General features: G+C 41.2%; 3 protein-coding genes across 5 annotated transcripts in view; 1 reads left to right on the top strand and 2 right to left on the bottom strand.

Annotated features, from left to right (window-relative positions):
• Positions 1–3,204, bottom strand: part of SLC25A17 (solute carrier family 25 member 17) — a 17,295-nt gene extending 14,091 nt beyond the window's left edge. Inside the window, exon 1 of one of the 2 annotated variants that reach the window (XM_051784247.1) lies at positions 3,041–3,204. In XM_051784247.1, the coding sequence (XP_051640207.1) occupies positions 3,041–3,190 (150 nt within the window). In that variant the 5' untranslated portion in view covers positions 3,191–3,204. Of the gene's footprint in view, positions 2,658–3,040 lie in introns of those variants that run through there. The other variant, XM_051784248.1, reaches the window with a different exon arrangement.
• An 8,340-nt stretch (positions 3,205–11,544) lies between these two features.
• ST13 (ST13 Hsp70 interacting protein) lies at positions 11,545–33,566 on the bottom strand. Of its 2 annotated transcripts, none has more exons than XM_051784240.1 (12): positions 33,385–33,566; positions 28,828–28,885; positions 27,529–27,598; positions 27,353–27,423; positions 26,765–26,831; positions 26,104–26,188; positions 23,572–23,682; positions 22,134–22,236; positions 18,766–18,882; positions 18,026–18,089; positions 16,791–16,891; positions 11,545–13,340 (listed from the first exon to the last, which is right to left on the bottom strand). In XM_051784240.1, exons 1-12 carry the CDS (start codon positions 33,492–33,494, stop codon positions 13,212–13,214), a joined length of 1,086 nt encoding a protein of 361 aa, XP_051640200.1. In that variant the 5' UTR covers positions 33,495–33,566; the 3' UTR covers positions 11,545–13,211. The 2 variants fall into 2 exon arrangements, with proteins under 2 accessions (XP_051640200.1, XP_051640201.1); XM_051784241.1 differs by lacking the exon at positions 33,385–33,566 and adding an exon at positions 32,971–33,237.
• Positions 33,567–33,827: 261 nt separating this feature from the next.
• On the top strand, positions 33,828–51,542 carry XPNPEP3 (X-prolyl aminopeptidase 3). Its single transcript, XM_051784229.1, has 10 exons — positions 33,828–34,132; positions 35,596–35,712; positions 38,221–38,628; positions 40,504–40,706; positions 41,548–41,610; positions 42,938–43,051; positions 45,409–45,494; positions 46,137–46,320; positions 47,774–47,894; positions 48,683–51,542. The coding sequence occupies exons 1-10, from the start codon at positions 34,072–34,074 to the stop codon at positions 48,847–48,849; spliced, it is 1,524 nt and encodes a 507-aa protein (XP_051640189.1). The 5' UTR covers positions 33,828–34,071; the 3' UTR covers positions 48,850–51,542.
• Positions 51,543–62,349: the final 10,807 nt, after the last annotated feature.

Below are 62,349 nucleotides of genomic sequence, written 5' to 3'. Positions count from 1 at the left end.
GGCTCTTGCCAAAACGGTTGGTTCTGCTCTCCCACGCACTTGTCCTGTGTCTGCTCATTCTCAGTACCTACCATCTACCCCACTGGACAGCAAGCAGGATTAATGAACCCACCTGACCGAAAATTTATAAAAAATATATTTCAGTTAGGTTAGTGCCAGCAGGAAACAGTGCCAGAAAGAGCCAAAATACACCTCCTAATGATGGCTGCACTACCGCAATTTTGAAGCCAACCTCAAAATGCAGTTACACACACCTACACACAGAATAAGGCTGCACAGTCACTACAACTTCCAGCCTTCCCCTGCTCAATTTATCCTGCTTCCATCCTCCCAAAGTGAGATCCATCCTGAATCCTACTCTCAATGCAATCCACCGTACAGCAGCAACATACACACACACACTTGCACTCAAAATTAGAAAATGGAAATGGGGAAATAGCTGGGCTAGTGTCACACAGGACAAACAGGTGGACACAAGGCACAAAACAGACTACAGGAAGAGACCTACAATGATCATCTAGTCCAGCTGCCTGACCGCCTCAGGGCTGATCAAAAGCTAAAGCACATTGTTTAAGTACATTTTCCAAATGCCTTAAACACTGACAGGCTTGGGCCATCAACCTTCTCTAGGAAGCCTGTTCCAGTGTTTGACTGTCAAACTGGCTTAAAACTTATAGGAAGCTGTAGTTGAAGAGAATGTCATGAGATAACTAAGCTGACCTAATAGACCACTGCAAATAAAAGACAATTCATACCCTCTTCCCTCCTCCTGCTAAATTGAGGGAAATAAACTCAGAAAAGCCAAGTTACTTTTCTCCTGGGTTTACAAATAGAACAAGGCAACTAAATGATGAGAAGGCTGCCAGAAGCATCATATGAAGAAGACAGGATTTCACAGCTAGAAGGAAGGAAAACGAGACGGATGAGACGGACCAGTCCTTTCCCCAGCAACAAAAGCCCTCAAGATAGAGTCAGATTCCTTGCTGAATCACACTTGAGACCAGCAGGGAAAGTAAGTCATAGTACTGATTGGAGGAACAGATGCTGACATGTATGACCCTGCACTGTTGGAAGGATGAGGCTTTGCTGTCAGCCTTCCCACCACCTTCCTGTCAGCCCTGAATCTTGGTAGTTTGCCAAGTCAAGTCATTTTACTGCTGAATAATCACTAGGACAGGTACAGACTGGTTTATGTAATCTCAGGCTCTTGGTCAACTGTATTTGCACCCCTGCCTCCTCCAGTCTGGCAGCATAACTTTTCAGACACCTACACGATGGTGCAGACAAAGAAACTAATCTGGCTGAAAAACAATGTTTTCTGCTGGGCTACATCTTCAGTCAGATCAGTTCAATGATCAATCACAGTACCAGACAAACAACTGTGCAGTAGCCAAGAGGTGGCCAGAACAAATGGCCCGAGGTGACTGCTGCCAAGAAGAGCTGTACAGGACCAAAGCCTGACATTCGGCTTTCTAAAAAACAGTAATAACAAAAAATTAAAACATATACAAAGACTAAATACTATGTTTCAGACAACACTGAGAGTCAAACAAAGCAGCCTGACTACGGCTAAAACGCTCCTATAAAATTCACATCCCTATAGCTTTTGCAACAAGGTTACATTTTATCTACATGCAGAGTAAAGAATACTTATGTAATTCGATTAAAGTTTACAGGAAATCAAGCACTGATTTTTTTTTACTGCTCACAAAACTATTCCTTTGTCTCAAGTTCGACTAAGTAGCCTAGAAGGTATGCAAACTTTCAGTATATTAGAAGATAAACAAAATTTATCATGTTGTGATCTGACATGTGCTTCTGACTCAATACCTCAAGACAGCTCTGTGTTTATGGCTGGATTTATGACTTCGGTTCACACCACAAACTTTGTTCAGGGGCACAGCCTGATTACACCAATGTGTTTTCAAGGGTGAGAAGCTAACAGAGAGGGCTAAAGAGCACCACTGACTTCTGTAGAAGCCAGCAAAAGGAGTGAGTAGTATTTCGATAATGAGATAATCTGAGAGTGTTCCATTTTTTGAAAGCAGAAACAAAATCCCCATTGCCTTTGATGTTTAAACAAGCTGACTTAAAACAATTGAAGGAGCAGACAAAAATCTTGTGTTTATTTATAATAAAAGCAAAACATCCTTTAGCCTTTTTTTCCTTTTAGAATCAGCCTTTATCACAGAATCACAGGACAGTTAGGACTGGAAGGGGCCTCTGGAGATCATCTAGTCCAACCCTCCTGCCAAGGCAGAGTCACCTAGAGCAGGTTATGCATCCAGGTGGGGTTTGAATGTCTCCAGAGAGGGAGACTCCATGACCCCCCGGGCAGCCTGTTTCAGTGTTTATCGTTCAATAACATTTAGTGACTTTCACCCTACAGAAGACATGGAGAGTTCTTTCTATCCACCAGTATGCCCAACACAACATGCTACATGCACCAAAATCCCTAATCTGTTGCAAGTAGAAGGCAGATTTGCTGTTAAGATATTAAGACATTCTGAAAAGAAAAATCCAAGGGCTGGGCATACTAGGAAATCTACCAAAATTAAACACTACTTTCTAATTTACAAGTGTCATGGGAAAAAAATTTAATTCAGTAACCGATACAAATCTCCTCGGGCTGCACTGCACCCGCCTTACGTTTTGATTAACATCTATGGGCTGCCTCACCCTTCGCAACTCTTAAGCATTCGTGAGGCCGTGGCAGGACGACGATGCCCGGCGCAGCTCTCGGACCGCACAGCTGAGGTGCTGCCCCTCTGCCTGAGCTTCTGGGAGGCTTCGATTCTCACCGCTGCAGTGATGCTCGGCTCCCGACGCGCCTCGCCGGCTTTCTGAGGGGCACCCCTGCAGCTCCCGCCGGGCTCAGCAGAGGCTCCGGCCGCTTGGGCCCAGCGCCGGCCCCGAGCTGCCCCGAACCCCGCGCCCGGCTCCCCGTCCCGCCGCAGCCCAACAAAGGCTGAGGGCGGCCCGCGCCCCCCGCCAGGCCGGCACGGCCCCCTCCCCGCCCGGCGCCGGCTCGCTCGCTCACCACGGCCCCGGACACGGCGTGCACCAGGCTCTCGTAGGAGGCGACGGAAGACATCGCGGCGGCTCTCGGGGTCTGCTCCGCCGCCCGGCCCTGCGGCCCCGCGGCCCCGGCCAGGTCCCGTCCGCCGCCCACCGCCCCCGCGCCCGCCATGGCGCCCGCCCCCGTCACGTGCCGCCGCTGGCCCCGCCCCCCGGCGCCCGGGATGGGCGGGCGCGAGGGAGGCGGAGGGGCCGCTTGGGGTGATTTCCGTGGCTTTTGAGAAAAATATAGCATTAGGGGGTCCGGGAAATGCATTGTTCTTCCTTCCTCTGAAACTACAATAACGCCTTTTCCCTCCACCACCAGCTTCGCTTCGAGAAGAGGCGGCTGGGCGGGGACCGCACCAGTGTCTATCAGTATCTGGAGGGAGGGTGCCAGGAGGATGGAGCCAGGCTCTTCTCGGTGGTGCCCAGCAATAGGACAAGAGGCAAGGAGCAGAGATTCATGCACAGAAAGTTCCACCTGAACATGAGGAAGAACTTCTTTACTGTGTAGGTGACCATGCACCGGAACAGGTTGTCCAGAGAGGTTGTAGAGCCTCCTCACTGGAGATATTCAAGAACTGTCTGGACTCAGTCCTATGCAACGTGCTCTAGGATGGCCCTGCTTGAGTAGGGAGGTTGCACAGATGACCCACTGTGGTCCTTTTCAACCCGGCCCATTCGGTGATTCCCCTTCCCAAACATTTAATATAAGCATTTAATTACAAAGATTCTGATTCTGCATTTTTCTAACTGCAGCCCCTTCTACTTACATAAAGTCTGGTATCTCTAAAGTAACACTTTTTCAAGATGATAATTTCTTATTTCTTATTCCATGTGGACCAGTTGAGCCTGATGCATTTTCAAACAGGGGTGGTTTAGCCTGGAGAAAAGGAGACTGCGGGGGGGACTCCATCATTCTCTGCAACTACCTGAAAGAAGATTGTAGCAAGGTGGGGGTTGGTCATCTTGGTCATCTCCCAAGTAACAAGCTACAGGAAAAGAGAAAACAGTCTCAAGTTGCACCAGGGGAGGTTTATATTGGATATTAGGAAAATTTTTTTCACTGGAAGGGTTGCTCAGCACTGGAACAGGCTGCCCAGGGAAGTGGTTGAGTCACTATCCCTGGAGGTATTTAAAAGACATGCAGATCTGGCACTTGGGGACATGGTTTAGTGGTGGATGTGGCAGTGCTGGGTTTGCTGTTGGACTCAATTTTAGAATCTCTTCCAAACTCAACAATTCTATGATTCTATTTTGTTTACTCCTTTTCCCTGTCTGCAAGTCCTCACTCCTCTTCCACTATCATGCCGAGAGACTGCTCAGGGCCTGCAGCCAAAGCACACCACTACAAACAGCCATCTCGGGTTTGTCACACCCTTTGGTGGCTGAGGATGGAATGAGAAGTCCTACCAAAACAGCACTAGACACAGGTAGCAAAGCCAAAGGACAGGGGAGCCACGGCTCACAGCAGTTAGTCAGGGCACACAGCAACAAGGCTATTAAGTACAGTTTGGGAAAATGTCAGTAACCCTATAGCCTTCACTTAACCTCTTATGTAGAAGAGGTTTCACAAGGTAGGAAGTATCTCAGAAAATTAAATGAGGTTGGACATGTCATAATTCATAAGGTCACTTGGGATGATACCTGTGTCTGTTCCTCTTCTTTTGGTTTTTTTCCCCATTCTCATGGGTTTCCAGATAGCTTCAAGGTTTTGCCTGTTAACAATCCCTCCCCTTTTCTTAGCTTCACCTGTACTTCAGAAAAAAAACATAACTAAAGATAGGAAGGAATATTTTCTTTAGCTTTGTATCATGCTACTCCTGGGCTCTTTGGTTTTGATTGTTACTCCATATCTTTTGTTCTCTCCTTTCTGAAGAGAAAAAACTAACTTCATAACTTGTTCTTCATATTTGCAGTTCCTAGTTCTTTGACCTCAACTCTCCAGCTGCCTCTTGCTTGAGCTGCAAGAGCTCTTAGTGCTTACACCTGTGCCAGGAATCAGCATACCATCCATTACCTAAATAAGGACAGGGCAGTTGAAACATTACACGCTTCCCAAGAGTTTCTACCACACAGCTGGATGAGCCATTTCCTTTTGGGAAGATGTCCCTTCAGGTAGCTAACAGACCCCTTACCTTTACCCCTCTGTGGGGAAAACACCATTATCTTCTCTGAGAGACTGGGGATGTAAAGAACATGGGCTACTCTGCCTAAGGCAAGTTTGAGAAAAACATTTTTCCAGTGCAGTGTTCCAGCATCCCTGTGCTCAGACATTAGATGCCGATACCAGCAACCTAAGAGGCCACAATTCTTTTATACAAGGCTGATCCCACTGGTAGTCCCTTTTTTTTTAATATAAGATGCCTATGATGGATGCACTCACTGAGTGAACAGTACTTTGCTACTTTGGTACCAAAAAGCAGGCCTGACTGAAATCATCCCTGCAGTGCAAACCCAGAGAATCATCCTAAGCTGTATCTTACCCAGGAACAAAGGAGTTTAGGCCATGTCTTTTTAGAAGCCCACAGTACCAGTCTGAGCTGGAACTAGTCAGATCTGAAACTGCTATAGCTGCACACCTGCACATACAGCAAAAGGGGGTTTGACTACAAGTCAATCACTTTAAATATCTGCAGCCCCACGAGCCCACTGAGCTCTCCCGTATGGCAGTGGGCTGCTTGGCAATGACTTCACCCTTGAGCAGGGATGCCTCTTAAGGTTCATTCTCAAGGCTGAAAGATCCCTTTACCCAACATCTGATATCTATAATGTGGTAGTGACATTTTACATTAAACCTAAAAGTATATTGTATACTAGTGCCAGTTTTTTATATAGCCAGCTATAGCTTAATTATCAGAAGTGTAGCAAGTAGTAGAGCATTTGACTAGAGTCTGAATTTAAAACACTGTCAAATCAGTTTAACTACCATTCAATTACTGCTTAATAACAATTCTATCATCATCAGATTTTTATTCAGTTGTCAATTAATTATCCTTTGATCATCATTTCATCATTAATAAAACCTTTTTAGTTAACCCCACACTGATGACTTAACTCACCTGTGACACCCCCCTACATGCAAAAGACTCAAACCTTAGTTTAGAATTAAGATGTACACAGGTCACCAGCTATCTCCTGACACTAAAGCAGCCAGGAGCAGCTTAGGTTTTACAAAACCAGGGGACAATTACACAAAGTGACTTTGCACAGTCAGGTCCATGAGCTTTTGGGAGAAGTGCCTCAAACAGGACACAAACTCCCATTACTGCTGTTCTTTGTGATTCTGTCCCTCTTGTGTGGAGGGAAACTTTCACCAAAGAGTCAGTTTGTACTGCAGAGTGGATTTCCATCCTCATTGTGCACCCAAATAACTCTATACTATTATTATTCTGTTTAGCAATATTTTAAATACAACACTATGCCCTGTATGTATTGCAAAACAATATCAACAGATAATGTAACCTGAGTATTAAACAGGTAATGCAACAACTGCAATATTCCAAAAGCAACTTACCTTATTGTTGGAACACATAGACCTAGTAAAGCTGTCCAAGAAATACAAGGGAAACAATATAGATTAAGTTAAACAAGATATGTCAGTGTGTTCTACAGTGAAAAAAAAAAAGGAACCTATCTAAAAAACCTAACTGCATAAAAAGTTTCATGAAGACATGCCCTTAGGTCTTCACAGAAATACCACAAATTCAACAGGTTCCCAGGCAAACACACAACACGTACAAGTGTGGTTTAAGGAAGGACAGAAGGTCCAAGTTGTCTGCTTTTTCTCAAATCTGTCAATTCTACTAGAGAGCTTGGAAGAAGTGAACTAATTAAGCAACAACAAGTACAAACATATTCTCTGTACATGAACTGCATCTTAGTAATTTCTTGTTTGCGCAATTCTATAGATTCCCATACAAGGAGATAATTGGTCTTGAGAAACTTTATCCTTGGTGGATTTTGACTGGACCACAACTTTGTTTCTGATTCATGACAAAGAATGAGGACACTGTTGGTGACTCCAGAGGTCATTTTACTGCCTCTGCACTGTGTCTTACCTTAGAAAGTACAGCACAAACTCTGAACTTAAACTAATTCTACCCTGCTACTCTCCTTTATTCTAACATTAATTTAAAAAAAAAAGATTCAGAAATGCGTATGTCCTTTATTTTTGCTTAGGAATTTGATTCATTAGAGTGCAAACGTGTTAAGGCAGAATTTAATGACTACTTTCAAAAGGACTTTCTGAATCTGTTGCAAAACTTTATCTCTCAGACAAGGTGGATAAACTGGATTATACCCCCAGTACCTCATAGATAAAAGCTACTAGAGATTAACTAATGAGACTGCATGTGCTGACAACCTGAATTCATTAAATAGAGCAACTTGATCACACCAACTTGTCAAGATCAGGCCTAAGTAGTAAGACCATGGCATTACTAGCCTATTCCAGAAGGAAGCATTGTAATGACAAACATATTAAAAAGCCCATTTTTCAAATACATGTGTGCACACTTTGCCTGAACAGATTTTGACTGAGCCTCTGCAATGATGCAGAATTTTCCCTATGCACTTCATCTAGGTCAAGGAACATCGGAGAAGCTGAAATTCTTTTCAATTTAAATTACTTGACTTTGTCATTATTAGTCTCCTGTTACGGTCCTTTCTAAACTGCCTTGCTAAACCAAATGTCCCTTAGTCACTTTTAGTTTTACACAAACCAAGTAACTGTCAAACACAAATTTTGTTACCTTATGTTGTTGTTTTTTTCCCCCAAGCACTTGATAAATGTCTAACATCTGTTCTAATTGCAAATTTTTCTGGTCTTCCAGGCTAGTAATTCATTCCAGTCCACAATTTTTTTTCTTCTGGTTTGATAACTTTTCACACAAGAGACAAAAGAAAAAATGTAACAGATTACAAAATGGCTTCTGAAAATCTATTTTTTTTTTCCAGGAACTTCTCATTATAGGATAACACGCAAGAAAGTGAGGGAGAATCATCCTGTAGAACAGTTGTGTTAGTTTTTCCTTTTAAAGTCTTAGCAAAAAGCCATATTTTAAACCCATTTTTTAAAAATCTGAAATAAGAAAGCACAGGTGGCACTTAGTGCTTTTTTTTCCAAGTAAGAACTAGACACTAGTGGCTGAGCGTCAGCATGAATTTTCTCTAATGAAAGGCAGTGCAGTTGGCAGCAGCTCAGACACTTCACTCTCAGTATAGTACCTTGATATTTTTCCATCTAATTCTGATGATTTCCTAACAACTTGTACCTTCAGCCTATTTTAAAAGGTAATTTTATTGAACATGGTGCTGGTTTTTATGTGATTTCAGGTATGATTTTTTCTTCCTGGAATGTAAAATGCAATTTCAATTCATTTCCAGTAACTTTTACTCACCATGACAATGTTAGAAAACGAAATGTTTCAATCATGGAATTCAATCTACTACTACCTGCTTTAGACCTCAGCTCCTTGTTATTTACTTTACACTTGAGTAATAAGTACCTTGTCTTTCTGAATACCTTTGTTCTATACAAATCATGCTTACCATCTGACTGCTTCAGCTGCTGTACTTCAGGAAGAAATTCCAAGATAAACTGCTAACTCAAATCCTGTAATCCTTCACCTTTCATTTCTTTACATACAGTAGCAACTCGTATTCCTTGTAGCCACTGAAATAAATGGTTGTACATTAAAAAAAAAATCCTGTGCAACAACAAAGATACCAAAATTTGTAACCCACTTACTTAAAAAAAAGAGCCATTAACACATTCTGTAAATACTTTTATTTATTGACAAGATCTCAAGCTTGTCATCCGTCTAGAATATACCTTTCAAAGTGTATGTACATCAGACAGGTACAGCAGTAACACTTTGTTAGAAGGATTACAAGTTAACATCTGGATCTGGTCATCAAGATTCAGATTTACAGGAAAGTCCTCAGTATTTACATCCAGTGGGACTTCAGGATCTCCAGTCAGTAGGGATGAAGGAAGGTTTATCTTACATGAAGTTCCTGTTTGTGAGGACCACATCAAGTGAATATGACTTACCTATGCTCTGATTCACAAGGTGATCACTGACTCATAGCCCAAAGTCACCTGAATTTTATCATTGCTCCATAGCACAGGTCCACCAGCCACCCCCGACCTGCTTCATTTCTTTGTCACATTAAAACTGTACTTCCTGCTTCCTCTGTATTTGCATTTTCTTATATCACACTACTGACCTCCTATAACTTGTCTTGTACTACTGAACATGGAGGTGCCTGCATTCAATTGGATGCTGCCATTTTTTACTCCACTTCAGCTCTGTGGTAATACAGAACTACTTTGCTACATTTCTGTCCTTACTCCATCATGTATGAAGCAAGATCGAGGCCCACGCTGCAGAGCTCTGAATAAGGTTCACAAGACACCTTTCTTTAGTCATCAGAAGAAAATACTGCTACTGTTTTCCAGTCAAACTACCCTCCAGCTCCAGGACACCAATCCACTTCAGTACCAGTAACTGACAGTACCAGACTGCCCTGCAGCAAACTAAAGGAAGCAACCCTCTGGCCTCTGCTGCCAGTTCAACAACTTGCTTGCTTTACAACCCTGAAAGCACTGAGGCATTCCTCAGCTTAGGTGCCCTGTGGGATTGCAAAGGGACTGCAAACACTTCCAGTAAGGAGCATGCCATGATCCATGGGAAGGTACATGCCAAAGCTACCCTGGCTCCAGCTCACTCAGGCTAGGTTCACAACCTCCCATCCCACTGGGTGAAGGACTCTGCTCGGACAGCAGTTGCCATGAGCTCCCATAATAATATTATTTGCTCTTCCATCTCACAGAAGAGGGATGTACAGGTATACATAAGTGTTATTTGTACAAGCTTTATGGAAAAGCCATGAAAGTAACAAGCAAGAGAGATGAAGTGACATTTAAAGACATTTTAAACTACAAATAGTACTTGCAACAAGCTGTTTCTATAACATGGTTTTACCTTTACATGGCTTTTTAATACTCATTTATTGACCCATTCTGCCTCTGGCCTATCATTGCTCTGCCCAGGCTCATCCCACCTGCTTTCATTCAACTTTGAGACAGTCTGGCTCCTGCCCATCTGATCACTGCCTTCCAACAAAGACAATCCAAGCCATTTTGACAAAGAGCATTTATTCACAGGGCAACACCGAAGCAAGAGAAATTTTCAGAAAAATTCTGGTAAAGGCACCAAGCTTTGCATTCTCCACATTAATATGCAGAGGTCCCTGTGAACAACAGCAGCTTGAACGAGACAACTGAGCTGACACCTATTTTCCCTTGGGGCAGCAGGTCAATGACAGAGGACAGTCAAGTCACTCGGATTCACACACACAGTAACAAGGCTATGACCCTCTGCTCCCAGTCAGCTGCAGGTGTATCACTGTACTCCTTGGCAGGCCAGGTCACCTAATCCATGGCATAGGATCAGCCAAACAGTGCAGTACAGGACTTGCTTCACAAGGCAGAAAGGTACACCTGAACTGGGGTCAGCACCTGGCAGCACCCCACCTTAGCTGACATCAATACCCACTTACAGCTTTGGGAGTCAAACTGCCAGCAGAGCTGATTATTATTACATTATTATTATTATTACAAGAACCACCCCTACTCTGTGCTGCAACAGAACAAACAACCTGAAGGAGCAGCCAGTAAATACTGGAGCAAGCAATGAGAAAGACAACATCCTCATTTAGCTACTTACATCCCACATTTGGAACTTACTGTCTTTGCTCATCTCCTATGCAGTGAGCTTTCTGTACCTGCACCTCTGTTCAAACGAGTTTAGCTGCTTACATGCCCCATGCCAACTCAGGGAACTCAGATGAGGTCCAGACAGCTCCTCAATTAATTTGGAGGTAACACTAAAACCAACAAAAGCTCACACACCAAAGAAGTCATAGGATGCATATTCCCAAAGAACAGGAATTCAGCTAAACTGCTAACGTCAACATCAAAATGAGGGAAAGTGTTTTCTTTAACCAATCAACTCTGCAAAAGGGCAACTGATGCATAAGCAAGCAGGCAGGACACATATATGATCATTTCTACTATCTAGGGATAACTTCCTATTTTTGACTACTAATAGGTAGACAGATACAAACAGCCAAGACAGAATAACAGGAAAATGTAGGGAACAAATCTGTATTCAAGGTACTCTAATTCGTGCCCAACACATAAGCACCAGCCTGAATGAAGAAGTCAAGTTTCAGCCTACAGTGAGGGGTGACCTACTTTGCATATCGCCTCTTGGGAACAGGAGATCAAGACTACGAACAAAAGCCAGGCACACAGCAACATGCCATTGTAATTTGAGTTCATTTGGTCATGAAGACAAGCCCTTAGGCATTTAGTTCCAATTTAAACCATAGCTTTACCAGTTTAATTAAAGCACTTCCACATTTAATTTAAGCAAAATAGGTTTTATCAGAAAGTTAAACAAACCCAAAAAGTTGTATTTTTCAAAACCATACTTTATTTTTTAAATGCTAAGAGAAGTATTCAGAACTATATTTCTTAAGCAAAAAGATTCACATTTCATTCTGCAAGGTCATTAGTATGAGAAAAAGCATTTGGGGATTTACTTTTTTGCAACCATTGTCGAGTTCCTACACCAAACCAGATTTGTTTCAAAATGGTAACATCAGTTATGGCTTAAGATACAGAATTACAAAGAAGTAATACAAACCTTGAGACTCAAGTGTTGAACAGGTAACTAGGATTATTTTTTCCACAGAAAGATGTTTTAGCTAAGACAAACAAGCAACAACTTTGTCTTTATTGGTAGACAAATCCACTGGACATCGTCAGCACAGACACTGCTTCAAGGATACCCATGCTGTTAAACTGCAAGTGTTAAAGAATGTTCTGTCTGCTCCAATTACTTCACCTTTTCCTCCATATCCCATACCTACAAACCATGGAGGTATGAAACCACAACAGCTTTTTGTTTTGATTTTTTTCTTTTGGGGCTTTGCTTTGTTTCAAAGAAGAGGATACAAGAAAAGACGGAAGACTACAGAATGCAGTGAAGAAAGAGTCATCACCTCTAAAGAGACAGCAGGACTTTGACCAAGACATTTTAATCAGTAAGCATGTAAGGACTCAAACAGACTCAGAACCCAGAGCTGCAATTTCATTGGGAATTCTCCCCTTCACCGATTTATAACTCTGCATGTACATGTTCTGGATGGCTTGCATTCAGTGGGACAGAGGTAGTGATGGGAACAACATTCCTTCCCTAAAGTTTCCAAATAGATGTAACCTGGTAAGCATGGCCCCAAGGAAGGGCGAGTGCAACCAGTGGAGGACCTGCCAACTGGGAAAGGACAGGAGCACAAGCACAGGCAGTGAGCTGCTATCCCAGACCCAGACTATAAATAAAATGTTACATAAAGGTGCTGGACAAGAATTGAACAAGTAACAAAACCTCTGTGGCCTCTGCAATACGTACATCATGCCAGGCTGCACAAAGGATAGGGTTGTACCTTTCCTGCACAGTTGTGGTGATCAAAAATGATACAATATTTGCAGTACTGCCAGAAGTTCCAGTGTGTAACTAGCTAGCATGATTACACTGATAATAGCTACATAAAGTCAGTCACCTATTTAAAAAAAGGAAAAAAACCACTGTATTTGCAGACAATTCTTTTATCCAGTTAATTCTTCAGACTTGTCCCACCTTTGCTACTTGTGACTAGGCCAACTTTTCTGTCCAAAGGGGATTAAGACAGACTTCAACTGTTAAAGTTCTTTCCTCTTAAAAAAAAAAAAATCCCTTAAAAAAAAATTAAAAAAAAAATTCGCATGTTTTTATCTTACACTCCTGAAATATTACAATTTCTCACAGAAGCATTCATTCAGAGGAAACTGTCTGTAACACTTATAATAAAAGCTTGCAACTCTTGGACAAGAAGGGATGGTTGAAACTAGGTTATCTGAATACAATTTGGGTTTCTATAAACCAATAATTGAATAAAGTAAATGCTTGGGGCTAGAGAGCAGTTCTCCTTAGAACTTCCTCTTCTTAAAAAGATCAGAGGTAAAGTGGTTTGTTTTATTGCAACACTGGTTAGCCAAATCCAATCCTTCAGATATGATTTTTAAAGAACCAGGGATTTTATGGTTTACTGCCAAATTTGGCAGACAATTTACTGATGAGATTCATGACCTTGGGATTGTTCTGGTACTTGGACATATTTGCTGGGTTCTGCGCAACATCTTGGAATGCAACCATAACTTCTGGATCCTGCAGGACAAAAAGAGAAAAAAAAATTAGAGCATTTGTAAAACAAGTCTACAAAAGTTAGTGGTTACGTGGTTCCACATGAACCTAGTCTTGCTCAGCTTTTAACATGACAAGACTACATTAGACTTTTGGCAGGAAGTCTGTAAAGAGAATCCGATGATACAGTGCATGTTGTTAAAGCTGTGTCAGTAAACACCAGAGTCATTACTAGACTGGTTACCCTAATAGCTCACTGTGTGAGAAGGGGAATAGGATAAGAGTTCTGTTTCTCCAGAACAGGAGCTATTAAACACAGCTACACCTACTGCATTATTTCTGTTCATTCTGCAAATGCATTTTGAAGAAGGAAGCAGCTCCATGTGTGTACCATTCAAAACTGTTTAACAAGTCTGATCCTAAACAGCATTTGGTAGGTGTGGACTTGCCCTGAAATTACCCACGCACTTCAGGTATATCTTATACACGTTAGGAACCAAGAGTCTAGTCTTGGTTCCTAAACCAACTGGAGGATTTACAAGTGTGTTGTCTTCCTCACAAAAGATAATCTGCAAAGTCTATGAAAAATGGAATGCTGAAGTCCAGAACACAGAGACTAGACATATTTTCTCCACTTTACTGTATTCCCATGCAAGAGAAAAAATGAAGGCTTTCCAACCTAAAACTTCTTGAATTCATTTCAAAATAGGGTATGTGATTATAAAGATCATGTCACATCATTAAATCTGATTTCACCTATGTATGAATCTGGAACAAAAAGCTGAGTAAGCTTAGTCACTGGTTTGCGTCAAAGCACACCTAAATGAATGTTAAATATCCCATTTTATGCTACATGTTTCATGGTCCTATAAATTCACAGCAAGCAAACGATTCTGTACTTGTGCGACTTCGAAGCTCTCAGCCTTAGATGGTGTTTACAAAAATGTTATACACATCCAAGGTTTCACACTGATAAGCAGCATTAGCAAAATAAAGTTTAAGACTGAGGATATCAACACTTTCATAGGGAAGTGTTTAGTACATAAGGTGGAATGGCAACCGTTCTCTAAATGACACTAGGGAGACATTCAGTTTTCTAATGTTTTCCTAATGACCTAGTGTCTAGTTACAGAAGGATGAAAAATATTTCTAAGAAAAAAATTATCAGTGGTCTTTTGTTTCCAGCTTACATATTTTGGTGGAAGTCTGGGTCTAACATATAGCTAACATGTCAAATAAGGAATCCATAGGTTCATCTTGCACATCACTCCTTATAAAAAGAACAACTACGTGACTCAAAACACAAATGTCGTGTTGTGTCTATAGAAAGCAGTTGCACATGCAAGATAAGAAATTCTAAAGAATCCTCTAGACAGGCAAAACAGTAAAATAAGAAAAACACTAAAATTTCAGTCAATTCTTCTGGAGACTAAAAGGCTTAGGGGAAAATGAGCTAAAATTACACGCATTAAAAGCCACTGCAAACTGTCACAACTTACTGTCATTAAGAAGATGTGAAAAGAAATGCTAAAGAAGTTTTGCTGCTCTGAGTCTTTAGTGCTTAGAAGACTAATATCAGTGACAATAAAAAAAAAAAGGAAACATCCTAAAGAAATAAGTCTTCTGCAGATCATCCAGTCCAGCCCCACTACCAAGGCAGGGTCATCTAGTGCAGGTAAGATTCTTATCTTTACGTCAATGGTGAGCAATAACTTCCCTAAACACGTCCATAAGCAGCCATACCTGGCTCTTTGGTTGCTTCTACAGATAAGATGAAGTTGACAGGATAACCAGTTTAATTTAGCTCGTGTTCAGGCACACACAGTTGTCAGGTTTACTGAGATGTTAAAAGACTCAGGCATATTTCAGTGTTAACTCATGGAGAATAGTCTCAAAGATGATGAAATGATAGCAAATCTAAAAAGACTGAGGTGGTGGTCTTTACTCTCAGAATACTCCAGTTTTCAGCACTAACTCCTCACTATGAAAAGCCTCTACACACTATCAGTTAAAACAGCAATTTGGGAGTGACTTGTGTGATTCAGTATCTTCAGACTTTTTTGTAACACCTCAGATAACAGACATAATAGCTGCCAGATAACATTATCCATCAACATATTTCACAGTTGCACTGAGCAGAAGCCAAGCAGTAGAAACTACTGTCTTTTAAGACTAGAGCCTACACTGTCAATTCAGAGAAGACCAGAACACAGAGTTGGATATTTTAGGAAAAGGTGGGAATGCTAAATAAATCATACCCAGATGTTAAGTTTGTACAAAGAGGTCAGCAAGAGACTCAAGGCTTTGCTGACAGGTTGTACATGTTAAAGCCTGCCTGCATTATCAGAAAACATTGTCAACACACATTCTTGCAACAGAGTCCTACCCTATGTTGGAGTATATAGATCAACATGCAATGGAGTCTTTTTAAAGGCATGTGGCAAGCACATAACATTTAGCTGCACCTTAAAACTCTGTTTTCAGCAACTCTAATTGCAAACTCCTGTATTACAGCATAAATTAGCCAGGTAAGGAACACAACTACAAGTCAAGAGCCTTCTCTGGATGATTTGCATTCAAGTCAACGCTGTTGACTGTGGCCATGTAAGTAAAGGTGTGTCTCCCAACATCAGCAACCATTAAGGGAACCCATGAAATCACATGGAAAGTGATGATTTTTTTTTTGTGATTCCAGGGCATTCTGAGTAAGGTACCCTTGTGGTGCCTTTGTTTCAATGAACTGAGAACAACATGTAACTCTAACCACAGCAATCCAGAAAAAGAAACAAGACTCCTTTATACTTGATCATATTAGCATGCAAATACAACTACATGGCTCCAATTTTTCCTAGCCCACCTGCTCTTAAAACTGATGTTGTCAGATATGTTCCATTTAATCTGCTGGAATACTTTTCTTGAGTAGAATTAGTCATGACACTGAGCAATTAGTTAATTGAGCAATTAATCAAGTCTACTAGAGAAGTAAGCTTTATGAACATGAATTCAGAAAATGCCAAGATGCAAAACTATTCTGATACTACTTTGTCTCTTGAAAAAACCATACCCTTAACCCCCTAAGAGAAAGGCAATCCTCATCTCAACATTACTGCAATATCTTATGTTATAGCAATAGCAATAATTTTTTGTTTGGGCAGTGAATGGAAATGACCATTTGAGAGACTTTTTCTAAAGACATGACAAACTGTAAACAGCACATAGTGTTGCCTATCACAGAACAGGGGGTGTGTGTGTGTGTGTGTGTGTCATCTTTGATTAAGCTCCCACTAGTTTGAAAAATAGCTAACAGTGAATCCAGACAGGCTGGCGTCACATACACAAGGAAAGAATTTTACAACAGAAATAAGCAAGCCTTCCATTGCTTTCCAGGTCACATCTTCCTCCCTCCCCTTAAGCTCATAAGTGCTGTTCTTCTCTCATTCAAAACATGTAGCTTTGATTTTAAGAAATACTCACCTGCATGGCTGCAAGAACTTCTGGATCACTGAGAATCTCATTGAGACCTGGCATACCTGCCATTCCTGGCATACCTCCAGGCATAGCCCCAGGAAATCCACCTGAAAACCCAACACAAGAAAAATGCATGATGAAAAACATTTAACTCATCTGTACAGGAAGCTCACTGAGACTAAGACATACTGTCCTTGTCACATCTCTAAGGCCATGTCTTCCATAATGCTACAGCTGGTCCACTGAATTGAAAGCAGGGTCTTCAACTTCTCTTTCTGTGAAGACCTACATCTTATTTCATCTGTGTTTTTAACCCAATTGAATAGGAGGCTTGTAATGAGTACAGTTATTTTTCTGGTTAACTTAAATCAGGTGGGTCCAAAGCCCAGGAAAATGAGGAGTTTGAATGCCTGGGGTGAACAATTCAGGGCAAAGGCAGATCAGTAGTAGTATATCCCGGTACATTCCATATTTGGTGGGAACTTCAGGTTTGAAAAAATTATACCACCAAAGGAAAAAAAAAAATGCTTGAGGTTCTCTTACTGAATCCTTAATCAGCAGCTTCCCTAGCTGTGCTGAGCATGGTACATATCATCTCTATCTGGCTGCTGATCCAACTGGAGCACACATATACCCTACCTCAACTACATCTCAATCTTCAAGAGCATTAGTACTTACTTTTGTTTCTCACCAGTTCATTCTACCAAAAAATAACATGGAAAGTCTGATTTTTGTGGAACTGCCAAGGACAACTTTTCTATAAGATAATCTGCACTACCTCCTTTAAAAACTCTTCTGTTCAACAATAGCTTGCAACCAGCACAGATTTCCATAATATTCAATCCAAATTTTCAACTGTAAAACCATTGTTCTTAAGCAGAATGGGTCCAAGGCACCCCGGGTAATTTAGAAAACATTTTTATTCTGGATTTTCAACACATTATCAAGCAAATTCTACTTCTTTGTTTACCTAGACCTAAATCCCTTCATTCTGTTAACTATCAATTATTGATTTCTGTCTTCCCTCTACTTGCTACATAGCATCAATCTTCTTTAGGAGAAAGAATCCCATCCCTCTTCCCACTAGTGCTCCAAGAGTTATTTGTAGACAAGTTCTAAAAGTCATAAAATATTTTTTTCTCTGTCTTGAGAACAAATGCTGTAAAAACTGTAGTTATAATACTCCATATGGAAACAAGAGCCACCTCTACCTCAAGTATTGGTGCTTAAAAATAAAATACCTGGGAAGCCACCTGGGAAGCCACCAAACTGAGCTCCTCCTGCCTGTCGTCTTGCTTCTTCCTCCTGCAGATGAAAGCACATCATTCCACACAAAACAATGGAACTGCAGCCTGTTTGCTACTGCTCAACTGGGTTTAGGAGAAAAAAAAATAGCCAAGACTGTTTCAGGCAGGTAGGCTACCACAATAAACAAAGCACTTCACTATGTACAAAACCACTGACAAGAAGTAGCTGTCTACTCTTCTTGATGTATGTTATTGCAGGTAAGTTACGCAGAATATGTTTTTACTGAATATGAACTGTATGATTTGTTTTAGTTCCCCAACTGTATTTTTAGAACTCCCACCCCCAGTGTATAAAAATATATCACTACAGCACAAAGAAAAAACAAGCAAACTGCATCAGGAATTGAGGAAAAGAAGCAGAGTATTATCCTGAACTTAAACCCTCCCATTTTGAGATACGTAAGTGAAAACTATTCCGGAACAGTCTTACAATAACTGACTTTTTGAAATACAGGATTAGTGGAGATTCCAGACACTGTTTTTGTCATAAGCTATAAAAACAGATGCAGTAAAATGCCTTCTTCTCCAGGTTTCATTACTGGTCAAGTAATCAAGACAGAAACCAACTCTCTAAAATTTAAGACTTTAAATTTAATTTCTTTTTCTCTGCAATTCATTATAACCAAAACAACACTCTCCAAATTATTAAGAAATATTAAAGCCTAAATATTCACCCTCTGTGCTTTTTCATGCTCCTCCCGTGCCTTCTTCACTCTCTCCATTCTTTCCTTGACTTCCTTTTCTTCACGCTTCCGCTCATATTTTCGTCGATGTTCTGCAATTTTCTGAGCCTGTAACAATAGAATACCAAAACTTCATATACATTTCTAGTATATCACACAATGTATTTCAATACAAAATACATGCAGGCTTTTCACCAGAAAATTAAGATCTCATTTTACATCCTAAAAGCCTCTTTGGTTTAGGAGCCATTTGCTACTTTCTTCCCATGGCAATCAGTTATTCATGTCTACTCAGCCCTGACTGCATTCACCAGAACATGCACTCTAGTATACTTTTTTTGCAATAGTTTGGGGACTTGTGCCATAGTTAGAACTTAAACACATTATCATTCCATGTCCCCTCATGCTTTTATGTTGAAATAGTGATTTTTCCAGGGCTAAAACCAGCAAGTACCCTGAAAAAGGGCACAGCAGAAAGTATAATTTCCCCTGTGCACACACACTCTATAGATAATGTTATGCTGTTGCAGATGCCTCTACAGCACATAAGCAGACCAAAGAATTCCTCAACCAAACCAGGAAAGGGCTGGTGGGGAGGAAGTTTGCCTCCTATCACTAACTTTTTCTCAAGTGTATCAAATTTACAGCCCCAGCGAAAGAGAGGAGTTAGCAATGAATTCCCTAAGGCTCCTCTGTCAGGGCTCATTTAACAACAGAACTAACTGCAGCACTGCTTTCCTGAAAACGGAACGTATCCATACAGATCACTGCAAAAAATGGTTTGTTATTTCACAAATCGTGTACAATGTTTGCTCTCCAACACTTCTGTAACAAAAAAACACACAGCAAAATCACACTGCAAGAACAGAGATACTACTATGACAATGGATACTCTTGTATTCTTTTAGAATACTCTTTAAAGGAAGAAATTATTTTATGAGCAGCAAAGCTTTGATATAACTTATTTTAGATGGGAGATACTCATTCAAGACCACATTATTCCTGAAGTGTATCTGCCAGAGAAAGCACACTGCAGGCAGCAGGACTGACTGAGATCAAATGCAGTATGTGCTATCAGAACCTCATGTTACTGCCATTCGATGGCTCATTAAGAGAGAAGTGTCCTATTTTCTTTTTAATGAAGCATAAAGAGCTTCCAAAGTTCGGATTTTCATTATTTCGAAGTATTTATCAAAATGAACTAAATATTTTTAGAATTTGACTCAGACTTTTAGCTGAAAGTGCTACAAAGTAAAAAGTTCTAGGAAAGCTTGAAGCAAATAAATTAGGTGAACAAATCATCTTCACTTAACAATTTTAAAAATCACCCATGAAAAGATCATACATTTTTCCTTGAGCTACATACACAAATTCCCATGCAGTTGGCAACCACACATCAATGTATCACAGATACTCCGCTGTTTCTGTGCATCAGCTGATTAATGGGGAAATAGAAGGTTCCCCCTCAGCCAAGCATTAAGTATACCTTTTAAAAAAAAGAGTTGAGACCTAAGACTTAATTACATTAACCACAGATCAATAATCTCCAACACAGAAGACTAATAGGTTGTGAAATGGTTTCAATTGTCATTTTGCTGGAGACAGCATCTTCTACAAAGACATGGTAGAAAAATGGAAAGCTTAAGTTATTAGACACAGGAATGTTTATGTATGTGGTGGGTTAAGCTTGGCTGATTGCCAGATGCTCACTAAGCCACTCCCTCACTCCCCCTCTTCAACAGGACAGTGAGAGAAAATAAGATGGAGAAGCTCCTGGCTTGAGATTATCTCAAGACAGAGATCACTCATCCACTACCATCATGGGCAAAACAGAGTCAACATGGGGAAGCTTAATTTAATTTATTGCAAATTAAAAATAGTCAGACAATGAGAAAAAAAGACAAAACTAAAACCATCTTCTTCACAAAGGTCAACTTTACTGCTTCATTCCCCCGCTCTTTCACCTCCTCCCCCAACCTTGAACAGCACAGTGGGACGGGGGCTGTGGTCAGTTCACAACATTGCAGCTCTGCCACTCCTTTCTCCTCACAGCTTTTTTCCAGCCTCGGCTTGTGGTCACCTCACAGGATACTGCCCTTCACAAACTGCTCCAGCATGGGTCCTCCCCACAGGGTCCTTAAAAAACAGACTGTTCCATCATGGGTCCCCCAGGAGCTACAGCTCCTGCCAGAAAACCAGCTTCTGCACAGGCCCCTCTCCCCAGACTGCAGTTTCTGCCAGGAGCCTGCCCCAGTGTGGACTCTCCATGAGCTGCAGCTTCCTTCAGGCTCATCCTCTTGCTCTGGCATGGGATCTTCCATGGGCTGCAGGGATCCTCCATATGTGCTCCCCTGTGGGCCTCCGTGGGTTCAAGGGGGACAATCTGCTTAACCACAGCCTTCTCCAAGGGCTGCAGGGGAATCTCTGATCCCATGCCTAGCACACCTCCCTCCCTTCTTCACTGATCTTGGTGTCCGTAGGGTTGTTTCTCTCATATTTTTCTTCTTTATTTCCCTCTCTCTCATAGTTGTTGTGCTGCATTTTTAACCCCTTTCTTAAACATGTTATTACAGAAGCACCACCAGCATCACTGACTGGATCAGCTTTGGCCAGTGGAGAGTCAGGTCAGGAGCCAGCTGGAATTGGCTCCATCTGATACAGGGGCAGCCTCATGTCTCTTCTTACAAGAGGCAAGCCCTGCAGTCTCCACCTTCCCCCAAACTTCCCTTGTAAACCCAATACAACACAACTACTGCCATCTGTGGTGTCTCAACCACTTCAAAGGAAGGGGTAGAAATAGATGAAAAAGAAAGCCTGCTATCAACAATGTTACGTTTGTTACACAGAAGTTCTTCCTTAGAAGAATGCTGGGGTCAGCCACACGAGAACAGCTGAAAACCAGTCGTGCAGAGCTGAGGCTGCCCTCATGGGGCAGACTAAAGAAAGTACAAACCACAGCAAAATGCTTCCTTTGGAAAACGTGCTTAGGACAAAGCTTTGATCAATTCAGAAACATCTTGGAAAAAAATCCATTATCAATGTTATCTTGCTCTTCTGAATGTTTTTAGTCTAGATTCTAAAATACCTGGTAAACTTCAACTGCTCCAGATTCTTCTGTTAAAATTTTAAAAAGAAACATATTTCATATTTCAGTTACACGTCCAGTCTTACAGACTCAATTTCTCTACGCAGCCATAAACAGCTGTGACTGAAGACAGAAGGTTTAAAAACTCAGTTTCCAGTGTCAGATGACATATGAACACATTTTCACCAGGCAATGCATATTAGTGAAGAACATGAAGGCAGCAATGTCACTCAGAAAAATACAGGAGAGATCTCCAACATTCTTCCTTACTTACTCTTGGTTGCACCTCCTTCAGCATGGCACTGGCATCTTCATCATAATCCAGTTTACAAGCTAATGCGAGATCATGAGCAGCCTCCTCCCAGTGGCCAAGAAGTCTGGAATGCAGAAGACACCAACATTCAGAAGGAAAAAGCAAACTGAACACCTACAGCTCTTCAAAATATTTAATCATGCAGCATTCAGAATTTTTACCTAGAGTTACAAGGACTCATAGACATTTAATAATCATGCTGTTTCCTCTAAGCTGCACACCACAATACCATTAGAGGATTCTTGCTTGCTTGTTCAGACACTTAGAGTAACTTTTGTTTGAAGTAACAATGAGTAAAAAACCCTCTGTGAGCTGGTGTCATTGTCTGCTATAAACAAGAAGGATCTAACAGGAAGAAGTTACCTAAACATGTGAAGCACACTAATAAAATATTCTGCACTATTAGGCACATGTTCAGTGTAAAACTAAACGTTCAGTGTTCTGTACAAGTCTATACCACCACTACCTCAAGTTTACTCAACACTCAAACTTCCTAGCTGCCTGGATGCACCATGTCTTAACTGAAGAGGTCATACAAGCTCCTGTGCACACTTCTTTACTATTAATTTATACAAACTGCAGGTAATAAAAAATTTAAGCAAATGGTAGTATTACTAAATGGTCAAAGCACTTCTGCTCACAGACAGAGGTATTAATTCAAACTATGCTCCAGTCTTTTCACTCTTAGGCTCCACACTGTGTATTAAAACTGCAGACATTAACATACTACACTTTGAACACTTTTTTTTTAAGTTCTATTAACATTTACTTCTTCCACTTTCATACCGACCATGAGAAGGATCACCTTTTTTTTGACTTACTGTCATTAAAAAAAAACAAAACAAAACAAAAAAAAACCCAGTTAAACTATAGTTGGGGGGAGATGCTTAATGCCATTTTAAATAACTACACTGTTTGCTTAACACCACTCTCAATTGCAACAAATGGTTCCTTAATAAGTAGGCATTTCAATTTACTATTTAAAAGAGCTCTAGGATCTAAGGAATAAGGACAGCAAAGATGTCCAAGAATTATAGGTAAGTAAAAAAAACCTTGACCCAGGTGAAACCAAAAGACCTCCAAACAAATAAAACAAATAAAATACACAGCCCTAGATCTCATATTTCAGAAAAGCAGTAAGCCATTAGAAGATATGTTAAAAAAGAGAGAGAGACAAAGAGACAGTGCCAGGACTGCTCATAAATTGCCATCAATAAATCACCATTGTCCTTTCTTTCCTCTAAGCCACATACTCAGCACAATGGTTTCTTGGCTCACAGTTACTGCTCTCAGGCACAAGACAGACAGTTCAGAGACACAGAGAAGGAGAGAATATATAAACAAAACTGTTCCCTCCAAGTAAGTAAAGACAGTATCAAGTACAGGTGCATTTCATTACCTATGTGCTTTCCCTCTCCATTTGTAGGTCTGTGCTGAGTCAGGATTAATCTTGATGGCTCTGTCACAATCTCTAATGGCAGCATTTGGCTTCTGTAGTTTCACAAAAACACTGTGGGAACAAGAACATTTATTGTACATATTGAAATACCAAGTTACTAACTTAAGCTGGAAATAATTTTGGATGACTAACAGGCAAGCTAGTGAAATAATGTATTTGAAGAGCTGAGTTAAAAAAAGATTTTGTAGCAGTAACAAAGTCACTAAAATTTAGTCTCACCCTCCCAGAATTGTAGGTGAATCATTAGCAAGAAATGAAAGCATTTGTTGTTCAGACTCAAGCCTGGCCAGCAAGAATAACTCTAGTGCAGAAGGAAAGGATACATAAATGCAAAGGACAGTTCAGCCCCACCGGTGTCTGGAGTCTATAGAAAATGGCAATTAGCAATTTGAACAAAACAACAGTAATATTCTGCATGCTATATTACATAGTCTTTAACACAGTAACACAAAGAAAGCATGAAGAGTTATACAGGCTACAAGGATCAACAGCTCAAGTCATGAGGAGATGAGGCATCAAAACTAAAAGCAGCAAAACAAACACAAACCTAGCAAGCAGCCCCAATCCCTCGCCAGTTAAGTGTAATAACTGCAAATTTTAGAATACACAAGCATATCAGATGACTATTAGAGTGGTACTTTAGGAGGTTCAGGCATTTCAAATTAAAAATCTCCGAAGGAGACACTAGAAAACATTCCTGAATTGACAAGAGTATTCAATATTCAACATACTCCAAGTCGGACCTTCTGTCCTTTTACATCTACTTGAAAAGTTTATCAACAATTATAATGCCTGTAAGTAACTTCATCATTAAGGCTTGTTACAAAGCAAACACAAAGTCACACATGGTCTTCTAGAAACAAACAGATAGACAAAGTGTCTGTGTTCCAAAGCTACACTTCACCAGTGACAAACGTTCCAATGCTGCTGGCAGCACAACCCCCCCCGAACCGAAATCCAAGGGGTGAATTACTCATAGCATTTGGATCAGCATGGCAAGTTTTACAATATCTTAATATATTGTTCATTTCTTTCTACAACAGACCAAATTAAGGTAACTTTTACATGTCCCCTAACATTCTTATTTTTCATTGCTAAACCCTGAGAAGATATAGTACTGTAAGAGATTTTAAAAAAACTGTTTTGATGGCAACAACAATGTATTAAGGCACACAGGTGGTGTTTCATGCAAAAAGTTTAATATGGAAAAGAAAAAACCAGCAGGGAAGGTACCAGATAAGGTGTACTAGAATGGAACAGTTAAAGGACACTAATTAATCTCATGAAAGTCACCAAAAGTTGAACATTTATTTGAATTATACTTTGCTATGGAAAAGACCCGGTAAACTATCAAATAATCCACAGGTAGTAGTTTTTTTGGTGTAAAAAGAGAAGAACCCCAAACTTCTGCTTCTGCAACCCATACCTGCCCAGAATTAGATAGATAAAGATGTTTGTGCATTATGAAGTTAGGGTTACCACACAACAAATCTGACAGTTTCCAATGCATCATCTGCAGTCTGGCAGACATAATTAACAGTAAGGAGGGTAGTGAATGGGTTGAGATATAGATGTGTCCTATTCAAACATAAGAGTGTTGAACAGAACCGGGTCTACTTCACAGTGAACAAATTCATTTAGCAGGTATGACAGGGAGAGAATTCACAGGATTCATAATTAAGTTTGCATTTAAACAGCATATCATTTCAATCATCATCTTAATCCCAGAATAAACTTCAGATTTTACAAATGTTTATTACCCAGCATTACTCTATCTTAACATACTAAAAACCATAATGCTGAGGAATACATTTGGTGCAGACAGGTTGATGTGCAGCTGCAGGTTGAGCTCTGGGTGAAGAGACCTTTGCACAACAAAAGGCCCAGGGACCTGTGGCTCAGCCAGGTGACTGGACACTCAGAGACACTGCAGGAGCTGAGGACTCCAGACCTTCCAACACTTAAGGCTGTGAGGGCATAAAAACCCAGGGCTTCCTTTGTTCAGAGTCCCTCCTCGGAGGGAGCTGTTATTTTGTTATTGCACCATGATTAAATTATTTTAAGGATCCAGATGTCTGAGCCTCTGCTATGGGAAACCCAGGGTCAAGACAGCAAGGACACCTGGACTGAATGAGTGTGGGGTGTGTAGCTACAAAGGGGCTTCAGGCCCAGGGCAGGTGGTGTGAGTGTGACTGCTAGAATGGCTCCTGGAAGGTCAGACAGGAAAGTTTCCTTAACAATATTACCACAATGCATTTTGGAACACCATTCTGTATTTATTATCAAGATCCTTTATATGGCTGCTTCAGCAAATCTGGTGAATCACATATAAGGAAAAATGCATGAAATGAGCACTTCTCTTTGCCTCATGTGATTTAAGTTTACATAGATCCTCAAGTTGCCATTATATTTAGACACCTTAAGGGAAATAACATAACAGGCAGAAACATACATCAGCAGTTTATGACTCACCTTGCCCTCTTGGCATACAAGATGGCCAAACAAGGATTCAGCTTGATAGCATCTGTGAACAAGTCAACAGCCTTCTGAAGTTCACCTAAATATAAGTACCAGTGAAGTTTCAATCATTATGCAATGAAATTACATCCAAATTCCCAAACCTGCCTTACAGGGTGCTAAGTCCCTAGGCACTTCTTAGATAGAAAATTATCAACAAAGGAAAATCAATTTCTCCCTCTTGCTATGGCACTGACATACACACTCCAAAATTAATGCTGGATGAGAAGAGAGACTTTTCCCAATTAAATTGGGAACATTTAACTTTGAATGTAATCAATTAGGATGTCACATCTTCATTATACAGCTTTTCGCTGCATTAAGACAAACCACTAGAGACACTAATCATAATATGCAGGGAAGTACTATAATGATCAATTTGTAATTAAGATGCTGCAGTGCCTCATTCCCCTCTCCTGCCTTCCCCAAAACTATAGTGACATTGAGAAGGCAGCACTTCAAGAAGCTTTCATATTCTGGATAATTCTGAATATCGAACAAGCAGTGGGTCTTCTCTTCCTTGGAAGCATTCAAAATGACCCAAGATATTTACTTTTCTTTTAAAGGAGAATGAAACCTAATGTCTTTGAAAATGTACTAAAAAACAATTTATCACCTTCGCTTAGAGCATTTATCGCTTCAATCTTCTTTTCATTAGCTTGATCCGCCATCTCTTCAGTTACCTAACAAAATAAAATGAAAAACACACACACAAAAAAAAAAAAGCTGTAGATTCCAGGCCAGAATTACCATGCTAAGACAGCACCAAAGGAAAGAGCTTCAGTTTTCCAATTCCTGAATATTTATTTTAATTTGCATTGAAATCACAGTTCAAAAAAAGCCACAAAAACCTTTATTTTCAGCTCGAAGACATTATCCAACAATATTTTTGGCTACAAAATGAACAAAAGCTAAGTTTAATAATGGCAGAATTCTACGTATCTAGTTCTCATGGGTGTTTTGATAAGGTTCTTTGTTGTTTTCTGACCTGATTTCCTTGTGGAACTTTTTGATTGACTCTAATCTTGAATAAGAAAAACTGTGATTTTAAGCTAGTAAGTTTTCTGTTTAGAAGAAAAAGAGACAAAGCAACAGCTGGCTGCACAGATAATACAGTACTCATCCCCCCTCAGCTGCTATCCTTGATTAAATGCAAAACCTCTCCCTATCTTTCCTACTGCCACACTGAAAATATTGTGCTTACCTCCACATTTTCATCCCCCATTTCCTGAGGGTCATCGTTGTCCGGTTCAATCACTCCCTCGTTGTCGATTTCTGGAGGAAAAACAAAACACAAGACTAAGCACCATCTAAAGAGAGGAGATTTTCAGAATAATTTTCACATTGGCAAAATGCAATAAAGTAATCTATTTTCCCTACCTAAGTCACTCTCTTCACTTTCTGGTTCTGGTGATTTAACCGGCTCCTCTGGCTGTTCCTCTGCTTTGCCCTGAGAGAGAAATATATTTGTAAGCATACATTATTTCTGACTGATAATCTATTTCTACTCTCATTAATAACAATGTATTAGAAAAATCAGATCACTCTACAGTTGAACCATTTTATTTTTAAGATACTAATCTCCTTTTTTCCTCCTCTCAGATTAAGTCTATCATGTATGCAAATATTTCACAGCCCAAATCTGGACTCATGAACTTCTGTAATTGGTAAAGCCTGTCCTTCAAATTATGTGATTCAATAATCAAAACCAAACAATCAAAATAACACCTAATTCAGTACCAGTTTTGCAATGATTACTAATCAACCTCTCCAATCTTCCTGCCTTCCCTCACACATTCTCTGGATCAAAAAATCTCGCAATCTAATACTATTAAGCTAAGGTCCTTTAGCAAGGAGCTGATGACTATGATTTAAATATTGTTTCCATTTGCCAAGGTCAGAGATTGTTGCCACCTATACATACTTAAAATGTTTTTTTCAAAAATTTTCAAAGGTTTTCTTATCAACTTCTAAGTAAATTTCATCTGAAACCCATAACTTAGCACATTCTGCTTTATCACAGACATAAGCTGCTTGTTGTCTTCAGTGTCACAGACTACACTCAGTACATACACACAATCCCTCCATATAGCTCAAACCAGCCAGTAATTCCAGCATCCACGGTGTTGTTAAATTTGAAAAAAAAAAATCCATTTTTCCAAAAGAATTTCATGCTTGAAAAAATCCTGATATAAATATCTACAAGGCAAATTTATTATCTCCCTTAAAATAAACAGACAAATTCCAATGAAAATCTCTTCCACAATACTGTGTTAAAAATTTGATAGTTCAACTGTTCACTTCATTACTTATCATGCTCGTTAATATTTCTTCTCATGAAAAGATTATAATTTAATCCACTAATGACTAAAGAAGAGGTTTATAAACAGACAGTGCGAACATAAAAAAAGAAGTCAAGACTCTGTTTGGCATTTGCATTGCAGAGAACATCAGGCATTCAGGATTAGGGAAATGGAGCATGATAACCCTTGAAATAAACTAGGAAGCCATCTGTAACAAGTCATCTACAACACACAATGGGCAGGCTTCAGACTGAATTGTCACACTCACCCACCCTATCTGAGTGAAAACTGACAACAATTTTTCCCCTTCTGCTGCTCAGTAATTTCTGCAGCATCCAAATATTAATTTTCAATGATAAATTTTTTTGTATCTCACCTTACTTGTCTCCTCTGTGGAGGTATTGGCTGGAGCAGGCGGAATTGTGCCTCCCATACTTTTCAGTAAAATAGAGAAAAGAAAAAACAAAACAGTAAGATTATCAAAATAATGTCATGTATTTTATTGAGTCAAATCCTGATAATCTCAGCTTTCTGTTGTAACACAAAACATGATGATCCAATTCACTTTCAAAACAGCAAACTGTGCACACATCCCCCATGCTTTTCTCAGTGCAGTACAAAGCACTCTGTCTGTTGTACAACTCCACTGAGATCTGGACTCGTGAACATCACCCTTCACCCACTCCCCCTTCTCACCACGAAAAGCTGCCTCCTTGGCTTAAATGGATTTTCTCCTTTAAATGTAATTTATGTTTGAATCAAAATAAATATTATTATTATAGATATTACTAAAATTAGAATTATTTCTGGAACAGAGGTCAAACAAGTAAAGAGACTGAGTCAAAATGCTTATGCAATTAAAAAAAATTGCTGCCTAGGAAAAAAATCATTTCTCTTATGTATTGCAATATTCATGCCTTCCCTCTGCTACAATCAAGGAGCATTCTTTGTAGAGACAGCATTCTGTCAACACAGAATAAACTTTTACATGATATCGATCTTGGTTAGCAGCCAGGAGTAAGCACAGGCTGAATTCTCCAGCTGTTTCATGGAACATCTAATCATACCTAATGGCAGCATGCCACAAGGAGTAACATTCCCTCCCATCCTCTGCCCTGCGTTCCCATCTACCGATGGTTTTCAAAAAAAATGTTTCCATTAACTCAGTGGGCACAACCAGCTCCTTGGGCTCCCACACAACTGGTTTGATGGGATGCAGGGCAGAGGAGAAGGACATGGGCAAACAGGGGTGGACAGGAGGAACTGGAAGGGTGCAGGACTATCTGCTTTCAGGAATTAGTGCAACATAAAACTATACCCTAAGGATAAGAAGTTATAGCTCCTTAAGTGAGGCTACTGCAGTCCATTCTTCCCTCTTTCCTCCCTGCTGTCAGCAGCACTGTCTCACAGCCAGGCCTCAAACTGGCTGAAAACAAACCTGGATGAGGCGAGACATTACCAGGACAGGGATGAACTGGGGGAGAAAGGGCAGAAGAATGAAGAGGAGACGACAGGATTGACAGGTCCTGGCACAAGGCCCTGCAGCAAAAGGCAAGCAAACAGCACTAAACTACTCCTTGTTTACACGGAAAAACAAGGGACAAACCCCAGCATGTGGTGAAGCTATTGCAAAAATCTAGATGTGTCCCTGGAATGTTGACATTACTTAATCTAAGTTATACTGCAAGGACTAAACAACTGCAGTCTGAGAAATCATTACAGAGCTAGGCAGAACACACAGAACATGCAGTAACTGTTCCTCCTAAATTTTTACCCTCGTAGGCTGACAATAGAACACATAACTCTACTAGTCTGTAAAAACCAAAGAGACCTCTTTAAGACTACAGGGACCATCTAGTGAAGCCTTGGAACTTTTTTTCTGCACAAAGAAAACTACAAATTACAAAGCACTTTAGCAGTGATAATAGCTAATACCCACGGTAACAGCTGGTTTTAAGTCCGGCATCTTGAATCACCTCGAGACCAAAACAATTTAAGTATCCTCTGTCTTCTTCACATCCCCCCCAAACTATCCAAGCTTGGAACAGTTTTGAGATCAGTTTAACTAATATACATGCACATTTTATAATATGCTATTTCAACAACTTCCAAGGCTTAACGGTTTCACTCAGTCCTTGGAAATGCTTTTGCTATCCTGTTATTCTCTACTTAAACTAGTTACAATTCCAGAGCAATTCAAAAGCAAGTTACTCTAAAATCTCTCAACTCAGTATTTGATTACAATGATTAAATGCACAGCAAGGATATCTGCAAAGTTTGCAATGTATTTAACCTCAACAGTATAGGAACACACAAGATACTCTCAGAGGAAAAGGCAGGTACTGAGCTGTATAAAAGAACACACACACAAATAGATTCTGAATTAATCCTTTGTTTAATTAAAAAAAACCATAAAACATAATAAACTAAAACAGAGTTGTGCAATGCCAGTAACAACTCCTGGGAGTTGTCAGGACTCTATTGCAACAATGACTGCATTCTTCCACTCATCACAGCCACAAGAAGTGTGGTGTTCATGACTTGCTGGAAGAGCTGCAACTGTTATTTCTGCATCCACTTTTATCACTGACAGCAAAATTACCTTTAGAAAGAAACTGGATTGCCATGAAATCGAAAGGGTCAAAGTCTATTTGACCAAAACAACAACAACAAAAAAGGCAAAAAGCCCTGTTCATCAGTTAGGGATTCTGCACTTTACTTCTAAGGACTGCTATTGTTTCTTTGTTCAGTTCCAGGGTTTTGAAACACGTTTCCTTTAATGACTCATTTCATAATAATTCAAGTAAAACATTTGTATTTTTATGTAATTATGAAAAAATTAGCATGACTAAAAGGGATGTCAAAACACTTTCCAAACACAGTCACACACTACTGTATGCTTTCTCTACGAAGAGCATCCATACAGAAATTAAATACAACAGCTAGACAGAATAAAGGTTAGAAGACAACAAGCGCATGAAAACAGGTAAGACTTAGGGTTTCTGATGCAATATTAACAGCTAGTCAGAAATAAAGCATCTCCTGGCTTTCTGAGTAGCTAGCATAATCTAAGTTAGAATCATTAAGTTTAAGAAAAAAAAATCAAAGCAATTAGCAGCATTTTAGTTGAAAATCCAGTGGGGGATGTAAGAGTTATTGAGCTTATTTCCACCTGAAGCCAGGCCATGCTGTTTCAAGCAGTTTCCAAAGAAGAAGGGCCTATAAATGCACTTAATAGTCCTACGGCAAGCAGTACTACTACAGAAAAGCAGAGGGAAACCCACCAGACTTCCAGACAGTTTTACATGAAAAGTGATCTGGCTACCACTACCATCTACCAAGTGTATAACTTCGGCAAATATTTAGCTCAAATATGTGAGGAAAATCAGAAAACTTCAGAGAGCTGTAGAAGGTTCTACTCTGGAGTATTTTTCTACTTCTGAGATAAAGCCATCCAGTGAAGATTTTACATGAAAATACACTCCACAGCTCTAAAACCTAATTTTTATACTTATAGGAAAAGCACCAAGCATAACTCTAAAAATCAATCTCCAAAATAGAGCCCTCCCCATTAATATGGAGAAAGGGAATGGAAAGGTGACCATCTAACTAACACTTTCTTTGGCCAAAAGAAGTCAGTGTCCTTCCTCTCCCTCTCTCTCAAAGTACTCTGTCCGCACCTTCAGAATTAGGCAACAGAAGCAATGGAGGAAACCTAGGGTAAGGCACTGAAGTCTTTTACGCAGCAGCAAAAGGAACTAAAGACCTTCAGCAGGGTAAGACAGACATCCATCTCCTTCCTACACACAGGTGCAGCTACTATCAGTACTGCAAAGCCAAGTTAAGTTAAATAGGAGTGGTTTTACAACCACACTAGTATTCAGATGCATAAAAAAGTTTAAGCATCGCTGTAAAAAAACACTAATAAATAGCTCATTGTAGACATTTTCATTAGAGGGCATATTGTAAAATGCCAGTATTAACTTATATATATATATATACGCATGCACACAAACCCTGCTGGTTTTTCAACTAATTACAAATACTATACAGCAGGAAGTACAGTTAAAATACCTTCAAACTAAAACGAATTTTCTAAAACTTTGTCACTGGATAAAAATCTTTTAACCTCCTGTTGCATAAAGTGTGCACCTGCAAGAACTTCCTTCACTTCTCCAAGTTCTTTAGAGTAGCAGCCATAAAAGCCAAGCAGAGGTACTGTAGCTAAACACAGGGGCCCTGTGGGTTCTATACCAGCAGCAAAGGACCTCAGCCCTTCCAGCCTGGTGTTTCTGGGCACTCAGGGTGGAACCCAAACATGATTTTTAATTGAGAAGCATCTGCTACGACGGGCCCCGCGCAGCATAAACAGCAGACGTCTGAAGAGGCTCAGGGGGAGCACAGACTTCGACTACTTTATACGTGGAACTTCAAGGAGCAAAACACGCTTTGGACAGGAACCGTAGCTGTCGGGTGTTTTATGCTTTTGGGTACCGGGGTGTAAATTAACGCCACTCACCTCCCCACAAACTCGGCTTCTTTTTAAGACAGGCTAGCCAACTCTGCTGCGTAATGCAAGAATTAGCTCTGTAAGTATTACTCTGGGGCTTTCCAGCCTGGAAAGCTGAGCCACTGAGATGGCCGGGGGGCAGGCTTTTTGCAACAGGAATAGCCGGCGTTAACGAAACAAAACTAACAAAAAAAAAATAACAAGTCTTTTTAAGGCGCCAGTGGTACCCCCGGCGGGCTGGGCCGGGCCGAGGAGGCCGCAGGGCCGGGCTGGACCCGCGGGGGCGACACCGCGCGCGCCCCCCAACCCGGCCACACGGCGGGGCCGCGCCCCCCTCCCCTCACACCGCGTCCCGCGCCAAAACACCCTTCCCCCCGCTCCTCCTCCCCTCACGGCCGCCTCCCGCCACGGCCCGGCACCGACCTCTCCACCCACTCGCGGAGGAAGGCGAGCTCCGGGGTGTGCAGCAGCCCCGGGTTCTGCTTGCACAGCCGGACGAAGGCCCGCAGCTCGCTCAGCTTGCGCGCGTCCATGGCGGAGCGGCGGCGGCACCAACGGCGACTACCCAGGCGCGCTCGCTGCTCTGCCCCGCCCCTATCGCGCCGCGGAACCTTCCAGCCCGCCCCGCCCCTCGAGGGCCCGCCCAGCAGAGGGCCTGACCCCGCCCATCCACGCGCCGACCCCGCCCACTGCGGGGAATGCCACGCCCTCTCCAGGCATTGCCCTCCACATTGCCGCGCCCACAGCCCCGCCTGGCGCCATGGAAGCTTCCAGCGCGGCACGCCCCCCCAGGTCACGCCCCCCTCGCCGGGCCCCGCCCGCTCTCCGCGGCGCTGCGGCGGGAATTTTCTGGAGGTGGCGGTGGTGACTGCGTCCAACTGTGTTCTCCGCTTAGTGTTGCCGCCCGCTCGCTCTCCCCCGCCCTCGCTGCCGCGCCGTGGCCCCCGTTCCCCCTCGTGGTCGGCGCAGGCGGCCTCCGCGGGCGCCTAAAGCCGGCGCGGCGCCGCTCATTGGCGGCGGGCGGGCGGCGCGCGGCGATGGTGTCAGCGCGCGGCGCGGCGCGGGGAGGCCCCGCCATGCGCCCTGTGCCCCGTGTCCCGTGCCCCGGCCATGTCACGCCTGCGGGGCCCGGCGCTCGCCGCGGCGCTGAGGGGCTGGCGCGGCGCCGCAGGTCAGACACCCCTCCTCCCCCGCACCGCCGCACCCGCGCCCCCAGGGCCTGCCCCCGGGCCTGCGCCCGCTCCCGGGGCTCCGCTGGCGACACCTGGTTATCACTGCTCACAGCCCCGCTTTCGCCCCTCGGTCCGCTGTCGGTGCTGCCTTCAAAACGTTGCTCTGTTTAATGCCCGCCGTGTCCTCTCGTCTCGTTGCGAGCTGCCCTGTTTGACTGCTGTGTACGTGGAGAGAAACAGTGGAGACACTTGTTTTAAACTAAGCTGCCCAAAAAGCTGCAGTTGTATTTCACCGCCTGGGTCTCCAGTCAGGCATCACATAGTGAGCGCTTCGTGTTTTGACAACTGGTTGTCGTGCATAAGTGATCTTCAATTAGAGGCCAGTCATGCTGGCTCCCCCTGTAAATCCACGGTCTGTATGTTTTGCTGTAATCCCCTGAGTCTCGGCTCCCTAAAGGGCATCTGGTTTGTTTGTCTTATCCTTGCTTATGCTAGTGAAGACTTAATTACTGTGTGTTCTACGAATCCAGTGCCGCGCTATGGCAACACAAATTGATTTTGTAGTAGGTGCATAGTGACAACTACTTTTCAAGACACCAAGTAGACGTTTACCCTCTGATTATCTTCTCCTTCCACGTGTCTTGATGATTTGTATCTAGGCACAAGCAGTTTTTCAGCTGCAAAAGGCTGTGGCTGAGAATTCTAAAGTTGGTAAAGTTTCTGACAATTCGTGTTTCATTTTAGCTTTTTTCTTACCATGGCCACTCCCAGCTCCCAGATGTATGCTTATGCTTGTAATTCGCTTTAAAACTTGACTGCTTTGGCTGTGTGTGGATTTGGAGGTGGGATACATAATTATTCAGTTTGGCTAATGCTACTGTCCAGTAAGTTGAATACATAAATAGGGACTCTGGAGTATCTTTCATACAGGAAAAAAAACACCACATTGCTGTATAAACCTGTTATTTGATGATTTCTTTGCTGTGTTATTAGTAAAAAAGAGAACTGGAAAGGCCTTGGAAAATGTATAGTTGTTCAAGGTGAGGGATATTTTTTGAGGACATAGTCAAGAAGAAACAATATACAGGTGTTGTGCTTGGAGCCCTGTGGTGTTTGAGGGAAGCAAGGGAGGGAGAGCATCAAGTACCTCCTGAACACCAAGTGTATGAATTGGGATGTGCAAACCAACAGAGCTTCCTGGGTTTTCTTGCTGGATTGTCAGGTTTAGCATCTGTTCGTTTCTTTCAATCTGTTTTATGAGTATTTGATCACTAGTTGAGTTGTGTGCACATTGTTTCGTAAACTATGGTGGTACACAACAGATCGAGAAGCTAAGGAGGGATATTTCTGCCATGTAAGCGAATGAATGCTACTAAAAGTCTGAAGACTGTAGTAGAATTCAGCAATTTTCTAACTGGAAGGGTTTTTCTCACCTTGACGTGATGCATTTCTTTTCCTCCAGTTTGCAAGTCATGTGCTCTCCGAAGATTTTCCATCCAGCCTGCCCAGCAGAAGAAGATTCCAAACCGGTATTTGGGCCAGCCCAGCCCTTTCACACACCCACATCTGCTCAAGCCAGGTAAGGTTTGGGCACTGTGTGAGCGGGTTATTGGTATTCATTCTTGTCTCTGCTTTTTTGAGCACATTGATTTGCTGCATCATACAGTTGTCTGGAGTTTCAGCTGTTTATGATTACCTTCATTAGGCAGTAATTATATTTAGGAACTAATTTCCTTGTCTGAGATGATACTGATTCCAAAAATAGGCTTCACAGGTTTGCTTTTTTACCTTTTTCTCGTGGCGTGCTCAGGATCCTTACTTGGGTGCTGCAGACCTTTTGTGGCAGTGGCATTTTGGGAGCTCATTGTCCTGAAAATACATATGATTTTTATTAAGAGTGAGTCTTCTGTGCAAGCTGAACTGCCATAATGTTTCATATAAAGGTGCCATTCAGAAAAGGTGACTGGGGAGGGACATTGATAGATGGACACCACTTGTCTAAAGAATGTGCCCTCTTCAGAGGGGATTCAATGTGAGGAAAAGGGGAAAAAGAGACTTGTGACTATGAAGTTTGACAGGAACAGTGAAAAAGAAACTGAGATTTTACATTTTTTGAGATATAATGAAAATAGGTAGCACATAGGTATGAGATGACCACAACTAAATCTAAAAAACTCCCTAAAAATATTTAAATATATTCAAGAATATGTCCAGGAAAACATTCTTTTCTGTGTTCTTCTTCCACAGGTGGGTATACAGGGAGAACAGATGAATATATAACCATATACTTCTATACTTAATTGTAGAATAATTCAGGTCAGAAGGAACCTCACAGGTTAACAGGTTCACCCTGTGCTCAGAGCTGGGCTTACTTCAGCACTGGATCAGGTTGCTTAGGGCATTGATTGACAGCTCACTGTAAGTGAGGCCGACCCTTAAAAAGTACTCAAAGCTGAAACAGTGGAAGTGAATTCTAGCTGCTCATAGTATTTTTCCTTTTAATAAAGGAGAGGTGTTTTCCTTAAAATAATATGTCATTGTTTTATTGCAATTATTGTTTTAAAAAGCAAATGCCTTTAAGGCAAAGAGAATTTCCAGGCCTCACAGTTGGAAGACAGCTGGGATTCCCATGTTCCACCGTATTGCAGCTTCTAAAATTCGCTGGACTGTGGCAGTTAGAAAGCTGACTGGAATGCAGTGGAACATAGGAAATTTGCAGTATCATATTGCAGAATTGTGAGGTCAGATTGCACTACAGCAGTTTCTATGTTCTCTGTAATTTCCAGATCTAGAGAGTAAAACAAATATGGTGGTTTTATTTCTTTGTTGTTTTGGGGGGTTGGGGTTTTTTAAAGACTTTTACACCTAATAGGTGTTGGGAATGTAAGTTTTTGAAAAGGTCTAAAATTTAACACAAATACAGCATACATAGTTTTCTTAAACTCTTTTGTCAAGGAAAAACATTTTGGATAGAAGTTTCCCCTCCCACTGCACTTATGCAAGAATCCACTTACAGTACAAGTCAAATGTAAATTTTTATTCTAGAATTAATACTGCATTATACATTAAAGAGGAAGAAAAGATTACTGAAGTAGAAAGTGAAAAGTATCAAAATGTAGTCTATGTTAATATAAGATATTAGCCAACCTACTGATTAAGGCTCTTGTATTAATTTAGATCATAGTTAGGGAGTCTCACATTTTTAAAAATACATACTTCAGCTGTTGTTGGTCGTCCTTTCAACTTCAGTCTGGTTTTGGTGAGTATCTTGATTGCTGTACTTCATATCTTTTGTGACTGGAACAGTTTAAAGAGTTCTTTCATCTAAGAGATCGTTTGTTCGTGTCATTAGAAATATAGAATTTAACTTTGGAAAAATCTGAATTGTTAAATATTGAGAAAAGCTACATCTGCCCTGAAGAAGATCCCTTCTCTTAATCAGAGTCTGCCAGCCTGCAGTCCGTGATTTGGTTCTGCCTGGAATCTTGTGACTGGTTAGACTCTGCAACCTCTGTGTTTCTGCATGATCTCCCAGAATTTGTAACACTCAATCTGCCCCTTATGGTTTAGAACAAGTCATTTTATGACTTGACTTAGCGTGTATTTGAACAGACATTCTAGCTTTATCTGAGGGAATTAATGCTCAACCTCAGGACACAAACTTCTGTTCAATGTCCAGATGCTGTAAAACCCATCAGTTTTTAGTGGTTAAAGTTCAGTTTGCCTCACACCTTCCTTTTTATGCTTTTTTTTTGCATGTTTCTGTGCCAACATCCATCTGTTTTGGATTTTTATCTAAATCTACCAGGTTTGTGATTTCTGCCTTTGCACAGAAATACATAATACAAAATCCAATTGGCTGAAATAAATTTCTGTCTCCACGTGATGGAGAAGCAGTTTGAGTGAGAATGTGCTAGAGGGATAGAAGCTGAAGAGGTGCACAGGAAAGTAGTGGAAAGGCTTGTGAGGGATTACAGCGAAGCCATGCAGATGTAAGGCATCAGGGAGTAGGCAGGAATCAGGTTACAACTAATAGAATGTCCTAAGTGCCTTGAATTTCTCCATCTGATTTGTTTTGTATTCACAGGAGAGGTAACCCCAGGATTGTCACAGGTGGAATATGCTCTTCGCCGGCACAAACTGATGGTGTTGATCCAGAAGGAAGCCCATGGCTGGGATGGATTGGACCACACAGTGATTCTGCTATCCAACCCCACGTATTACATGAGCAATGACATCCCCTACATTTTCCACCAGGACACTAACTTCCTGTACCTCTGTGGGTTTCAGGAGCCTGACAGCATCCTGGTGCTGCAGAGCGTTCCTGGCAAAGCGCTGCCATCCCACAAATCCATACTTTTTGTGCCCCGGAGAGATCCAAAGCGAGAGTTATGGGACGGGCCCAGGTCAGGCCCAGATGGGGCCATTGCTCTCACAGGAGTAGATGAAGCTTACACCATCGATGAGTTCAGGCACTTGGTGGCCAAGCTGAAAGGTAACAAAAAACAAAGGGGAAATGGGATGAGATGTGGTTTTCGGAGTCTGAATGGTATGGGTTTGGGAGGTGACATCAATTCAAGACTGTAATGAACTTGAGGAGGTGCAGTGGTATTACTATGACAAAGGCAGTTGGAAGTTCTTGTTAGTTTGTTGAGGACCACCAGTGGAAATATGGTTTTCGCAGAATCACAGAGTATGTTGAGTTAGAAGGGACCCACGAGGATCATCAAGGCCAACTCTTAGCCCTGCACAGGACCACCCCCAAGAATCACACCATGTGCCTAAGAGCATTCTGAAAATAATAGTTTTTTCTCCCCTATGAATTTCTTGTGCAGACTGTCATGCAAATTGATACACATCTGTGAAATGTTAAGGAACAGGATAAGCAAGAACATACTAGTGTTCTAGTCATATCTATTTGCTGACAGAGCCAAAACCAGATGAAGTATAGGAAACTTGAAGGTATGTTATTCACAGTAGACTTGGAAAATTATCCATACAGGGAGTTTGTTAGTCCACTCACATTTTTTTAGCTAGATGATGACTTGCTCTTGAAATATGAACACTGCTGTCCTCTAGAAATATTCCTTTGCATTTAACATCACTGTGTTGCCTCAGTACTTATAATCCAGGGGGAACTTGAGTGCATTATAAAACGAAGCTGAAGAATGCTTATGATAATATAATAAAGGCAAGTGCTTGGGGGGGGTCAAACAACTAGAGAGAGTGAATTTTGGAGCTTTATGGGACCCAGTTACTTTGTTTCAAAAAAGGATTTATTGAAAATAGATAAGTCACAGAAAGGGCTAGAGGGATGATCAACAGTATGGAGTGTGTGAGATACATGCTGGATGAACCCACTTAGCTTGAAAAAGAGAAAACAGAAGCCAAGGTATGAGATGTGTATGGTTGTGGAAAGCACAGAGAAGGTGAGTAGGAACAATTACTTGATGGTTTTCATAATTTTAAAAAAAGACAACACTGAATGAAATGATCACATGGCAGGTTTTGGCACCTTCTAAGTTGTAGATCACTCATGGAAGGTTTGGAATGTGAAAAATTTTTAATTCTACAGGGGAAAGATCCATGAAAAGCAGTAAATCACTGTTATGAAGATGCAGCCTTGAAATGAAGAAACCAGAAGGGGGATTCTGGGGAGCATGTGCTAAGGGAAATACTCTTTCCTAAATGCCCAGCTTCTTAGACACTTCCTGTAAGCACTTGCTAATGGTTACCATCCCCAAAGAAGGGGGCCTAGGTGGGCATCAACTGTGACTCACAATGGCTTTTCTACTAATTTCTGTTTAAAATGTTCCTGTGGGGAGAATGTGGGTGCTAACTTTCATGTTCTAAATAACTGTCCACATAGTTAAATGTGTTTGTCCTGAGTTAGTTTATCTCAGAATGGTTGAAATAAGCAGTTGTTCCCCACAGTGTTCTGAAGTATAATTGATCATGACCCTGATTCCATGGGTAGAAAGGTAAATTGCCTTACATCAGTGGGGACAGGCTAAATGACAGAACGATTCAGAATGGGCATCACTGCAGTGCAATGCCTACTTAGATTACACAAGTACAACTTTGACAAGATGTGTATATTCAGCGTTGGTCTTAAACCCCATTATTTGCCCAGAAGTGGTGATTTGTGAAATCTACTTGCTATGAGTTGGTAATCTTCCAAACTTAGAAGAGATTGCTAGAATCTTGTGACAGTGAAAGTGTCTATATGGTCTGTCAACGCAAATTCAGAGGAAATTATTTGTCTCAAATATAGCAGCAGGTCTAATTTAGGAGGAATGAGTCTGTTCAGTGTGAGGAGGACATTTCTACATTTATTTTTGTCTGTGTCAGCTTTTGTTTTGTATTCCAGGTGAGTCAAACATTGTTTGGTATGACTTGACAAAACCAGTGCATCCAGAGCTGCACTCTGACTACCTGCAGCCGCTGGCTGAGATGAAAGCTCGGAGCAAAAACCGCATCCAAGGCATCCGACATTTAGTGCAAAACCTTCGGCTGATCAAATCCCCGGCAGAGATTGAAAGGATGAAGATAGCTGGACGGGTGACAGCAGAGGTAAGGGGGTCGTGTGCTCTGCAGATGAACCAGTGCATGCTGTTGATGGGGTGACATTGGTTGGAAGGATACCTTTGGTCTAATCTGTTACTGAACTGCTGTGTCTCAGCCATGGGCTGGGCTCGGCTCCCTTCACGTGACAAGGAGAAATGGGAAGGCTGCTTGGACAACCAGCTTCTCTCAATCAGTGTAACTCAAGCAAAGACAAGCCAGCAGCTGTTAGACTGTGTTTAAAAGCATTATCTGATCAGGGGTAGCCTTTTCACTCTCTTAGCAGCTTCTGCTCTGCTTCCCCTCACCATTTTCTTTCCTGTCTATTCTGTTTATTTTGAGGAAACAGAATTTTTGTGAAGGCTTTGCCTATGTATGTCTCTGTATTCCCCCTTCTCCCTCAAATACCTTTTGAACTCATTGGCCATTTTCAACAAATGTGACAGATAACTCAAATGCAATTATGTTTTTGTAAATATTATCAAAATAGATAGCCAAATAGAAAAGAGAGGTACAGCTTGTCCTTCTCTGAAGGAAAAGCTGCGTAAGGCACTCATATGTGAAGGAATCCATAGGCGAGACAACTCCTAAAATGCCAACCTATGGGATCAGCCTCAACCATCTAATCCTTTTTATCAAAAACTGGAGTCAATCAGCTCCTAAATAGAGTTTCATGGGGAACAGATCTTAATTGGTTCTAGTCTTGACAGCACTTTGCACTTTCAGCTGCCTCTGGTGTTCTGGACCAGCTGATCTTGAGCCTTCCTCAAAAGACAACAGGTTAAAAAAAAAAAAAGCTTCTCTCAAATTCAGGCTCTTTTGCTAACTGAAAGGCCCTTCTTTTTCATAGGCTTTCACAGAGACAATGTTTGCCAGCAAATCCCCAGTGGATGAAGCCTTTCTATATGCAAAGGTGAGTACTTTATAGCTGAAAGTGAGATAGAAGGGCTGGATGTTGGTTATCCTTCCAGCAAACAAGAAGTGTCCGATCTCTTTATGATGTCTCCCACCGTAGCACATTTCTTCTTCACCCAAATCTTGGACATGCAGAAGAGTCAGTGTGAGGAATTCTTCAGCAGTACTTCCAACACCCTTATTGAAGGAGCGTAGTGGTTGTCTAAATTTGTCTGCTATTAATATGTTTTTCTACTATATTTGAATACCAAACCTGCTAAACAGTCGGAGATATAGTTATCTTATCCTATGATACAGTTCTGTTGTGCAGAATTAAAGTAGTTATAACACCTGTTTATAAAGCCTGCTTCTCTTGCCTCTAGCCTCTTACTACATCAGATTACCACAGCTATCTTGAAGCAATTTAGACACCTCTCATTTACAAAATAAGGACTAATTGGCCTGCACATTTGGTAAGGAACTTCATGAGGAATTGCAGTGAGATGCCTGTTTGAGAAACATCAGCAGGATTTGACCCTCTATTTATTATGACATAGATGGGCCTGTGCTGACGTGGCACTGAGCAGCAGTACTGAACTGTAAAGAAAACTAATTAAAGTGTATTTTACAGATCAATTTTTCACTCTAGATCAGGATCGTAAAACATACATTGCTCCATGTATGCATCTTGGAGTGTTCTGTCCCATGTGATCTTGGTAGTTATAGAAAAGAGGTGCTATTAATATATTGAGGGTCTTTATAGATGTAAGTTCAATTCATTGCCATGCTTCCATCAGCTTCATCATTCAAGAAGGGTAAAGATCTTGAGGCCTGTGGTGCCTTTTTCTTACATCTCTCAGACATCAAGGTAGTGCATGTTTTCAAACCTTCTTAGTTCAACAGTCATGGTAATAGATACTGCTGTAAATATGCTGGTACTTCATAATTTTAAAAGACAGCAATAAAACATGACTATTGTCATGCTGACATTTAGGATCTTTGAAAATTCAGAATGTTATATGGCAAATAAGCATTTTTTCATGTAAGAACAAATCCTTACCTGGATGCATGACAGTGTAATGAATTTCATATGGTATTGAGTAGCTTGTACCAGAAAAAGCTTCCATGACACTAGATGCAGGCTTAAAACACTCTTGAAAAGTGGATTGTTCTGTATTTTTTTCTCCAGCATTCTTGGATAATATTCAAGGCTGCTTTCATTTAGTAAACTCACTTTCCAGTTTCACTTTGTGTTGTACAAATTAAGAAAACAGTTGTACCTAGCCCTTGGGCAGTTAATCACCTGAAACAGCACTAATGTTCTCCTCTCTGAATTATTGTTCCAGTTTGAGTTCGAGTGCCGGGCCCGTGGTGCTGACATCTTGGCGTACCCCCCTGTTGTTGCAGGTGGCAACAGATCAAACACTTTGCACTATGTGAAGAACAATCAGCTCATCAAGGTAACCCATCTGCTGTCCAGTAACTTGAAATGCAGAGCTGTGACACACATGTATGTCCCCTAGCTGCTCTTTGTTTTGACTAAACGTATCAAAGCACTTAAATATAAACTGAGCAAGGGAAAGGAGTCGTGCCCTGGTTAGTTTTTCTGTCAGTGGCAGATTAACTTCTCTTCCTCTCCTCTCTGCGCTTGCTGCAGTATTTTCTGACCAGTGGAAGGCCTTGCAAACAGGGCTGCAAATAATTTAGCGAATAGGTTTGCTCGCACACCGTGCACAGCAGGGTGTGGTGCTGGGTGGGTCACTGGCCTCACAAAAGAGAGGAGCCACTGCAGAGTGAAGGCACCTTGGGAGATCTTCTGCTGTCACTTGCATTGCTTAGTCTTGCTTTGCAACATAAGGGGCAATAGTGCATTCCTGCTCTGGTGAAGCTGAAAAGCATTTTGGTCTGCATGTAGGCCAGCAAAGCAGGGAACGGGAACAAGGAGGAAAAGGATCAACATTAGATGTCAAGAGGTGGATTATATGGCTTTAGGTAAATTAATGTGTTTTGTCTTATTTTGAAGATTCTCCTTATTGAATTGAACCCTCTCCAGCTTTCCTGACAATAGACCTTTAGATTCGGATAAGTATTTTCAGGAGCCGTATTTCCCCACTGCTCTGCTCACTATTCACTTTTCAGAGGAGCATATTTTTCCTCTGTCTTAATGCAGGATGAAACTTTCCCACTAGCATTGTCTTTTCTTGAAGCTGGCATCTAGCAGACCTTGAAATGATCTGCAGAGACAAATGTACAAAAGATATGACAGGCTGCTTTTGGCAGAAAGAAGCCTCCTTTGTTGTTCTGTCATCCAAGGTCAGGCGTGCTGATGTAATTCCAGTTGCTTCTGTTAAAGTTGTTCGGTTAAGTGACTGTCATTGTTTTTTTTCCAAACTATTAAGTAGGAGGTTAAACCCGTAAACCTGACTCTTTCCTTGTCTTTGTGTGCTGCTTCCTACAGCTCTTGTTTCCAAATAGGCTAACAAAGTGTCTAATTTGGTAGGAATCTGAATGCATCATTCAGTTCACCATTTAGTGGGCTCAGCTTTAAAGAAAGAGGACAAGAAGCACAACATAAGGCACTTACTGAACAATCAAACCACAAGCAGAATTCCCTAAGCCAATAAATTGCTATTTAGCTTGTTTAATTGCTTGGAAGATGGCAGGTGCTATAATTTCAGATTTTCTGCAATGGATTGAACCAGCTATTCCGAAAAAGTTAAAAAGTACAATTTAAATGGATAGTTAATGGCCTGTCTATTCAGTGGGATAGTGACATCTGCTCACTGGTAATTTATCTCCTGTGTATCTGTTTGTGGCACTTGACTGTACACAATGATAATAGATAGCACTGGAAGTAGCACTAACAGTGAAATTCTGCTTGTTATTCTTTCCATCAATCTGCTAGAATTATTCCTTGTCATTCCACATCATGGCTGCTGGCACAGTCATGGATCTGTGGAGTGAATCTCTGTAATAAAGTCCCTAGATTACATGTACTGTAAATCTATAGAGAATTTAATCCAAACTTTTTACAGATTCCACTGCTCTATTTGTTGTTAGCTTCTTTAAGGAGGGAGAGCAAAGCAGTGGTTTTGTTCTCGGCTCTTTATCTTCCTTCTGTGTGACTTTTTGGAAGATGTGTAGTCAGTGATTTAATTGACATGTAACAGTTTTGCTGAAGTGAATCAGAGGTTCACATCTCCAAAAGCTTTTTCTTCATCAACAGACAGATTCAGAAGGATATCTTATAAAAGGATGGGGAAGATGATTCAAGCTATTCAATAGTGCATTTACAGCAGCGATACACTGTCAGAGAAATTATTTTGCTGGGTCCTCCTATCCTATGGCAAGGCTAAATCTGTAGTGGTTAGTGATCTTATGGATAGCTCAGAAATAAATGTTTTTTTTGCAAAACCCTTCTGGCTCAGTCACTAGCAGAGAACTTCTAGTGGAAGGAGTCACTGGTGTAATTTGCAGGAGTAAGCAACTCAGGTGTCAATGGGACTGAGAGAGCAGAATAGTTCACAGTAAATGTCTTTTTGCTCCAAAATGTTTGAAAATCAGCATGGTAAGGGTTCAGACAGTAGATAAGCATAACAGTCAGAGACTACCTCGCAGAGAAACAATCCAACTGGAATAGCCTGTTTAAAACCTGGGGTAGCACCTGGGGTGTTATTCTGCAACAAGAATTCACACCTCTGCTACTGCTTTGTGAAAATAAGTGCATAACCTCCTTTCCTGCTCTCAGACAGAAAAAAAATCAGTTCAATTAATAGCTGGACTGACCCACACAGCATTTTTTCTTGTTATTCTGCAGGATGGTGAACTGGTCTTGTTAGATGGTGGATGTGAATTGTCTTGCTATGTGAGTGACATCACACGTACCTGGCCTGTCAACGGAAGGTATGCCACAATAAGGTTTTTTGAAGAACACTGAGAAGCTCTTAAATAATTGATGGATGGAGTGTATGTGTGTTTAATCTCTGTGTGAGTAGTTTTAACGTGTCCCATTCTGTGGTTCTTCAAAGTAATCAAATTATATAAACTAATCTTTCAGCATGAGAAGCTGTATTCCCCACTGCCTCATTAATTACTACATGAATATGGGTGATCATTGCTGTTTTCAGCTATTACAGCATGCTTAAAGTGCAGAGAGGGCTTTTTTGTACATTTAGCTGTGGCTGACTCCAGTTGTATGTGAGAAAAAAGGAGTCTTAGTTGGCATGTACGTCGCTCTGTCAGTCATGAAATTGCTGGTGCGATATCTCTGTGTTTGTGTGTTTGTGTCCTGTATTTTCTTTTTCCTGCAGTAGCTTGGCCTTGCTTTTCTTGGGGGTTGAGAAACCCTGAGAAACCCTGCCTCTACACGGTGTATTGAAGGGCGTGTTGCAGGGATGCTTTGTCTGGCCTTTCATATAAGGAGACAGTTGCTTTGCTTTCTGACTTTTCTTGCTCCAACTTTGCACTGAATCTGTCCCAAAGATGCGTTCTGAGTAGCAGTTTAATTGTGAGATATGTCCTTTGTTCCTTCTCAATGGTCTTCAGGTTCACCAAACCCCAAGCAGAACTATACCAGGCTGTCCTGGATATCCAGAAGTCCTGCTTGAGCCTCTGCTCTCCAGGCATGAGTCTGGAAAATATCTACAGCCTCATGCTGAGCCTTATTGGACAGAAACTGAAAGAGTTGGGTGTCCTAGAGAGCAGCATCACTGACAGCCATTTCTTCAAGGTACTTGAAGATTTTTACTCCAGTTTACCCTTACTAAGCCTGATTATTTTCTCCTTGGGTAGTGTTAGTCGCTTTAGTTTGGGTCAGGAATGTGTTTTTGAGATGTCTTCTAATTTTTGCCACACACTGTGCTATAATTCATGTTGTGGGCTGGTCTCAGCACAGGTCTGGATTTCTTTCAAGTCAGGGCTAAACTTGGAGATGTGTTTCAACAAATTAGTCTGAAGTAACCCCCCAGTCTTATATGCACACAGTGTGAATATTTGTTCTCGGCTCTTGCTCTCACTCTGCAGATCCATCCCCATTGCTCTGCATTATTTGCCATTTTGCAGATTCAGCTTTAGACCACAGTCTGAAGGGAACTGTAGGGACATAGGCGCTAACACAGAATTCTGGGTCCAGGACTGGCTGCAGGCAGTTATTTGTAGTTTTCTGATCTGTTTAACATTGCATAAATCTGCAGTACCACCAAAAGGTGCAGCCCATTCTTCTCAGTCATTCCACCTGCTGCCTCTTCTGCACCATTTTGTGTCAGTATTGGGATTCACCTGGTAAACAAGACTGGGAAACTCGCCTGCCTTAGAGCTGAACGTAGGGACAAATAAGATTGGTTTGTAGTTACATAAGTTTATCCAGTCACACCCACTGCAAACCTGCACGATTGCTGATGCCAGTACAGGAAAGACGGCAGAACCAGGTGACGGCACTACCGCTTTTGGCAGCCGGACAGGTTCCTGCCGGATTTAATTGTCCTACGGTGCCGGTGCCATGGCAGCGGCGGAGGCTGCCGTGCCGTATTCCCTCGGCAGGTGGCAGCACAGCCAGGCGGAGCGGCGCCTGCAGCTCAGTCCTCTGGGAATGAGGAGTGTGGGGAGGGGGGAATGAGGAGGGAGGAATTAGCTCTTTGATTCCCCCTCAGTAGGGTGGGTGATTAGGATGGTGCGGGGGGAGGCGGTATCTGTGTCCTGTAGAGGTGGATTAAAATCGTGCTGTAGCTACGTGAAATCGGCACAGCGTTTGCTCTGCCATGTGTAGGACCTCACTTTGCCACGGCACGGAGCAGCTGTATCCGCTGCTGCCGTTGTCAGGGTGGGCTGATGGAATCATGCAGGGCTTGGACGTTTAAGGAATAGAAAGGGTTGGGGCAGCAAAGCTCAGCGCACTGAAAATTGACGTCTTTCCTGACATGCTGAGATGGAGATGGGCTTGGACTGTTCTTTTCAGCGAGGGGGAAGGGCAGTCTGCAATGTGCTCATAATGGGCAACTGGTGCTGGTGGGTTTTGGGGGCCATCCAGTTCTGGTAGATGTAAGGCAGTCCCTGGTGATCTGGTCATCACAGTAAGGCTGCTAGTTAAGCACACGAGTATTCTGTCTCTTCTTCCTATCTTTTTTGTTGGAATGAGTTGGGCTGTGTTTAACTGCCTCCGTGACACCTGTTCTGTCTTCTGCTAGGCTGTCCGAAAGTACTGCCCACATCATGTGGGCCATTACTTGGGCATGGATGTTCACGATACCCCAGATATATCCCGGTCACTCCCGTTCCAGCCAGGCATGGTGATAACCATTGAACCAGGTAACAAGACATGCAGTCAGTGGTGGACAAAAACATGCAACACTGAGGATAACAGTGTTGCTTTCAGTGTTTAGTTGGTACCTCAGACCAAAGGTTTCAGGTTCTTTCTGGTGAAACTGAAAATTATTACAGTATTGGAAAGCCTTAAGTTATTCCCTTCCCAAAGTCATTACAGTATTAGAACACCCCATTTCCTTCCCAAACACGGCCAAGGTGGAAGTAGACTCAGGCAGCAAAGTATTGTGGAGCACAGATGCAGAAAAGTAGAGTTGGTTTGCTTGTACTGTGTTCTGTGTTCCTGAGACTGAACCTCTACCATTGCTGGTGGTATAAGTCTCAAGCGTTACAGTCTGCAATTACAGGCATTCACAACTTAGCTTTGCAAATTGGGCATACTGCAATGAATCTTTCTTTTTACTTGTCACTGTATTTGAAGCTGTCGGCTTGAAACTGATATTTAATGCTTAGCTCTTCTCTCTCTCTATTCAGACCATTGTTAAAATCATCATTGTGAATGTGACATTGAGAGCAAGAAGTGCAGAAAGGCCAGGTGTAATTGTGGAAGTTTTTATTAATGTGCTAATGTCCAAGGGCACAGAGGGACACTTTCCTTCCTTTGCCCACCAACAGCCATGAGTGAGGAGAAAGACAGTAACTTGCCATATTAAAAATTTTTGGGATCAAATGTTATGTTGCTGAAAATCCAACCCTGTTCTCATGGTGATGCAGTAAGGGAAGGGTCTTGTTCTGGAGAGTGTTGTGTGCTTTAATTCCCTTTCTTCTTTCAGGCATTTATATCCCTGAGGATGACATGAGTGCTCCAGAGAGGTTTCGTGGCATTGGTGTGCGCATTGAGGACGATGTTGTGATAACAGAGGAGGCACCTCTTGTCTTGTCTGCTGACTGTCCCAAGGAGATCTACCACATTGAGCAGATCTGTGGCCGCAGCTCATGATGCCCCTTCTCTGCCTCTTTCATCCTCCTCAGGATATGCAGCCCTCCAGGGATGCAGGTCCCTGTAACTGGCTGTAGTTGTCAAGTGATGGAGGGCATCGACAGTTGATGGCTGTTTCCAGGATTGGGGCTGGACAGTGGAGTGTAAAAGGCATGGGTACTGAGGGATGAAAAAGCAAAGCAACCTTTTCTGTATGCATTTTTCTTCTGATTTGTGTTGATGTTGAGCTGTTGTGGGACATGAGGGTGGATTCATCCCTCTGCTGTGTGGATCCATGTGTTCTGGTCCCGCTGGGGGTTTGAATTTTTTCAGTGCCAGCAGCAGGGCTTCTGCTTGGTCCCTCTCCAGATGTATAGGTACAATTGCTGAGACCAGGGCCTCGTTTTTTCCCATTCAGCAGTAGTTCACAACAGTCAGATTCTAAAAATAAAGCTTTGATAAATGCTGTTTTGGGATAATAAAGTGTCAGACAGATTTGATTTTTGTAGAGCCATGTAAGGAGGGGGTTTGGTAATCAGGAAGATGGGTTTGGTGGAGAGGTGGTTTTCTCTGAAGCCTGTGGAGAATACTTTTGGTATTTTAAGGATAAGAATGTGTTTGGGCCTTGTTCAGGCATATGCAAAAGAGGCCTGCAGTAGGGAAAAACACCTTGTCTGGTCTTTCAGCTTATTGGAGTGTTTGATAATTTCAGAAAGGCTGAATGCTCAGGCATTTGGACATACCCGTTCTTACTGTCTTCCACATTCCCTTCTTTCTGTCCCAAAGGTCCATTCCTTCTGTTCTGAGTCCCTGTCTACCCTAGGAAGCAGGGCCGTGTTGGCTGTGCTGGACTCCCCTGGTGAGCTGCTGGCTGTCACCTAGATGTGAGGTGTCCAGTTCTGGGGCAGTCACAGCACCTTTCTGGTTTATGCTTACTGTATACTGAAAGTGCCAGCAGCTTCAGCAGTGTGTTTTTGAAGAGTATGTCCTATGGTGAGTGTCAAGTCTTTACACAGCTTTTATGTGGAATTTAATGGAATTTAAAGTAATTCTCCTTTTCAGAACTCTGAGGGCATGATCACAATTGCCTTTTGGGTTTTGCCAAGTGCTCTGTGATAATACTTTTGAGGCAGCTGCTAATATGATTAGGGGCTGGGCTAGATAAGGAGTAAAGAGGAGAGTTGTCTACCCTCAATATCATCACCCAGTATTACCACCCAGGCTATTGTTTGCCTCTAGTAAATACATCTACTAGAGGCAAACACGGCATCTGTGTATTTACTGAAAATATTTTGACAATCAACTATTTAACATGTCTGAAAAATGCTTCTCATCAGTGCATCTCCTGTTATTTATGCTTGCTGCTGCATCATCTTACTTCCTTTCTGATGGTAGCTTTCAGTGCTTTTCATCTGTTATTCTAAATTTCCTTTTTCTCTTCTTTTCCTAGATTGTCTGTTTTTGACCCACTAGAATGTCACTGCTTCCTAATCCATTTTATGTTGCTACCTCTTCCCCAGTTTGCCCTAATTCCCCATAGTGAATGTAGCCAGAAGCATGTGGGGAAGGGGGTCAGGGTTCTGGAGTTTGATCTCTGGCTCTGATGCTGTGTGATCTCTAGTGAAATCTGTGTGCTGTTTTGGGGTTTGTTGTTGGTTTTTTTCGTTCTTTCCTGTGTTTCATTTCACTTAGTGAAGGCCAAATGGACAGTGTCTTGCATCTCTCATTGCAATTTGATGGGAGCTGGGTGCACACACTGGGGTTTGAATTTTGGCACCTGAAAGGCAGACAAGACATGCCATAATTGTATTTTCTAAACATGACAAAAAGAAATGCCTTTACAGGGTTTAGTGTATCAAGTTTCACCTAGTTAAGAGGATCTGCTAGTCTTTGATGGTAGCATTTGCTAAATATTCAGGTGTTGCAGTGATAGGTACAGTGTAAATTGTTAGAAGGAAGGCTTGCTAAGTGTGGACACAGACCTGATGAATACTTTTGATGAATACTTTCTGATCTGTAACATGTTTGTTGTTCCAATTACACCTGTTAGAGCCATATCAACTGGGCCAAATATTGGGGATTTTGGAACTATGTAAGAAGCTTAAAATAAATTAATCTGAGAGCTACATGTGTGTGCTGGTCTGCACATCTGCCCATATACCTAACAGAGTTAACAATTGTACTTACTGTAAATAAGCCTTTTAAGTACATATTTGAAAAGATTATTTTCAAAATAAATTTATAGAAAGTCATTTCTCAGGCCATCAAGTTGCATGGCTGTTGAATAGATATAAGTACCTCCAGAAAAAGCATTATTTTTCAGGGAGATTTATAAATTACCTGTATCTTGTCTTGGACTTGAAATAACATTGCCAAATGTAGGCACACACAGATTCCTACTCCTCTCAGGAAAACCCTGCAACTTGTGAACACCAGTAGATCTTATGAATGCTGTAGATGAATGTTTCTGTCAGTAAAGAAGCGTTTGTGGCTCTGCTGAGTGGGGAGTAATGGATCTGCTATGGCTGCTGTGCCTCACTGTGCTGTGACTGATTTAGGCCGTGCATATTCTGTAATTCTTCTTTTGGTATCATGGTCTGTAATTCTTCCACTGTGTTCAGCTATTTCTTCAGCATAAACCTCTGCTGTTCTGAATCTATTGTTCCACGTAAAGAGTGCATTTTGCACAAGGTAATAAATCTACATCCTATGAACCTAAGTTTTTGAAGGCCTTTTCTTACTTGTTGCAGAGATGAATAATCTGGGACTTACACACATGCTGCAGTGTCCCTTGAAAACAACAAATCCTTCAGCATTTTAGGTGACTTTCATCAAGAAACTCTAAAGAACCCCTTCTCTGGCTGCAGACAAGGCACATACCTGTGGTGTATCTCCCCTGTTGCTGATTCCATTCTGCCAGACTTACTGTCTGCCTCTGCCACAGAAGAGATTCCTCAGTCCAACCACTTGGGTGCAGGAGCAGCTCTCCGTGGCGGCACAAGTCGGCAGCTGCCTGATGAGGGTGTTGGTGGGATCACTGGGAGAAATTGAGGTCTGCGCAAGTTCACTTGGGGACAGATTTTGTTTCAACTACAGCACAAGTCTTAAGGGCATCAGAGTATGAGAGAAAATGAGAGCCAGCCATCCCTATGGAGAAGCTGCTTTGCTTCCAGAGGAAACCTGAGAGACTTCTGGCTTTCCTGTTTCACCACTTACCAGGGGACTGCTTTGCCCTGCAGAGAACTGGTAAAGTCCTGTTGTTAAAATACAATCTGAGCAGAGGTACCAATTCGCAGATATGCTTCTGTCCTAAGAGTGGAAAGAAATTTGGCATTTAACACAATTTGGCACTCTATCTCTTTTAGAAAAATAAAGTATGTTTTTCCTAAAAGTGCATTCATTATTTTGCAAAGGAAGCTGATGGTGTAGGAAGTAGCAAACCGAGGGAGCACGGAGAGGAGAATGGAGGTTTTGGGGAATGTACAATGCAATGAGAGAAGAATCAGGAGAAGGCTGCGATTTGGAGCTGCAGGTATGTGTGCAGGGGGATGGGAGAGCAAGGAGAGAAAAACAGGGCATAAAATGGCTATTCAGTATGTTGTCAGAATGGTGCAGTAGCTCCAGAAAACTGGTTATGCTGTTTCATAACCCTGATTGATTTGTCCTACTCAGGAGGAAGGAACAAAGGAGTCAGATTGTATTGATGAACTTGGTCTTAACAGTTAGTTTAATTATTTCTTTTAAAAATCAATAGAATTATCATATGAGAAAGTTTTCTGCAGTTTTGTGTTATTGATCATGTGTCATATTTTAAATAATGTGAAAGGGAAAAAGTATGTTTCTAGGCAAAGTCTTCATTATGATGGAGGGAGCAAGGCTGAGGTTACATGCTCTTATGCTACCCAAATTACTGCTTTGGAAATTGAGTAATTACTCCCAGGAGAACTACCATAAAGCAAAAAGAGATAGGGCTAAACTTGGGGGAAAAAAATCTATATGAGATAAATGACAAAAATGTTTTAATTATGAGGAGATATTTAATACTTTGTGTAATTGAATAATGAAACTCTGCACTGCAATAAACTGACAGTTTTTAATTTCTTTGAAACTGAGTTGTGCAGAAGCCTATACGGGCATCTCTTCATTAGTATGCAGATCTAAACTGCATTTAAGTTTATAATTCCGACATCATTACAGCACCTCTGTTAAACCTGCTCCCTACATGCATCCTCATCCTCTGCTTGATTAGAAATCACTGTTTGGACACTGTCACAATGCTGGCTCCAGGAGTGGGTCTGACTTATAAAATACGTTGTGTTTCAGAGGTATAATAATAAGTTACATTCTGCTTTAAAATGTATAGTTGAAATGGTCAGTGAGGCACTATGGGCTCAATGACACTCAATTTCTCCTCTCAGGTCCTTTCTCCTTCTCAGAGTCTGTTTTGCTGCCTTAATTGCTGCCAACTCTGAGCCTTCCTGCCTAGCAGCCAGTGGAGCAATGAACCCTTGTTTTCCTGGGACAGCTTGGGCCTCAGCCCACCTGTTTCTCTGAAGCATCACCCGATATTTGGCTAACCAAAACCAGGCTCTTCAGAAGACAGGCAGAAAGGAACAAGGAAGAATTTGCAGGTCCTCCATGTGTGTTACCTTCACTTGCTGACTCATACCATGTATGCCTTTTTAACTACCATGACAGAGTTATCCATTAACAATGGCAAAGGAAACAATTCCTGTCTGGGTAAGCCTGATGAAGAGATTTTTGAACAAAAAGTTAACAGGCAAGTTGGTTGTAGAGCCAGGAGTGAGAATTACTATTATAGGCTTCAATATGTTCCTTCCAAGGGGGGAACAAGTTGGGGAAACAAGTAGCACTGCAGAAGCGATGTGCAGTATTGGTTTGGGAGCTTTTTGCAAAGGCTGGTCTCAGACATGCTGTGCTGGGCCAGAACTGACAGTGGTTAAAGCTCTGTATTGGGTTTTTTCCTCTCAAGACCATGAAGAGCCTGCAGGTTTTTAAGGGAATCTCTGTTTTTCATGAGTCAGGCAGGAATATCATGGCAGCAGAAGCTGAGAACACTCAGCCTGTGGTTCAACTAGAAGGAGTTGGCATTACAGCAAAAACTTCTGGAAATGCAGCTCTTTCCAGGGAAATAGGCTCACTGCATTTTTTTTGCTGAGTAAATCAGACCAATGTGAACAATATTGCACGAGAGGGAGAGAGGCTCAGCTTCTTTTTTTTCCCAGCAGAGCAAGGCTTCTCCCTCTGTGTACCTTTTGGAGATTAATGCAAAATGGGATAGGCCACTGATCCAAGTTAAGATTAAGCAGTCTGACTCTTGTACCAGGAAATAGTTAGCAGATGTCAGGTAATCTCTTATCATGTGAATATTTTACTCAGAGAAGTAGTGCTTTAAGTTTGGGCATAATATACTTTGCTTTTTTAGTCTAATTTGCACACAGAGTGTAATATATAACATCAGTTTTGCCTGTGGGAGCTATAACCAACATCTCTGTAATTAACAGTATTACATCTCAGTCATGTACACGTAACAAATACAGTAATTCAGAGAAAGCATGGTTGTTAATGGCACAGCAGGGGTTGGGGTTTAAGTTTTCTCGATGCAAGTCTTGTTCCAGGCTACAAAACCTGATGTTCCTGGTACTACCTGTGAACACTCTTTCTTTTTTCCTGTTGGCAGACCAACCATTTTTATTGAGTGGCCTCTGCGGAGTTTGTAACTTGTGTTGACGTTTCTGTGCTGTTGTCCTAATGTGTCATCAGGATCTGCTTAACGTTTTCAACATTGCTTCTTGGATAGACAAGGTTTGATGAGGCATCAGGGATTAGGAGAGCTCTGCTGGGGAGCCAGGTCTGGCTGGCTCCTCACGCACCGTGCGTGTGCTCCGTCAGCCCAGCTGCACGTGTCTTCTTGTTCTCTGAGGGACAGAGAGGCATGGCCCCAGTCATGGCTCAGGAATCTCCAGTCCTTGCACCCCCATGCAGCTGCACCTGTCATGGAGGCCTTAAATCTCCAACTGTCCTTCTGCTGTTCCCCCTCTGGACTTGTAGAGGTACCAGCCTGCAGCCCAAAGCCGTAGCCTCCAGTGTGCTTGTTGCACTGACCTGTTGTCAGATTCCAAGAGGTGCCGCTGAGGTTCCTATGATGCACTGCGGATATCTGGTATGTATATTGCTTTCTAATTTATGCTTTACACTGTTCTTTTTTTTCCAGGAGCTATTTAACAGCTACATGGGTGTTACTGTGGTGACTGTAACCAGGCAAAAACATGCTGTTCGTATTGAGATAATTCTACATTTGTGGACTCAGATATGATTAAGAGGTTTTTAAAGGCTTGCTCTATTCTTTGCTCTTCCCAGCAGAACAGAGATAGGTTTCTCATGAACTTTCAGTCACACACCATGAAGTAGAAAGGTATGATTCATCTTCAAAAGCATGTGTGTATTAATATCTATATACAAACACCACATATTAGGCAAACAAATGTTATGACTTCTAGCTATTTAGATATTTAGAAGATATTTTCTCCAAGCATAATTAAGATTGTTTAGATATTTGACTCTTAATTTCTTTGTTCTTTAATTGGATTTCTTATTAAATTTAATTTTACCCTAGAATTTTCAGGGTTTATAATTCTTGGGGTTTGAATAATTGCATTATGTCTGTCATATATTTTACTGTAAATCACTGCCATGTAGCCTTAACTTTGCTTCCACCTTCAGTGGGGTTTTTTTTCACTTTTGTTGTGTAATTTCCCTGCACTATGAGGCTTTTTGAGGAGACAGTATTCTGTGATTCTCACTTGAGGAGTGCCCTTCCAGAAGAAGGTGTGAATGTGCTATCTGAAAGATGTGATTATTACTCTTGAAATTTAAAACTGTAAACTGTGTGAGTTTTGAACCCAAATGCATCATTCTAACTTAGATTCTCAGAGAAATAAAATAGTACAAGTGTAGCAATTAATGGGAAGAAGGATTGTAGTGCAAACCTGAATTCCTAATATCCTGATAACTGTAAATTAATCTTGGCAATTAGATATGAAAGCTATTTCCCTCCAGTGTGCAACTTTCTCTGCAAGTTTAGTGAATGTTAATAATAAATTAGAATGTAAATAATAAGAAGACCAATAAGCTGTTTCTCTAAGCTCATTTTGGACAAGGAGGGAGAAGGACGAGGTGGAGAATGGTTTCTTTCAGTCATTTGCTCCAGCTGTTAACCACCCCATCATCAGAAATCTATGCACCTTTTTTTTCCTACCTCCATAACAGGCATTATAAGGAGGATAAGGACCAACTTTATATGTTTAATGAAGAGCTTGGATAACTGCTCTGGGTTCAGTTTAGCCTTGACAGTGGAACTGTGACTGTATTTCTGTAAAAATGTCTAAAACTCTGAAATTCATTCTCATTTCTCGGAGTCCCCAGAGCTGCACAACAGGGCTATTCACACTTTAGCGAGGAAAGCAAACCCAGAAGGACAAAGAACCAGAGAGGAAAGGAAGAAAATGAGCAATGAAGAGACGTGTGTGTTGCATGACTCTCCTCTGGTAGAAAAGATCTTGGACATGTACATACACACAAAAGAAAATCAAGTCTTTCAGTAAATAGTGCCATCTCCCTTTTGTTCTTTTTTTCCCTAGTGCTTAACATAATCTTTGTGTGTTTAAAAAATTAAATATAATGATACAAAAGGGGCTGCAAAGTGACTCCTCTGGACCTGGATCCATATTACACTGGAACCTGCCCTGCCTGCCCCTCTTTTTGCCATCACAGCTGTTCCCTTAAAATCAGCAACTATGAAGGACACGAATGTAGTCCAAACATTATCCAGGTCTTCCATTTATTCCCTGAATTACTTGGCTTCACAGATCTATGGCTACTCATGCCCATACAAAGTGGAAGAAAAAATCCAAACCTGAAGAGTAAGTAGAAAGGAGAGAACTGAGTAATCCTGTGAATTGGTGTTGCCTGTTGGATGACATTCTGAATTCAGGAGCAGGTGTTTCAGAAAAAAAATTCTTGTCTGTGTTCTGTTATGTTTGATCACTTTAACCACCACAACAGGAAAGGTCTTCCCTTAAAATCCCCAACTTCTGTTTGTTGTTCTTGCTTCACATTTGAAATCTAACAGGCACAAAACAAATTTCACATACCTCCAGCTTTCTTCCATCCCACTTGGTATATTTGTATTGATCCAGCTACAGTATATTTAACAGGTGACAAGCATACTGTGGCAGAGATGTTTTCATCCTATCATCTGATATTTTCAGAACATTTCCACTGGAAAGCTTGTTCCAGATCATACGCTGGAAGATGTGAATGCCACTGAGCGTAGTTAAAAGAAGGGGTGACCTTTTACAGGATCCATAACCTGGATTTGCTCTGGAAAAATTTTGGGGAAGGTCTGGAGAAGACTTGACACAGGCAGCCTGTCTCAACTCCAGGCACTGACCAGGGAGATCTCTCTGTGAGAACTTTATTCCACACCTGGAGAAGAAGGGTTGTGAGCCCATGTACACCCACCATGTGCTTTTCTGCACCCTTCCCATTTCAACTCCAACAGGGGGAAGCACATACACCCTTACTTTCCTCTCTTCAGTAATTAATCCAAGAGAAGTGCCTATATCACACAGCAATTGCAAACTGAGCACACAGTGATGGACAATCTCTGTTGCTTGTTTTGAACTCACTATCTCCTCTATCTTTTCAAGTCAGTTGTGTCATCATTTTGCTCTCCATGTGCCTCACTCCATTTTGAGTTTTGCTCTTCAAGCTCTCCTATTCAGTCTCTCATAACCTGCTTGCACACAAATCATTATTTCATTTTATCGAGAGGTAACTGCACTGATGATAATATTTAATCTGTTTCAGGAAGTTTTTAGAGGTCACCAGCATCAAGGAACAACAATTTGCCTTAGGCCATTTACTAAGTGTATTATTTTTTCAGTAGAGTATTATTTTACTGCAAAATAGAAGAATTCTTGAAATTTATGCTTGTTGCAGACATCATGTCCTCTTCCCCAACTTTGAAATAGTTACATAAACCAGAAGATTAAAAACATTTTTTATGATAAAAATCTGGGCAAGGAAGAAGTTGATTCTTTATTTCTAGCTTTTTTATTCAATAAAGACATTTTAAAAAAGAATAGCATTGTAAGCAGAAGATGAACTCATTTACAAAAGCTAACAATATTAATTGCAATTAATTTTGTAACTGTTTAATATATAAAATTTTTAAAGCATCCTTTTCACTGCTCCCAGGTATAAAATCTTATAAATAAATAGATGAGATTACTGGTCTTGAACCGGCATGTTCCAGTCTTTGACTGGAAGTGTGATTTCTGTGCAGGCTGCTATTGCATGTCATTCCCTCAGCTGATCTTCACAAAGAGGCCAGCCCAAGTATTGCTGAGCCTGTGGAAACAGAAACAAGTGTTTCCACTGTTATCCCAGCAATGTTTTAGTTGTTAGGAAAGGACTTTTGCTTCCATGAATTCCAGTCCTGATGGAAGTGACTGATGTTCTCTGTCATACTCTAATGAGTATTTGAAATATTAAATATTAATGATGCATTCAAATCATGGAAAAAATTTCTTCCAGCTGATCTGGCCTCTGCTTTACTTGAAGGATTGCTCTCCATGGGGCTGTGGCTGTGCTAGTCAGGTGCAACAGGGCAAGAGGCTCTCTACGAGCTTTTGGAATGGGGGCAGAAAGAAATGTCCATTCTGAGAGCACAAGGTCTTTCTCGCACACCTGTATGGATGTGATAGTGCTAATGGCAGAAGCCACAATTCCCTTTCTAATTAAAACACTCAGTGTTACAATAGAAAGTCACTTTCTTCACTTATTCTGCAATTTTAGTTAAAATAAACTAGTGCTAAACTGGGGTTTACCCTAATGCATGCAGTGTTCATGGAGAAACGCATTATCCTTTTGTTGGGCAGTTTGTATCTTCTGGGGGAAAAAGAAAGATTTGACCCTTGACTGCTTTCCATCAGTTTTCTGTGCCTCACAGTAAATTGGAAAAAAAAAGCCAACCTTACTTCTTTTATATACTCTTTCCCTGACCATTGAGAGATTGAAATGTCCTCAATGTAAGTTCAAAGCCAACACACATGTACATACTGTGCCTTGCACACCAAGTCTTTTCAGTATGATTTGAATAAAGCATTCAAACTACTGTAGAATCATCTGTTAAAAAATAACATAAATGGCATTGTTCACAGCCGGTCTATAGGAGTCCTTCAGACTTGTGAGCAGTCCACTGCATGGCCATAATGTTTAGAGGATGAAAAAGCAGTTGTACTACTCATGTTCAGGTTCCCTGAACTTAAACTCAGAGCCAATTTATACCAGGTGGAACAGAGGACTTGCTTTCATCTCAGAGAAACATATCCTTGAAAATTGTATGTATACTTTGGTGACAATATGTCTGTGAATCAGGAAGAGAGAAAAAATTTGAACTTTGAAAATTTGTGTACATCTATTATTTCTTGACCTGGAAATAGTTTGATTTTTTTTTTTTTGTTTTAAGTTTTGAATAGTTTTGAATTTGCAGAGGGATGGTTTCTGCAGAGTTCCCTGGTGTTAGTTACATTAGCATTTTATAGGCTGCTAATGTAAACTCTTGAGCTTTCATGGTTCTCAGTATTAGCTTTTTAATATAACACAGTTCATATTGGCTCTTATTGCTGTTTAATTCAGGTTGTGTTTTTTATGTGACTCTTCAGCTGCAAGGAACACAGCCTACACTTGTTGGAAAATTTTCTTGTCTGTGTAAACCTGCTACTGATGTTCTTTTTTTCCTTGCATATTGTAAAACTCTAAGAGCTAAACTTGCCTGTATTTGTCATGAAGATCAATTATTCTATACAGCAAACCCAGATCTCATATTACAGGTAGGAACCCGGAACTTTTAGATAGCAAATGGAAGTCTCTTCCACCTTTGTACCATTATTTTGGTTGTTCCTCAGATTCAGAAATCCATAGCTGAATTGTCTAAATAAATTATTTTAGCATATAGCACTCCTTATTCAAAGGATACATGTAAATAATTCCCAGCCAAATGTTAGTTATTGGCTTCTAAGTTAATGCACTTTTTGAAGTGATCCTGGTATCCCTCTTCTCTTTCGGGCATCTGAAATTGTTCAAAGCAACATGTGGTTTCTCACCCTCCTATAAGAAAAACATAATTTCTACATAGGGTGAAGAAAAATGTAATTTAAATAAAAGTGTACTTTATTTTGGATATTAATGTCTATAACAGCAGCTTTCCTGAACACAAAGAGAATTTCCTACCTAAAAAGGCCTTTTTTAATAGTTATTCTTGATAAATTTATATGGACAATTCAGATAGTTTTAAAAAGTCTGGGTAAGGTACTGAGCGGAGCAAAGCTTATGTTTGCATGTTCTCTCATGCATTAATGTGTTTTATCAGAATTCCTGGGAATCTGTCCAGCTATACATAGTAAATATTTCACATACCAATAAAGTGATTCTGCAGCAATTCAACCACTCAGCACAGATGAGACAATTTATGATGAATGCCTACACCTGTTCAACAGTGAAATAGGCTCCTGACAAAAGTGATCTTTTCATAATATTATTTATCTAAATTTTTTAAAAGATCCTATCTTCCTAGATTCTAATCTTATAAAGATCATAATTTCAAAAATATTCCCAGGCCTAATTTTGAAATTTCATATTGAAGAAGGAAAATTTGTGATTTTGAGCTAAAATGTGTATGTGTAGGGTTAAGATCAACACCATTATGGGAAGGCATAAAATATGCCTATTACTGAATTAGGCATTTGTTTTGTGTATCTAATGATAAAATCAATATGTGGCTCCATCAGAGGAGAGATCCATCAGCCTCTATCTTGCTAGCATTCAATCAAGAGATTGAATTTGCAAGCTTCAAGGGGGAGAAATGTTTCTCCATCTTTTGACAATCCATATTACACTAATTTGGACAGCTTTTACACAGAGCTGCACCAGTTTACTCAAGCGTCGTCTTCAATATCATTTCATTAAATCAATGCAAAAGGTTGTGTTGACCTTTTAAGTATATATTTAAATCTGATCAGTGGAGCTTAAATCGATTAGGAACTGATTTTAAGACAACTCTTAAGGCAAATAAGTGTGTCCACACAGGGTTTCTCAGCTGTTCAGTGAATTGATGTGAAATCCAATTTAAATTAAGCCACTGTAAACAAACCATTGTTGAATTGTATGTGAGTCCCAAATGCGCCCTCCGAGTTCTTTGAGAACTTTCTAATTTGAACAGAGAACCTGAGGGAGATACAGTTATAATGGAGTGAAATCTGCTCATCCCTGTCAGGAAAGGAGGGATGACTATAAAACACAATAAGAAGCTTCTAAACAAATATTCAAGGTTCAGCAAAAAGCTGCATTTGTAAACCTGCTCACTGTGAAACGACAGGTGTTTTTTACTCTTCTCTCTTGGCACTGTAACTGCAGTGAATAAGGCAGACTCTGGTAGGAGGAGGCCTCCTCCATATCTTACAGATTTAAAAGATACAAAGTGATCTTAAAGGAAATCCCCTGTGACACTGAAGGTTTTCAACCTTCTGCTTGCCTTCACAGCAGCTTTGGTGTTTTCATAGAATAGATTATTCCTCTCTCCTAAAGCATCATCAAAGACCTTTGCAGGACGGCAGAAAAGCTCCTTGATTTTCACAGCCCTTAAGTCTACAGGGGAATGTCAAAGATTTTGCTCTTGGAGCAAAGAAATAGGAGTTGCAAAATGAACTTCATATTGATTGGTAATGCAAATAAGTTGGAATAAAATGGATATTTGTAGAAGGGAAAGATTACCCAGTAATTTCTATACATCGACAAACCTACAACCTGGGTTTTAATGACTGAGTTTAAAAACACCAACATACAATCATAGAATCATACAGAAAAATATACTGTGAGAGAAAGCAGGTGTGAAAGGAGTAAATAGAAGGAAATAGTGAGGTAAATTGAGGGAAAACTGGTTTAGTATAAGCAACTACCTTAATTATTAATCTGATAACATGAGAATTCAAGTTGCAGTCGTGAACTTCTGGGCGCTGTTGGTCCCTCAACTTCCCCCATTGCACTCTTACCCAGATATATTGTCATCTTCCCCATTTTCCCTGTCCTAGAACTGAGGAAATTAAGTGAACATTCCTTATACTCCCCCAAATATTTTAATTATTTGACAATTTTGCTGTATGAAAGGAGAGTTTTAAGGGCTCCTCCTCAGCTTTGCACCCCTTTCTAACCAAAGGCTGCTGTTTGATGGGTATTTGCAGGAGCTCTCTTTACCAGTCCAAACCCCAGCAGGAGAAGAATATCTAAATGCAAAGGTAGGTACTTTATCACTGGTTGTATGAACAAAGGGAGGTAAGAGAATGGACCTTCATCTTATTTACTCCAGGGATTTAAAAGGGTCTGGTGACTGCAGATGGTTTGGATGTGTGTGGTATTGGCAGATTTCTGGCCTCTTTC

This window comes from Manacus candei, unplaced genomic scaffold (assembly GCF_025592945.1).
Source record: "Manacus candei isolate 608988 ecotype Guabito, Panama unplaced genomic scaffold, ASM2559294v1 h1tg000018l, whole genome shotgun sequence".
NCBI classification, from domain to species: Eukaryota; Metazoa; Chordata; class Aves; order Passeriformes; family Pipridae; genus Manacus; species Manacus candei.
This window is presented reverse-complemented; position numbering and strand designations above follow the sequence as displayed.

Excerpts from the sequence above, each read along its gene's own strand:
- XPNPEP3 (XM_051784229.1), top strand. The coding sequence starts at position 34,072 with ATGTCACGCCTGCGGGGCCCGGCGCTCGCCGCGGCGCTGAGGGGCTGG. Across the intron at positions 34,133-35,595 it reads GGGCTGGCGCGGCGCCGCAG|TTTGCAAGTCATGTGCTCTC; the intron begins GTCAGACACCCC and ends CTTTTCCTCCAG. Across the intron at positions 43,052-45,408 it reads AGAACAATCAGCTCATCAAG|GATGGTGAACTGGTCTTGTT; the intron begins GTAACCCATCTG and ends GTTATTCTGCAG.
- ST13 (XM_051784240.1), bottom strand. The coding sequence starts at position 33,494 with ATGGACGCGCGCAAGCTGAGCGAGCTGCGGGCCTTCGTCCGGCTGTGC. Across the intron at positions 18,883-22,133 it reads TGAAGGAGGTGCAACCAAGA|GCTCAGAAAATTGCAGAACA; the intron begins GTAAGTAAGGAA and ends CTATTGTTACAG. Across the intron at positions 18,090-18,765 it reads AGCATGAAAAAGCACAGAGG|GAGGAAGAAGCAAGACGACA; the intron begins GTGAATATTTAG and ends TTTCATCTGCAG.